At 39.2% G+C, this 72,089-nt stretch overlaps 1 protein-coding gene across 1 annotated transcript; it reads right to left on the reverse strand.

Annotated features, from left to right (window-relative positions):
• Window positions 1-33,395: 33,395 nt before the first annotated feature.
• Window positions 33,396-38,040, reverse strand: LOC136230159 (acetyl-CoA acetyltransferase 2). The gene is made up of 15 exons (XM_066019114.1): window positions 37,953-38,040; window positions 37,562-37,619; window positions 37,172-37,270; window positions 36,887-37,060; window positions 36,674-36,779; window positions 36,456-36,594; window positions 35,694-35,771; window positions 35,545-35,610; window positions 35,241-35,326; window positions 34,815-34,914; window positions 34,512-34,622; window positions 34,251-34,292; window positions 34,036-34,122; window positions 33,818-33,915; window positions 33,396-33,655 (listed from the first exon to the last, which is right to left on the reverse strand). The coding sequence occupies exons 2-14, from the start codon at window positions 37,596-37,598 to the stop codon at window positions 33,826-33,828; spliced, it is 1,215 nt and encodes a 404-aa protein (XP_065875186.1). The 5' UTR covers window positions 37,599-37,619; window positions 37,953-38,040; the 3' UTR covers window positions 33,396-33,655; window positions 33,818-33,825.
• Window positions 38,041-72,089: the final 34,049 nt, after the last annotated feature.

The raw sequence follows: 72,089 nt of genomic DNA on the forward strand, positions 1-72,089 counted from the left end.
TCACTGTCGTTTAGAATACAACTAAATCCTAAACCCTAAACCCTAAACCTTAAACTATGTGCTTCCTTGGTGATCAGTTTTTGGATCAGTAAGTAGACGATGCTCATTGAAGAAGTTTGAAGCTGATTAGTGAATGTACCAAATGTATGCCTTCCAACAATGGCATGAGCACTAGTGTACTACCCTAAACCTAAAAAGTCAACATTTGCTCTGTAGTTAATTTGGTCGTCACTTTCTTCATCACATCCTAATCACCCTTCACTGTGATTGATGCCTTTGTATTCAAGCTAAACAGATACTTGAATTTGATGACTTTGTATTCAACTTTCACAAAAATTTAGTCATTTTAGAGAAATAATGAAAGAAACGCTTCGCGCTAAGCAAAACTGCGAAGCCTGTGAAGGTAAATACAACCTGACTAATATGAGTTTGCTTTGCGGTTTGCGAAAACTACGAAGCAAACTCATTTTGCAAAGTCATTTTCTGAAGAAAATACCACTTTAGTACATGAGTTTGTTTCACAGTTTTCACAAACCGTGAAGCAACCTCATTTTGCAAAGTCATTTTCTGGAGAAAATACTACTTCAATACATAAGTTTGCTTCGCAGTTTTCACAAATTGTGAAGCAAACTCACTTTGCAAAGTCGTTTTCTAGAAGAAAAAAAATGGCATCCATAATATCATTTTGAACTATCTTTAAGTTCCATTTCGCAAAATATAGCAAAAAAATGAAAAACCGTAACTAAACTATAAAGCAAAATCGCACAAACAGAAACACAAAAATATAAAAACCCTAAAAACATTGAAATCACAGAAATACAATAGATATTTACCTTCTTTTCACCTTTTGACATTGAAATCGATAATAAACATATAATAAAAGAAGAAAAAATTGTTTCTGTAAAGAAAATGGTGCCTTCGAGTTCGCATATGAAGAAATTCCAAGAGAGGAAGAAGAAACGTGACACAAGAAGAAAGAAACTGATAACCAGCAGAGGAATTCTGATCAACTTCCGTCCCTGTGGGGGCGTCGTTGGGTTCGACGGGGGGAAGCTCCGATGCCAAAGTCAGTAAGGTGAATCAAGGGAACAAACTGAATTGACAAAGGATGTGAGAATGTGTACCTTGATAACCTAGGGATGTAGGCTATATATAGCTAGGAAGTCGTAACCTTCAGCAACTAGAAAGTCTCCATTAATGTTCCATTAATGGCAGTTACAGGTTATCTTTAACCTGGCGGTTAGCTAATTGATAGCTCATTAATGGTCTTTATGGCCGAGTCGGCGTCCAGCCGTTACAGTGACGAATCAGGTGAATGAGGAGATTCACCTCCTAGGTTCGCCAGCGGACCCCTTCAAACTGGATCAAGGAGATCCGCCCACCGGATCTTCTTTGGGGATCTGTACACGGCGTTTCTCCAGGTGAATATCCCTTTCGGTCCTTGGGATAATATCTCAATGTTATCAGAAGCCCCCCCAAAAGTCCCTTAAAGTCCTTTAGGGCTTTTGAGCTTCCGCGCGCCGTCATGAACACCTGTATTAATGCGCACTCTGTTCGATGCCAATCGAGGAGTGACACGTGTAACGGGCGCACTGTCCTAGGAAAGAGAAGACGTCCTTCTTTCTCCCTTGCTTTCTCTTTCTTCTTCATTTCGTCTTCACTTTCTTCTTTACTGCTCGAAGCTTTTCCTGGGAATTTCAGAGTTCAAAGCTTTTCGATTTCATGTAAGTTCATCTTTTCTTACTTGATTTGTTCTGAATGTTTAGGAGTTCTTCTTCATCTTCTAGATCAACTTCGGAGCTTTTTAATTCGACCCCTTGAAAAATTGGAGAAAGAGGTAGCAGATGCCAATGCGAACATTGCTTCTGCTAATGCGAACCTTACCTCTGCCACAGCCGCCTTAGTCCTTAGAGACGCGGAGATCGAGAAGCTAAAGGAAAAGATTGTGACAGACGCCAAGAACCATGAGGACGCCCTAGGAGAAGCTGAATATACGGCGGGTGAGCAAGCCTTCTATTATGGCGAACTGCTCATGGCGTACTTTTCCCTGGCGCATCCCGAGATTGATTTTATAGATCCGCAGTTCGCCGTCCCCGAACCAGAAGACATAGCCAAATATGACAAAATGTCAGACGCTAAGGAATACCTCCACGAATATGTTCGGAGATGGATGAAGGGACCCATGGAAGAAAGCAAACCTTCCACTAATGTCACTCTAGTGGAGCTTGAGGAAGTGCCCCCCAAGGCGGGTGAAGAACCGATCACTGATAACGTCCTTTCTCTTGGTCCCACATCTTCCGTGGAAAAGGAGGTACCTTTGGTTGGCGTATCTGAGGCTGTGGAGAAGGAGGCTTCCCAGGCAAGCACCGTAAGCAAGGATAGTGCAAATGAGGATGCTCCCATTATTACTTAGTTGTTTACTTGTGATTTGTAAAAAATCGTTAAGTACAATTTGTTTTAATCCTTTATGGCAGCTATTTATTTTACTATTACGTTTGCGTAAGTAAATATATAGGCATCTAGGATTTATTTTGGAGTAGGTGGCCAGCCATACTCCATTGCATGAACCTTTGTGAAGGTTAGAAGCTGTTTTATTCCATTGAAGGAAGTAAAGCTGCCTAGGGGATCAATTTGCTACCTGTCTTTGAGGTGAAGTGATCCGCCCGTAGGACTTGTGAATCCTTTTTTAGGAAGGATATGTAAGAGAGTGTAAAGACCTTGCATCCAAGGATCGTTTTAACTCTATCGGAGATTGGGATCCTCTCAGAGATGGATCCGCCCATAAGATAGATTTTCTTATGTCTAAGGAGAAAAAGTAGCTATGAGATAGCGATACTTTGTTAATGCGGAGAGCGTTGGATGCCCCCCTTCTTTTTAAGACTGGAATATTGATATTGCTGCAATAAACTTTAAAAAGAACACAGATAATAAAACAAATGATGTTTATTAATGGGAGAAATGCTTTATTACAGCAAGCAGGTCTTATAGGTGAGCCTCGTTAAAACCTTTAGTAAGAAAAACCACATGGGAAAAAGCTTACTAAAGGAAAAAGAGTACTCAAGACCGTGTGTACACCTCATTTTCTGACAAAATATTTGCGGAGATTTTGGAGGTTCCATGTGCGCGGCAATGTGTTGCCCTCCATGTCCTGAATTTTAAATGTGGCGGATCCAATCTTGTTCACTATCTGATACGGACCCGTCCAGTTGAGCCCTAACTTGCCCTTGCCTTCTCGAGACTGGATTTTATCGGCCTTTCGGAGCACAAGATCACCCACATTTAGATCCACAAGCTTGGCATTTTTATCATGGTAAGCGGCGATCCGTTGTTTATACACCGCCATGCGTACATAGGCTTGGTCTGTTCGATCTCCTACCTGATCCAGACTTTCTCTTAGCCTTTTGCCGTTGTCCTCCTCACAATAAAAGGCCACTCTATCGCTTGGGACCTGTATTTCGACTGGGATCACAGCCTCTACACCATGAGAGAGGGCGAATGGTGTTTCTCCTGTGGCCGTCCTAGGAGTGGTGCGATAAGCCCATAAAACGCTCGTCAGTTGATCCGCCCACTTCTTATCATGCTCTCCCAATCTCTTCTTTATCCCTTTTGAAGGAAATTAGGGCTAAGGTGTAGCAGCGGAAATATAAATTTTTTAGCCTATTTCCTTTTAACCATAGGATCCGTTAATCGTTATTTCATATAAAGAGGGATAAGAAGGAATACCTTTCGATGAACAATCTACCGTTGTTAAAGAAGCGCCCATAATTCTTCACCGAGATTCCAACCACAAAGTTTAACACGGAGAGGTTAAGATGAAATCAACCCTTATGAGATGCAACCAAAATAGATTGTCTCTAATTAACCAACACAAGATCAAAGAGAAAGATGGATGAATAAGATTAATCAATCGATGGAATGCCGTATGAATTCTTGTCCACGAACTAGGGGATGGGAATTCTTTTTCTCTCTCTAATTAGTAATTTCAAAAATCACTATAGGGGGAGGTTAGAGGCTTGGTCGAAATTCACATGGGAGGGGGTATATATAGTTTCTTGAATCTAAACCCTAGTTAGATAGGAATAGGTTACTTAATAGGAATCCAATTCGGAAAATGATTCCTAATTATTATCTCACTATATATCTAATATATTTAGGATAATAATAAATAACCTAATTGGATAATAATAGGAGTATATTAATCCAATTAAAACTCCTAATTTAATTATCTCTTAATTAATTTAATTCATAATCCGAATCAAATTAGGATTAATGGAATAAAATCAATTCCTTATCTCTATATACAAATTTCGCCCCCCTCCATATATTTGGGCCTTACTGGGCTCAATTGGGCTTCCATCTATTAATCATATCTATCTCTCTTTTGGTTCCAAGTCTTATGTGTGATCCATTAGGTTCTTACTACTTCTGGCCGTATGCAACTATTAAATTAATTTCTTCAAGAATTATATTTAATCCTTGCATAACGGAATGATGTACTGAGTATGTTATTGGCAAGTCTGTAATCATTCCCCCAGAGTCCGTTAAGAAGACAGGTTGATTCTGTCGTTAACCCTTCCGTATTAGTTACGGTATAATACGATCCTTTATCAACTACATCCTTGAACTGAATCTTATGACTATGGGTAATGTCAAGTCACATATAGTGAGACGTTCGTTTTACTTGTTCTTGGCCGAGTCAACTCAAAAAGATAGGTTAAGTGAAATCTGTATTTCTACTCTTAAGCTATCACCTTGCAAGGGTTTAGAGTCGAGTCTTCCACAAGCGATCCTTGGATGTATCTCCCATTAATCGGGAGTGATAAATGCTCAATCCAATGTATAACTACCCTGACATTACTTCCTGTGACACCTGATAGGGGTCAAAAACCCCTATCTTTGGGTACGGTTTTAGGACGGGTTTTAGAGTTATTTGGTTAATAAGCGAGCAATTCTCGCATTTAAATGCTTTTGTGTGAGTTAGTTAGGAATTGGAAACGTTCTATTTACTTTTCGTCGTTTAGGCTCGTTTTGTGATCAATTGAGGCAAATACGGCCGAAATAGCATGCATATTAGAATTCCGTTATCTTTTGAAGCTAATTTGTCCATCAAAAGTCGCACCAAACGAAGCGTTTGCTCAAAATAAGTGATTAACGGATCAATTTGGCTTTTGGACTAATGTTTTTCGGAGTTTTTATGCGTGTGTAGGTGTAAGTTCGGGCGAAAAAGGGCATAGAATTCATCAAGCTTGAATCGAGCACGCTTCGGGCGAAAACGATCGGCGAGCAGGGTCCCACGGGCCATTTCTGCTCGCCGAGCAGGCCCCTAGTGGCCTGCTCGGCGAGCAGGGGGCTGCTCGGCGCGAGCAGCCCTGCTCGCCGAGCAGCCTTCCCTGCTCGGCGAGCAGCCCTGCGGGAATTGGTCAAAAAGACCAATTCCGCCCCCACGAAGCCACGTTCGGCCCCACGTCTTCCTACACCAACTAGGACACGAAAATAGGTCAAAACGAGGCCCGAGACGCGTCTATAAATAGGATTTTTCCATTGTAATTAGACATCTTTCGTTTTTGTAAATTATTTTAGCTTTCCCCTTGTAATTCCTCTCCATCTTCTCCATATCTTCTTCAACCTCCATTGAAGCTCCTTCAAAGCTTTTCCTCGAGGAATCATCAAGGTCCGTCCTTAAGATTAAGTCGCCGGCTGCAGAGTAAACAGGTTCCCTGAAAGGGATTTTTGTATCTCCTTTTATCTTTCCTTGTTTGTACTCTTTGATACAGTTGCCGAACTTGACTTATTGTATCTTGTGACAATTATCTTCGCCTTTAATAATAATTTAGCTCTTGTTTTGTTCTATGATTAATTGTTTAATCTCTGTCTTACGCTTTAGTCAATTGGTTTAACTCATTCAAAAGCCCCAAAATCTAGTAGGCACATATTGCGAGCTGAATCTGACCTAGTCAGAGCCTAGGAGATTGACGACCTCTTAGTTGATTAAGCGCCAATTTACTGAGCCTTAGACCTAGTTTCGGCCTTAAGGAATCACGCGCTAGGAACCTCAGGAGGGTAAGTAGGGTTAATCGCCTTGAATACAAGTGACTCAGATTAGGTTTTTATTCAATAGACTTGATAATCTATCTTCATTATTATCGTTCATACCATGTTCCTTCGGATAATTTCATTAATGAAAGATCAATTAGGGGTAGAGTAACTTAGTTAGGCGTAGAACTTAGTTAGAATTAGATAACTTAGCTAGGATTAGTATAATTCAACCTAGGAGTAGATTAGTTTAAACAAACCAACTCAAAACCCCCTAAGCCTAGATAACATCCGAGATCGAGTAGCTCGGTACTTGCAGAAATAAATCCTGTGGACGATAACCTGGACTTAAACCAGAAATTTATTACTTGATAACGACGGGGTACACTTATCCCTTAGTGAGTTCTCATCTCGAGTTAGGTGAAACCGCATCAAGTTTTTGGCGCCGTTGCCGGGGATAGTAGATTAATTCTATAAATACCCGACAACCGCCAATCATCAAGTTTTTGGCGCCGTTGCCGGGGATTTATTTCTTCTGCAATATCGAACCAAAGGTCGATTTGTTAGTTTAGGCATTCCTTGTGAATATCCTTTGTTTATATCGTTTATACTTGTTTATATATAATTCTTTATAACTTCTATACTTGTTCATATCTTTTGTATTTGTTCTATATACTTTTACTTATCAACTTTTGTGCTAGAACTTCACTTTTTCTCAGCAGTCTCTGATCAATGAATTGGCAAGAAAGAGTCGAGTGGCAAGCTCAAAGTTTACTATCCCATCAAGACAATACATTCATGCCCTGGAGAATGAGGCTCCCAATCCCTCCATGGCCGACTTAAATGAGAAAATGGATATCTTGATGACGAAACTGAGCCTCAACACCAATGAAAGTATAAGTTTTGTGGGTAATCACCAAAGGTATAATTCTAACCCCAATTCTTACAGCTTTTATGGTAGTGATTGGAGGAGACCTCAACACTCAAATCTGTCCTACGGGAACCCTAACATGTTGAGGCCTCCAAATAGGTTTGTTAATGAGCACAGGGAAAACGAATTGGGAATGTTCCCTTACGAACAAGCAAGCCAAGTTCCTCCACAACCCTCTAGCTCACGAGATGAGGTGCTATCCCTTTTGAAAGGAATATCAGCCCGACTTACAATCAACGAGGAGGTTTGCAAGGACTTGAGCAACCAATTGGCTCAAATAAACCATGAGATGCAAGAGCAATCCCGAGATGCTCTCCCAGGCATAAAGGAAAACATAGAAATCCCACAAAGGGAATCAGCTCAAGCCATCTCCTTGAGGAATGACAAAAAGGTAGAACCAAGTCCACTATCACATGCATCACTCGAGGTAAGTGAGGAATCGGAAGCGGTAAGCAACCCCGGTTCAAAATCTGAAATTCTAAATCATGTGATAGAGATAAAAGATCAAATCAAAACTTGTGTATCTCAACTACCTTTTCCTCAAAAATTAGAAAAGTTTAGGTTTGCTTCATACTCAGAAGTTTTCATTCTCTTCGACCTACCAAGAGAATCCAAAAGGGAGCAAACCAAACTTTTTCATAATATGTTTAAATTCGACCTCCTGCTTTCATTAAACTTATTAGAGGCTCTTAATCCGTTTTGTAGGTACGGGTTATTTCTCAAGGAGTTCGAGTTCCTAACGCGAGTAGAAGCTTACACCTAGGAAGGAACTCCATGTCGAGCTAACCGACTATAAAGTAGCGCTTCTTGGGAGGCAACCCAAGTTTGGATTAAACTTTTTCTAGGTTTGTTTTTCTTTTTTTTCAATTATAGATTTCTGTTTTTAACTTTGGTTAGTAAGTTGTCTTCTCCACCCTAACTTTTTTTTGCACATGCGCTTGATGGTTTTAGATGCAATGTTGGAACTTATTGCATATTTTAAGTGTGAGGAGGAGGGGTAGACAAACTTACAAAAATTTGTATAATTTTTAAATTTTTGTTGCGTCGTGTCTAGTTTAGTTTTTCGTTTTTCGGGTTTTATTTATGTTTTACATGTTTAGGACCTAAAACCGTGAACCTCCTTCGAATCCAAACTTCGTTATTTGTACTTGAGGGCTGAGAACCGAATCTAATATTGCATGACAACTAGTTTAGGTGTAGGACACAATCCTTGTATCTGTAAGAGCATGAGCTAAAGTTTGCATTTAGACCCTACTTTTGAAGAAATGCTAAAATCATTACTTAGGTAGATAACTTAAGAATTGAAGGCATGTGATATTAAACTTGAGTTTGAGGAAAACTAGTAAACACAAAATTGAAACCCAAATAATTGTGAGCTGAATTTGAGCCTAAGAGCGAACATCAAAAAGCTCTTTTTCCTTGACATTTTTGTGTGAATGCTTTGACTTGTGGAAGATTACAGATTTTGCACCTAATACTGTGTTGAACCTACATGCAATGATTTGAGATGATAAACGATGAATCAGCCTAATTAGAATTAACCCTTTTTTTTACCTTATTTTCTCTTTTTCATCCACTCTAGGAAGCCCCTTTGAGCCTATATTTTTGTAGTTTGTAGATTTTTCTTTCGTTCTAACCTGTTTTTGCAAACCACAACTTGGTTCGCTACTTAACCCAATTTTTTTGCAAAGCTCGAATTGAGCCTTTGTTTTCTTCTAGCGCTTTATCTTTGTTTATGGCATTACAGTAGCAAGCCAAAAGGCTAAGAAGTGAATGAGCATCACTATCCAAAAAAGAAAAAAAAAAGAAGAAGAGAAAAACAGAAAAAAGAAAAGAAAAGAGACGAACAAGAGGGAAGAACTTCATTCCCCAGTTCCTAAAAAAAACGTCTCAAGAAAACATCCCAAAAGAAAAAAATAAGGGATGAATAAAAAGCTCAGTCACTTCGTATTTGCTAAAGTCATTTTAACTTTGTTTTTGTAGCGCTAGAACTTTGAACCATTGTTGTACCTTTAACCCTCTAACCACATTACAACCCCAATTAGAGGCTGTTTTTGATATCATCGGAGTCATATAACATAGTAGAGGAACTCGGATGAACGTGAAAAATCAACGTAATCCTAAGCAAGAACATAAGCCGAGAGTAAACACTTTAGCCACCAAAATTGTGTGAATGAGTGAACTACCTATGGTGAGGTGTTTTACTTAGCGATCCCCTTAAACTCGTTTAATTGAACATGTGTCCATTTGCTTAAAACTATGACCCATGATAATTGAAATGCGGCTTTTGGATATCGTGTCTCTACTTTGTATTTCCGAATGCATGTAATTACAGATGCTCGAAGTTGTGTCAAGCACCTAGTCAAACCGGGAGGTTTTCTAGCTTGCTTGTGATGGCGGGTTTAGTTTTTAGTTTACTTGGGGACAAGTAAAGTTTTAAGTGCGAGGAGGTTTGATAGGGGTCAAAAACCCCTATCTTTGGGTACGATTTTAGGACGGGTTTTAGAGTTATTTGGTTAATAAGCGAGCAATTCTCGCATTTAAATGCTTTTGTGTGAGTTAGTTAGGAATTGGAAACGTTCTATTTACTTTTCGTCGTTTAGGCTCGTTTTGTGATCAATTGAGGCAAATACGGCCGAAATAGCATGCATATTAGAATTTCGTTATCTTTTGAAGCTAATTGGTCCGTCAAAACTCGCACCAAACGAAGCGTTTGCTCAAAATAAGCGATTGACGGATCAATTTGGCTTTTGGACTAATGTTTTCCGGAGTTTTTATGCGTGTGCAGGTGTAAGTTCGGGCGAAAAAGGGCATAGAATTCATCAAGCTTGAATCGAGCACGCTTCGGGCAAAAACGCTCGGCGAGCAGGGTCCCACGGGCCATTTCTGCTCGCCGAGCAGGGCGCCAGGCGCCTGCTCGCCGAGCAGGCCACCAGGCGCCTGCTCGGCGAGCAGGGGGCTGCTCGGCGCGAGCAGCCCTGCTCGCCGAGCAGCCTTCCCTGCTCGGCGAGCAGCCCTGCGGGAATTGGTCAAAAAGACCAATTCCGCCCCAACGAAGCCACGTTCGGCCCCACGTCTTCCTACACCAACTAGGACACGAAAATAGGTCAAAACGAGGCCCGAGACGCGTCTATAAATAGGATTTTTCCATTGTAATTAGACATCTTTCGTTTTTGTAAATTATTTTAGCTTTCCCCTTGTAATTCCTCTCCATCTTCTCCATATCTTCTTCAACCTCCATTGAAGCTCCTTCAAAGCTTTTCCTCGAGGAATCATCAAGGTCCGTCCTTAAAATTAAGTCGCCGGCTGCAGAGTAAACAGGTTCCCTGAAAGGGATTTTTGTATCTCCTTTTATCTTTCCTTGTTTGTACTCTTTGATACAGTTGCCGAACTTGACTTATTGTATCTTGTGACAATTATCTTCGCCTTTAATAATAATTTAGCTCTTGTTTTGTTCTATGATTAATTGTTTAATCTCTGTCTTACGCTTTATTCAATTGGTTTAACTCATTCAAAAGCCCCAAAATCTAGTAGGCACATATTGCGAGCTGAATCTGACCTAGTCAGAGCCTAGGAGATTGACGACCTCTTAGTTGATTAAGCGCCAATTTACTGAGCCTTAGACCTAGTTTTGGCCTTAGGGAATCACGCGCTAGGAACCTCAAGAGGGTAAGTAGGGTTAATCGCCTTGAATACAAGTGACTCAGATTAGGTTTTTATTCAATAGACTTGATAATCTATCTTCATTATTATCGTTCATACCATGTTCCCTCGGATAATTTCATTAATGAAAGATCAATTAGGGGTAGAGTAACTTAGTTAGGCGTAGAATAACTTAGTTAGAATTAGATAACTTAGTTAGAATTAGATAACTTAGCTAGGATTAGTATAATTCAACCTAGGAGTAGATTAGTTTAAACAAACCAACTCAAAACCCCCTAAGCCTAGATAACATCCGAGATCGAGTAGCTCGGTACTTGCAGAAATAAATCCTGTGGACGATAACCTGGACTTAAACCAGAAATTTATTACTTGATAACGACGGGATACACTTATCCCTTAGTGAGTTCTCATCTCGAGTTAGGTGAAACCGCATCAACACCCAACCTTTGCAGTTCACACCCCAGAGTCATCTCTGTTAAGGATCGTGGGACCGCAGGATCAAAGTCTCACATTCAGTAATTCAGGATGACCAATTAACATTCTTTTGAGTCTGAGGATTAGTTATACCTAGTAATACCAATGAGATGAACAGTTGACAAGGATGAATCTACCCATCCTGTTATCTCAAATCGGATCCCCAATCCTAATGAACAACGTTTCACCAGATCTATGTAACTGTCCAGATATCTATATATATGAAGCTTGTGAGATCAGCTTTTTGTCGGACAGAAGACATTGTTACATACAAGTCTCAACCGTGATATATCAATCCTAAACATATCACTTGACTTGGGGTGGTTTTAAGTTTATTAGTTTATTATAAAGTTTTGTCTCACTTCATGATTGTATGAACACTTTATAATCACTTTAAACAAACTTACGGATTTCCTTTTATTAGACTTTATTCAGTGCTTAAAAGGGATTGCCTTTATATAGTTATAAAACATATATCTCATTAAAACAAATGATATAAAGAACAATTCATTTACAATAAGTTTGTATCCCGCAACAATTGACTATAGGACACTAAACCCCAATATACTCCCACTTGGACTAAAGCCAATTGTTTCTAAAACTTATCCCAGTAGAAGTTAAATGACGATCATGTACTTTCTGGGTTAAAGGCTTTGTCAACGGATCTGCAACGTTGTCCTCTGTAGGTACTCTTTCTATTCTCACATCTCCTCTAGCCACAATCTCTCTTATGATGTGGTATCACTTTAGGTAGTGCTTGGATGCATTATAAGACCGTGGTTCCTTTGCTTGCGCAATGGCTCCATTGTTATCACAGTACAGAGTAATGGGATTGACAATGTCAGGCACCACACCTAGTTCTGTAATGAACTTTCTAATCCAAACTACTTCCTTTGCCGCTTCCGCAGCAGCGATGTACTCTGACTCGGTCGTAGAGAAAGCTACGCTTCCCTGCTTGGAACTTTTCCAACTGACCGCGCCCCCATTTAGGATAAACAGGTATCCTGATTGGGATTTAAAATCATTCTCATCTGTGAGATGACTAGCGTCTGAAAATCCTTGTATTTTCAGACTCCTTCTCCGTATACTAGGAACATATCTTTAGTCCTTCTCAAGTACTTAAGAATGTTCTTGACGGTAATCCAATACTCGTCTCCCGGATTCCCTTGGTAATGACTCGTTACAGATAACGCGAACGCTACGTTAGGTCTAGTGCATAGCATAGCATACATAATCGAACCGATCGCGCTGGCGTACGGGACTACAGCCATGCGTCATTTGTCATCATCAGTTTTAGGACATTGATGATTGTTTAACTTTACTCCATGTACCATGGGTAAGTTACCTCGTTTCGATTCAAGCATGCTAAACCGATTTAGCACCTTTTCAATGTATGTAGCCTGTGAAAGACCAAGCAGTCTACGCGATCTATCTCTGTAGATCTTTATACCAAGTATATAGGCTGCTTCACCAAGGTCTTTCATTGAGAAGTTACCAGATAACCAAACTTTCACCGATTGTAATAGAGCAATGTCATTTCCCATTAACAGTATATCGTCCACATATAGTATGAGAAATGCTATAGAGCTCCCACTTGCTTTCTTGTAAATTCAAGCTTCTTCGCAATTTTGTTCGAAACCAAATTGTTTTATGGTTTCGTCAAAACGCTTATTCCAGCTTCTAGATGCTTGCTTGAGTCCATAAATGGATCTCTGAAGTTTGCAAACTTTATTTGCATCCTTTGATATGAAACCTTCAGGCTGCATCATGTATACATCCTCAAGCAGATTTCCATTTAGGAAAGCTGTTTTCACATCCATTTGCCAAATCTCATAATCAAAATGAGCGGCAATTGCAAGCATGATTCTGATTGATTTGGACATAGCAACAGGAGAGAAGGTTTCGTCATAATTAACACCTTGTTTCTGAAGATATCCCTTCGCTACCAACCTAGCCTTGTAGGTGCTAACCTTTCCATCCATGTCAGTCTTCCTTTTGAAGATCCACCTGCACCCAATGGGTTTTCTCCCTTCGGGTGGATCAACCAAAGTCCAAACTTGGTTAGTATACATGGAATCCATTTCAGAATCCATGGCCTCAAGCCATGCTTTAGAATCTGGACTAGTAAGAGCCTCTTCGTAGTTTTCGGGTTCGTCGTCTAACACGGGAACCACGTCATCATCTCCCACTAGAAAACCATATCTAACTGGGAGTTCACGAACTCTTCGTGATCTACGAATAGGTGCCACTAGAGTCTCATCTAATGGGACTTCTTCGGGTACCTCAACCGCTTCTGTTGTTTCAGTCGTTGTTTCTTCCTCTTGAACTTCGTCGAGTTCAATCACGCTTCCCTTTTGTGTTTCTTCGAGAAACTCTTTCTCTAAGAAGGTTGCATGTTTGGATACTATTACTTTCTGATCATCTGGATGATAGAAGTAATACCCTATGGTTTCCCTGGGATATCCAATGAAGAAACATTTATCAGATTTAGAATCTAATTTGTCGGACGCAACGCATTTGACATATGCTGAACAACCCCATACTCTCATGAACGAGAACACGGGTTTCTTACCAACGAACAATTCATATGGTGTGGAAACAGCGGATTTAGTTGGTACTCGGTTCAGGGTGAAGAGGGCAGTTTCTAAGGCATAGCCCCAGAACGTCTTTGGAAGTAAGGCCATGCTCATCATAGATCGTACCATATCTAATAGGGTACGGTTTCTCCTCTCGGATACACCATTGTGTTGTGGTGTATAGGGAGGTGTCCATTGTGAGCATATCCCACATTTAGTTAGATAATTCAGAAAATCATCAGAAAGATATTCGCCACCTCGATCAGATCGAAGTGTTTTTATTTTCTTTCCTAATTGATTTTCCACTTCATTCTTGAAGCATTTGAACTTTTCAAAGGCTTCTGATTTGTGCCTCATCAAGTAGATATAACCATAGCAAGTATGATCATCTATGAAGCTAATGAAGTATCTGAATCCTCCTCTTGCTTGGACTGACATAGGACCACATACATCTGAATGAATGAGTCCTAGAGTGTCTGATACATGCTCACCTTTATTGCTAAAGGGTGTCTTTGTCATTTTACCTTTTAAACATGATTCGCATGTTTCCAATGATTCAGAATCGATTGGATCTATAAGCCCATCTGAATGTAGCTTTAACATGCGTCTCTTGTTTATATGGCCTAAACGACAATGCCACAAGTAAGTTGAATTATCTAGCTTATGTCTTTTGGTATCAATTGCAAAAACAGGAGTTTTATCATCTAACACATAAATCCCATTTTGTGATATTCCTGAAAAATAAAAGATCGAATCTTTATAAAAATTGCAACTATTGTTCTTTATTGAAATATGAAAACTGTCGTCAACGAGCCGGCTAATAGAAATAATGTTACGAGACATCTCAGGAACGTATAAACAATTCCTTAATTCTATTACAAGCCCAGAGGGCAAAAGTAAAACATAATCTCCAATTGCGAGGGCGGCAACTCTTGCTCCATTTCCCACTCGCAAGTTTATGCTTCCTTTCTTTAGTTTCTTAGTCTGTTTTAGCTCCTGCATATTTGTACAAATATGAGATCCACATCCGGTATCAAGTACCCAAGATTCAGACAGTGAAACTGTATTTATTTCAATATAAAACATACCAGATGTAGAAGCACCGCCTTTTCCCTTCTTGAGGGTGGCTAGATACTCCTTGCAATTTCTCTTCCAATGCCCATCTTTACCACAGAAGTGGCATTCTCCTTTGGGCTTCTTCACTTCCTTTCCCTTGGACACAGCTTTTTTACCTTTCTTGGGATGTTTAGGATTGGGAAAATTCCCTTTCCTTTTCTTCGATCCCTCAATTACAAGAGTTGGTATGGTCTTGTCTTTCTTCATATTGGGCTCAACTGACTTGAGCATGTTTGCAAGCTCTTCAAGAGAGGTTTGCAAGTCATTCATCTGATAGTTCATGATGAACTATGAATAACTCTTTGGGAGGGATTGAAGAATTAAGTCTACACTTAGTTCGTTATCCATCGCGAATCCAATACTAGAAAGTTTGGTAATGTAGCCAATCATCTTGACACAATGTGTCATTATAGATGTGCCCTCTTGCATCTTGCAACGATATAGCAACTTGGATATCTCGTAGCGTTCGCACCTGGTCTGTTTCCCAAACAGTTCCTTTAGGTGCACGATGATGGAACAGGCATAGTTGCCTTTTTAATTCCGATGTCATCCATGCAAGTATGATGCATCCGACATGATCGTCATCGGCCTTGTGCTTCTGGTAAGCATCGATTTCCTCGATGGGAGCATCATTCTCAGGGATAGGGGGTATCGATGTATCAAATACATACCCTATTTTATCGAACTTTAAAACAATTTTGAGGTTGCGATACCAGTCAGTGAAGTTTGAACTATTCAACTTGTTATCGGTAAATGTATTTTGCAGATTGGTGTTAGTCATGATTTTAAGAGTGTTTTAATTTAAAACTTGAGATGTGAGAAAGAGTAAACGTATGTCATTCATTTGCTTTAAAGTATATCAATCTAAAATTATAGGCCTTTTAGTTTATTTCAGATTGCTCCCACTATTTTGCCAAATTAATAACCCTCCATATTAATTCGAAGAATTTCACAAATCCTTTAGTGAGCTAGGATCCTAACTCCTGAGATTTCGCATTGAGTTTGCTCAACAAGCTAGTCTCATTTGTTAGGTAGATTCATGTAATCAATCACATCTTGAATGTGACTCCTAGGTTATTGGGTTACTAACCACATTAGTAACTAATATGCTATTCACATTAATCCCAACCATATTGCCCATTAGTTTATGACAACATGAGTTTGCTCATCCAATTATCATAATCTAATTTAAGTATTACCCCATATTCATGAAAGAATAACTTTCGATAATTCAGGTGTTACCATAAGACCCCGAGCTTGAGTTTGCTCAACAACCCAAAGGCCCCCAGTACTGCCGGCTGAATTATAATATTAGGGAGGGGCAACCGATTTTAATAACTTGCTTATTTACTTAACTTTTTAACGAGGGATTTTATTTAAGTCTCATAATCTAACTTAGTCTTGATTTGCTTTAGCATACATCAGACATACATACATTCACATACATTGGCGTTATGGACATATTATCTAAATTATTCCGTCGAGCCAGAGACGGAATAAAAGGCCAAACCTAAGGAAATACTAACTATTACATATTTCTCTTTAGGTCCTCCGTCTTCTCCATGGCGCCTTGAAATTACATATTAATTTCTATACTACTATAAGAAAACTTCAATTGAATTGAAGGGAATCAGATGAAAGGAGAAATTACAATAGATAGTAGAAAGGCAGGACGCGCAAGCCCTATTTCAAAAATACCAAAAGACTAAAAGAGGGTCCAAATATGTCCATAACTCCAAACATGCATAGACTCAATTAAATAAATTTAATTGGTTGATTACATAACCGGCTTATGTAATATTTAGGTTAATCACATTAACTCGTCAAATTAACTTTCATCCAATTTTACTTCTAATCGTTTTGTATCTTTATATTAATCCTTAGATTAATATAACCATATAAAACGTTGATTATGCACATCCCAATTATTTTGATTTCAATTCATTTAACACTTTGATTTACATATTGGTAAAAATAAACATTTAAACGAATTTTTCATTCGATAATCAAAACAGAAAACTATTAATTTCTGAAACATATATATATATTTAATACAAAACGATTTTAAACCATTTAAAATCAAGTGGGTATCGGGCCGGGCCCGAGAGCGGGCTGCTGCCGATTGGCAGCAGCCCTTAGGGCACGCGGGACGCCGCTGCCTTGCGGCAGCGGCGCCCCTGCGCCGCACGCGACTGCTGCCGCGAGGCAGCAGCCGCGCGACAGCGGCCAGTCGCGCCGTGAGGCGCGACTCGGGCTGCTGTCGTTATATATATATATTTTTTATTAAATATATATATATATATATATGTATATATATCAGTTCTAAAACAATTTTAAAACGATTTTCAGAAATAGGAAAAACTACAATAGATTTCTGTTTTATCATTTAGAATTAATAAAACTAATTTTATCAACCTAACTATAAAACTAATAGATTTTGTTATAATGATTATCAACCGAAATAATTAGGAACATAAGCATAATCAGTTTTAATTAACAATTAATCAAAACTCTATTTATCTTTAGAATTAATTAATCAAAACTATTTGTCAATTAATCCTAACCATAAATATTTATTCAATCCTATTGAAAACTTCTATATTTTCATATATGAAATAACGGATTTAACGATGGCTCTGATACCACTGAAGGAAATTAGGGCTAAGGTATAGCAGCGGAAATATAAAATTTTTAGCCTATTTCCTTTTAACCATAGGATCCGTTAATCGTTATTTCATATAAAGAGGGATAAGAAGGAATACCTTTCGATGAACAATCTACCGTTGTTAAAGAAGCGCCCACAATTCTTCTCCGAGATTCCAACCACAAAGTTTAACACGGAGAGGTTAAGATGAAATCAACCCTTATGAGATGCAACCAAAATAGATTGCCTCTAATTAACCAACACAAGATCAAAGAGAAAGAGGGATGAATAAGATTAATCAATCGATGGAATGCCGTATGAATTCTTGTCCACGAACTAGGGGATGGGAATTCTTTTTCTCTCTCTAATTAGTAATTTCGAAAATCACTATAGGGGGAGGTTAGAGGCTTGGTCGAAATTCACATGGGAGGGGGTATATATAGTTGCTTGAATCTAAACCCTAGTTAGATAGGAATAGGTTACTTAATAGGAATCCAATTCGGAAAAGGATTCCTAATTATTATCTCACTATATATCTAATATATTTAGGATAATAATAAATAACCTAATTGGATAATAATAGGAGTATATTAATCTAATTAAAACTCCTAATTTAATTATCTCTTAATTAATTTAATTCATAATCCGAATCAAATTAGGATTAATGGAATAAAATCAATTCCTTATCTCTATATACAAATTTCGCCCCCCTCCATATATTTGGGCCTTACTGGGCTCAATTGGGCTTCCATCTATTAATCATATCCATCTCTCTTTTGGTTCCAAGTCTTATGTGTGATCCATTAGGTTCTTACTACTTCTGGCCGTATGCAACTATTAAATTAATTTCTTCAAGAATTATATTTAATCCTTGCATAACGGAATGATGTACTGAGTATGTTATTGGCAAGTCTGTAATCATTCCCCCAGAGTCCGTTAAGAAGACAGGTTGATTCTGTCGTTAACCCTTCCGTATTAGTTACGGTATAATACGATCCTTTATCAACTACATCCTTGAACTGAATCTTATGACTATGGGTAATGTCAAGTCACATATAGCGAGACGTTCGTTTTACTTGTTCTTGGCCGAGTCAACTCAAAAAGATAGGTTAAGTGAAATCTGTATTTCTACTCTTAAGCTATCACCTTGCAAGGGTTTAGAGTCGAGTCTTCCACAAGCGATCCTTGGATGTATCTCCCATTAATCGAGAGTGATAAATGCTCAATCCAATGTATAACTACCCTGACATTACTTCCTGTGACACCCAACCTTTGCAGTTCACACCCCAGAGTCATCTCTGTTAAGGATTGTGGGACCGCAGGATCAAAGTCTCACATTCAGTAATTCAGGATGACCAATTAACATTCTTTTGAGTCTGAGGATTAGTTATACCTAGTAATACCAATGAGATGAACAGTTGACAAGGATGAATCTACCCATCCTGTTATCTCAAATCGGATCCCCAATCCTAATGAACAACGTTTCACCGGATCTATGTAACTGTCCAGATATCTATATATATGAAGCTTGTGAGATCAGCTTTCTGTCGGATAGAAGACATTGTTACATACAAGTCTCAACCGTGATATATCAATCCTAAACATATCACTTGACTTGGGATGGTTTTAAGTTTATTAGTTTATTATAAAGTTTTTTCTCACTTCATGCTTGTATGAATACTTTATAATCACTTTAAACAAACTTACGGATTTCCTTTTATTAGACTTTATTCAATGCTTAAAAGGGATTGCCTTTATATAGTTATAAAACATATATATCATTAAAACAAATGATATAAAGAAAAATTCATTTACAATAAGTTTGTATCCCGCAACAATTGACTATAGGACACTAAACCCCAACACCTTTTACGATCGTCCGGTTCGTGACTTCTGTCATTCCGTTGGACTGGGGATAATAAACGGAGGCAAATCTGTTCAGAATGCCCAACTCTTCACAGAAAGTTTTGAACTCGCTACAGTTGAACTGTGTTCCATTATCGGTGATAATGGTATGCGGAACACCGTATCTTCCTACGATGTTGTCCTTGACGAATTCCACCATTCGTTCTGCAGTGACGGAGGAGACAGCTTCGGCTTCTACCCACTTGGTGAAATGATCCACTTCCACTACCATATACTTCCTCTGTCGGTGAGTTGGAGGGAATGGTCCGACGATGTCTATTCCCCAGAGGGCGAATGACCGTCCTTCTATGATGGGCCTCTAGAGATGTTTGGCAGTATGAATCTACCAATTTTTGTGCATCCAGTTCGGCTGTGGGCTAGTAGAAACCTGCTAACCTAGATTTCTTTAAGAGGGTGGCGGATGCTTCATGGGCCCCACATGATCCCTCATGTAGCTCCTTGAGGACTTGTTGTCCCTCTTCCGGCAGAATGCACTTTAACCAAGGGTGGCTAAAAGATTTTCTATAAAGGCCATCGTTGATTATGGAGAAATAAACCGCCCTTCTAACTATCCGCCGTGCCTCTTCCTTATCCTCAGGTAAAGTTCCACATAGCAGATATTGGCGAATGAACGATCTCCAATCATCTTCTACTGTTGTGAGTAGGGATACTTCCTCTGAAGCGAAGGCTGAAGCTATTTTAACTTCGAAGGGACAGTCTGGATCTGTCCAGTTCTCCTCACTAGAGGCCATTTTGGCCAAATGATCCGCCTCAGTGTTGGACTCCCTGGGTACATGAATCAGTTCCTATTTGGTTTCTTTAGCCTCAAGGTGATCTAGCAATTTTTTGACTTCTGCTACATATTTGGCCAAAACATCATCTTTTACCTCATAATTCTTGATTACTTGATTGACCATTAGTTTGGAGTCACTATAGATCACAATCCGCTCGGGAGTGATTTCTTTGAGTAGGCGCAATCCCAATACCAAAGCTTCATATTCAGCAGCATTATTAGTTGCATGAAAATTCAATTTTGCTGCGTACCGTAACTTTATGTATTGAGGACCCTTGATCACAACGCCTATGCCAGCTCCATCCGCCGAGGAGGCACCGTCGGTGTACATTGTCCACTCTTCCATTGGAGGCTTAGGATGATCAATCCCCTCTTCAGTGAATTTATTCACAAAGTCTGCCAAGACCTGACTCTTCAAAGCTGACCTGCTTTCATATCTCACATCGAACTCACCAAGGCGGATTTCCCATTCCATCAACCTTCCAGAAGTGTCCGGCTTCTACAACACCTTTCTCATCGGTATATTCGTTCGAACCACCACAGTATGAGCTTGAAATTATGGCCTAAGGTGGATTGTTGTGGTGACAACAGCCAACGCCATTTTATCAAGCTTAGAATATCTGGTTTCGGCATCTTTCAGAACCTTTCTCATATAGTAAATCGGAAACTGCTGGCCATCCTCCTCTCGTATCATGACCGTGCACACAGCTTTATCCGTAACCGATACATACATGTAAAGGTCCTCACCTTTCATTGGCCGACTCATCATGGGCGGCTCCGTGAGGAACCGCTTGATTCCTTCGAAGGCCTTTTCACAATCCTCATTCCACTCGAACATCTTTTGCTTCTTGATGACCTCGTAAAAGGGCTGACATCTGCGAGCTGAACAGGAGATAAACCTGCCCAAGGCTACGATCCGCCCATTAAGGCGTTGTACTTCTCTGATGTTCCGTGGTGCTTGCATTTCTAGGACAGCCTTAACCTTGTCAGGATTTGGGCTAACTCCTTTTTCGCTGATCATGAACCCTAAGAATTTTCCATACGTTGCACCAAAAGTACACTTCTCCGGGTTCAGCTTAATATTGTGGCGTCGGAGTACGTCCAGTACCTCCTTTACATCATCTGCATGCTTTTCCACGGTTGTGCTTTTAATGATCATGTCATCCACATAGACAGAATAGCTATCACCTTTACTATCTGCGAATATCTTGTTCATCATCCTCTGATAAGTGGCACCCGCGTTCTTAAGACCAAAGGGCATGACTTTGAAGCAATAAGTGGCCTGATGTGTTACGAACGAGGTCTTGATTCTATCTGAGGGCTCCATGGGGATCTGATGATAACTTGACTTCACATCCGTAAAGGAGTACATGGCGTGACCGGCGGTTCCGTCCACGAGCATGTCAATACATGGCAGAGGATAGTTGTCTTTGGGACAAGCTTTATTGAGATCCGTAAAGTCAATACACCTGCGGTAAGATCCGCCCGCCTTCTTTACCAGAATGACGTTCGCCAGCCATTGAGTATAAAGCACCTCCTCAATGGCGTCCGCCCGTTGGAGTTTGGTGATCTCTTCTTCTATCACCTTCTGCCTTTCGAGGCCATGGTTTCTCCGCTTCCGAGCTACAGGAACTGCATTTTTATCAATGTTGAGCTTGTGAGTGATCATGTCTGGACTAATTCCGGGGAGAATCTCATCCTTCCATGCGAAGACATCCTCCGCTTCACGGAGTACCTTGGTGATTGCGTCTTTAATTTCGCCCTTGAGCCATTCGCACCTGATTTTCATCCGCCATAAGGTACATTTTTGTCTCGCCCAAGGCCATTGTGACGAGCTCCTCTTCATCCTCCTCTTTAGATTGGGGGCGAATCATTAGTGATGCCGAATATGTCTCCTGGGCCACCTTTTGGCTACCTCTAATCATTACACATCCCTTGGCCGTGGGGATGTAAAGCGTTAAGTGGCGTATGGAGATAAGGGTTGCTACTTTAGAGATAAAGGGCCGTCCGAGGATGATATTGTAAGCTAACTGACCATCCAAGACAGAAAATTCCAGATCACCTTTCCAGACTTGATCATCATCTGTAAGCTCACAATCCAGGGTGACTTGGCCTTTTGTTTGGATAGTGTGTCCCGTCACTCCTAGGATATCAACCACAGTTGGCTCTACTTGGACTGGATCAATCATGAGTTTGGCGAAAGCTCCTCTGGTGATGACATTGCACGAACTTCCAGTATCAATCATCACTCTTTTCATCTCCCAGCCTTCTACCACCATAGTGACGACCAATGCATCCGCATGGGGAGAGATTTCAGGACCTACATCGGCAAAGGGGCGATTTAACGATGTTCTGTCAAGAGCGGTGGTCTTTGCCTTTTATAGCATTGGTTGGTATCCAGGTCCGCCTGCTATGACATTAATGGTACCCTTTCCCTTCTTCTTTGGGTCCTCTTTGGATCTATCGCCATCTCCTTTCTTGCCATCACTTTGGATGAACCGATCCAACTTGCCTCTCTCAATGAGATGCTCGATTTCCCGAGCTAACTCCCAACATGCATCGGTGTCATGGCCATTTTTCCTGTGATATTTACAATAATTTTTAGGATTTTTACCAGTATTGGTGTACTCCCCCCCTTTTGGTTCGGGGTATGAAATGCTCCGTTTGTGTTGACTGTTCTCGATCCACATAAGGACTTCACTTTTAGAAGCGTTGAGAGGTGTGAAAGAGGTGACAAACGTTGATTTGTTCTTAGAACCTCTTTGTCTGCTTCTAGAGGAAGAATCCTGATGCTTGTCTTTGTCTCTATCTCGATGGCGAGATTCGCCCTTGTCCCTTTTAGGCGATGACAGTGATCCTCGATGAATGTCATCCACCTCGATAAAGTCTTTACAACGCTCCATCAATTCTGCCATGCTGGTGGGTTTCTTTCGAATTAGATCTTCTTGTAAGCTCTTACAAGTGGTGTTTCTCACAAAACATTCCACCGCTACGGAGATATCCACATCAACGATTTGTATGCACAATTGGTTAAAAGTGTCCACGTACTCCCGAAGGGATTCGTTCGCCTTCTTCTTTAACTCAAAAAGCTTCCCTGATTTAACCACTGGAGGAATACAGCCGGCGAATTTAGCGCAAAATTCCCTGCTCAATTGATCAAAACTGTTTATCGAACTCGGAGGTAGAGACTGAAACCACCCATAGGCTGGACCCCCCAGCGTGGTGACAAACATTTTGCAGAGCACCGGCTCAGTGGCACGATTGAGTTTAAGCAGTATTCGGTATTTTCTGACGTGAGCTTCCGGATTGTCATCACCTGTGTATATAGCGAGATTAGGTATTTTAAAAGCTCTATCTGTTTCCTCCGCCTCAATCCAAGCTGCGAAAGGCGAATCTCTATTGGCGAACGGATTATGCCTGGCATTTTTCTCATTCATACGGAGTACTAGAGCTCTAACTCTATCATCAAAATTCTCCGGATCCGCCCTTGGGCAACCCCTTCGTGGAGATCTGCTTGGAGAGGAAGAAGAGCTTGACCCAGATGATGGATCTGATGGCGAACGCCCTCCTCCGCTTCCGTGTCCGCCTCCTCCTCTGCTACTACCTCCTCCGCCCCCCCCCCCACCTGGGGGAGCTTGCCCACTACCCCCTCCATGGCTTCCCGATGGGATGTGACCAACAGTTCCTGGGGGTGGCGGCGGTGGTGGTCCACTCAAATGGGGTGTCTCTTTTGGCCTTTTACTCCGTCTACGACCAGTAGATGGGGGCGATCGGCCACGACGGGAGGATTTCGGTCGTCGAGGCGATCGTGATTTAGACTGCCTACCTTTCTCCTTCCTATGTTTTTTATGTGTTCGCCCTTCGGATCCGCCAAGGGAGAGATTTGTCCATGGGCGCCTCGGGATTTTGGACCCACCTAGATTTAATCCAGGACCCGTAGATCCGCCCGGAAGGGTTGAATCATTCCTTTGACTTCCTTCTGCGCCATCAGGGAATAACTCCCGATTGATTTGTCGTTCTCCAACTGCCGCCGTAGTAGTTACCATGGAATCCGTGTTGTGAGCTTGGAGAAATGAAGAACTCTGGGCGTCCGGTCCAAAGTTTAACAAGGGCCAAGATGATACAGCCGATGTGGACGCCATGCTCCAATGCGGAGGGAGGGTCATAAACGACCGCAGGCGATTCCCTGTCTCGGGTCCAAACCGCTCTCCGATTGCTTGTGCACATATGTTGATGAAAGCATCAGGGTTCATACTACTTTCGACGTGCGTTGCAGGAGCAGTTGAATCTGTGCGGCCAGCACTAGACGGTGTAACTAATGGTGTTTCAATCCCTGAAGAGGGATTCTGATCTCCAGTTGTCATAGTTTCTTAATGTGAACGAAAAACCCTTTGTTTGATTAAGGATTCCACCTTCACCGCACCAATTGATAACCAGCAGAGAAATTCTGATCAACTTCCGTCCCTGTGGGGGCGTCGTTGGTTTCGACGGGGGGAAGCTCCGATGCCAAAGTCAGTAAGGTGAATCAAGGGAACAAACTGAATTGACAAAGGATGTGAGAATGTGTACCTTGATAACCTAGGGATGTAGGCTATATATAGCTAGGAAGTCGTAACCTTCAGCAACTAGAAAGTCTCCATTAATGTTCCATTAATGGCGGTTACATGTTATCTTTAACCTGGCGGTTAGCTAATTGATAGTTCATTAATGGTCTTTATGGCCGAGTCGGCGTCCAGCCGTTACAGTGACGAATCAGGTGAATGAGGAGATTCGCCTCCTAGGTTCGCCAGCGGACCCCTTCAAACTGGATCAAGGAGATCCGCCCGCCGGATCTTCTTTGGGGATCTGTACACGGCGTTTCTCCAGGTGAATATCCCTTTCGGTCCTTGGGATAATATCTCAAATGTTATCAGAAACCAAGACAGGAAGATGAAAGGATGTCTTCGATTCGTACAATAAGAAAGAAAGGAAGAGAGGAAGATGAAACGATTGGGGTATTTTGAGAAAGTCACAAATAAATAGTCTAGATATATAATATGTTGGTTAATGGGTCTAAATATATAAATGGACATCCAAATGGACCCGTTTTATAATTTTCCCCTTTAATACATTAACTTTAATTTTTCATTTAAAGTACTATTATTTAAATTATTCAAAATACACTTTTATATTTTTATTTTTTTTTCTATTATTTTCTTGATCATCTCCTCTATCATATTCAATCTTAATAAAAAAAATATATAATTTTAACAGTTTAAATGTATTTTTTGAATTTTAAAAACTATAATGTTTTATTTTAATAAAATATTTTTGTTAATAACTATAAATATTAATTCCAATCTTTTACACAACACCATTATAAATCTTCCCCCAAAAAAATCTATTAAGATTTCTTTTTATTTTTGGCTAAAGGAGAACTTTATAATAATAATCTAAATTTTAATTATTTTAACTAAAATATTAATATTATATATATATATATATATATATTTATTTTAATATTTTAAAATATTTATTTTTTCAAAAATAATAATATCTTAAATATATATTTTGAGCAGTCGTAGCATTGTTCTTATTTCGAAATGTGTTTTATTCACTTCTGATTCTGAGTCGAGGGATCATATTTTTGTTTCTTGTACTTTTTCTCAAGAAATTTGGAAGGCGGTCTACTTACTTTTTGTTATCAGATTGCAACAATTTGTGATTTTGGAACAGGTTGTGCATGACTTTTTAAAACATCAATTCAACCCTCTACTTTCGACTTATGGGCTCTGGCTTTGGTCCATGGGATTTGGCACATCTAGTGTGATAGAAATCAAGCAATCTTTGACTTTGCAGTGCCTAATGTTCAAAGAATGTTACGTGGAATTTGGAGTTCAACTTGCGAAATGAACTTGAGCAGCAAGGGTTATGTGCACAACTCCTGTACTGATTGGCATGTGCTTAATCAACTTTTGATTCTATCAGGACCCATCTATACTCATAGTCCAGATGTCGCTGGCGTGAGCTTTTGTTATCGTGGGGTTGGTGATAGACGATCCGGTGAATTCTACGATGAAATCGGACAGTACTTGAGCCTTGATCGTCGTGCGGGGCTCAAACCGTACGTCAAACTGGGATAGTCGAACGGACCAGTTGGTGATTCGACCGGAGACCTCTGGTTTCTGGACGGCCTTTTTCAGCGGGTAATTGGTCCTGACCATAACCGTATGTGCTTGGAAGTACGGTCTCAGACGCTCGGATGCTTGAGTTATGGCGAACAGAGCCTTCTCAACCTCGGAGTATCGGATTTCGGCTCCCTTCAGAACTTTGCTCAGAAAGTAGATTGGATAAAGCTCCGTCCTCTCTTCCTGAGTTAAAACGACTCCTACAGTTTCATCGGCGATGGTGAAGTACAAGTGAATGTCCCGCCCTGGCATTGGCACCGACAGCAGTGGGGGTGTGGCGAGGAAGATTTTGATGGCGTTGAACGCGGCCTGGCAGTCCGCAGACCACTTAAATGGATGCTCCTTCTTGATTGCTTTGTAAAAGGGCAAGCACCATTGTGCCGAGCAAGAGATGAAACGTCCCAGGGCGATGATCCTTCCGTTGAGTCTTTGAACCCCCTGCAAGTCACGCGGTGGCTCCATTGCCAAGATTGCCTCGATCTTCGCGGGGTTTGGTTCGATGCCTTTCTCTGACACCACGCAACCCGGGAATTTGCCGCTGCGAATTCCGAAGAAACATTTCTCCGGATTCAGCTTAAGGTTGTGGGCTCTGAAAATCGTAAACACCTCCGCCAAGTCTCGCGGGTGGTCGCCTTCTTCGGTGCTTAGGACCACCATATCATCGATGTACACCTGAACTGTCTTGCCGATGAGATGGGCGAACATCTTATCTACTAACCGCTGGTATGTGGCCCCCGTATTCTTTAACCCGAAAGGCATGACATTGTAATAATAAGTGCCTTCATGCGTAATGAAGGAGGTTTTCTCGGCATCGGCTGGATCCAGAGGGATTTGCTGGAATCCAGCGATGGCATCAAACTGAGACAGGATCTTGCGACCAGCAGTTTGGTCAAGGAGCTGATCTATATTAGGCAGCGGGTAAGAATCCTTGGGGCAAGCTTTATTAACATTTGTAAAATCTACCCACATGCGGTACTTTCCACTGGCTTTCTTTACAAGTACAATGTTAGAAAGCCAGTCCGGATAGTGAACCTCGCGAATAAATTTTACAGCTAGGAGCTTGTCAACCTTTGCCTTTACTGCGGCTTGCTTGTCCTTCGCCTGTACTCGCATCTTCTGCTTCAAGGGCTCGACGGAGGGGTCGATGCTCAGTTTGTGCACTGCTTGATCAGGTGAGACCCCCGTGATGTCTTCGGTGCACCAAGCGAACACATCCGAATGCTTTGATAGGACAGCCTTGATTTCGTAGGCCAAAGGGGACGCGAGCCTAGTCCCAATTTTCATTGTCTTGTTATCCCCGAGAACACAGTCGCCGACTGGCTCGATGGGTATGGGATTGTACCCCCTCATGTCCATCAGGCCATCCTCCAAGTAAAGCGCTGTCCGAGGCTGAGTCGCCTCGCACTGCAATCTTTTGGCCAGCATGCGATCTCCTTGGATGGTGATCCTTCCGTGCTGAAGCGGCAAGGTCAAGCATAACCCGGAGATATCAACCGTGGCCTTCAAGGTGGCCAGCAGAGGCCTTCCGATGATGGCATTGTAGGCCAGGGGGATATCGACCACTACCCATTCTGCGGTATCCTCGATCTCCTCGACACCTTCAGCGAAGATAGTCGACAGTGTGATAACTCCCTTAACTGGGACTTCAATTTCCGACAGGCCAACCAGGGGGAAAGTCCCAGCTCGGAGGGCAGTGTGAGTATTCCTCATTGCGCGGAGCGCCGTCTAAGTGAGCAAGTTCACCGAACTTCCTGTGTCTACTAGCACTCGGTGCGTTTTAAAGCCGGCGATGTTGATGGTGACAGCAAGAGCCTCCGAATGGCTGGTCCGGAGCGGTGGTTTCACCGTCAGGGTCTGTCCGATTGCTTTCCTTTTACGGGAGCTCTCCGGAGGCGCACAGAGTGCTGGTGCCCCCTCCCTTATGACGTGGATTTCCCCGTGGGACCTCGGACGTTTTGGGTCATTTGCTCGGCCTGCTTCCCGTTGCTTCGGGCTCTGCTCCCTCTGTCTGATCGCCTTTGGTGGCGCGCCCTGCTCCGTGATCCGCTCAATTTCCTTCTGCAGCTGATAGCATTTCTTTGTGGAGTGTCCGGAGGATTTGTGATATTTGCAGTACTCTTTCTCGGTACCGGTCTTGCTCTTGTCGGCAGATGGGATCTGCTGCGTGAATCGGCGGGGCTGGCTCTGAGCAGCGTAATGCACTTCCTTCCCGCGGGATCGATCTCCCCTACGCTCCAGGTTTGCTCGCTCGGTCCGAGCCGGAAAAGGCATTGGGGCCTCCTTGCGGGCTCGGCCCTCCTCATGTGCTTCTGCGATCGGTCTGCCTTTTTCCTTCTTGTGCGTGTCTCCTCTGGCTTTGTCCTTGTCTGACTCCTCATATCCTGCGGGCCGGTCACAGTCATCGTATCTGATGAAGGTTTGTGCCATGGTCATGAGCTCTTCGAAAGATCTTGGCATCTTTCGAAAACATTTCTGCTTTAGGGGCTCGCATGAGGTCCCTTTTGCTAGAGCGTCATGAGCCACCTCTAGGTTGAGGCCTTTAACCTGCGAGGCCATATGGTGAAACCTAGAGAGAAAGTTACGCAGCGGTTCAGTTGCTCGCTGCTTGAGCCCGTTGAGGTCCGAGCTAATCTTCCTTACTTTTGCTACTGCGGCAAACCGGGAGAGGAAAAGATCCTTTAGGAGATCAAATGAGTCGATTGACTCTGGGGCAAGTCCTCGATACCACTCTTGCGCACTAGACGAGAGTGTGGTTGGAAAGACCTTACACATGATATCCTCGTATTTCGAGTATAGGTTGATGGTGCTCATGAACGATGCCACATGGTCATTCGGGTCCTCGGTCCCTAAATACTGGGACAGTCGAGGAGCTTTCCAGTCTCGCGGGAACCTCGTTTCGATGATCCTTTGTACCAGTGGCATTTTGCTGGAGGTGATGCTTCCTCCCATGACGCCCCCGAGGGCCCTCTTGTCAAGAAAGCGCTGGATCTTCAGTTCCAACAAGTCTTCGCTATTTGCGGCTGATGCCTCCTCGCGCCGTGCACCGCCCTCACCGGCCGAGGCGGCCCCGGCCCCTCTTCTTGTGAGGACCCCGGGTCCTGCGGGCTCTCCTGACAATCCCCCTTCTCTTTGTATTTCTGCTGCTTCTTTAAGGTATTGCCAGATTTTGGCGTTCTCCTCCTGCAGGCTCCTTTGTTGATCTATGATCTTCATCTGAGCCGCCGTATGGATAGCCTGGGTTGTTTGAAAACCTTGGATTGCACTAAGGAGTTGTGTAGTATAGTAAGTTTCTTCTTCTTCTGGGCTCACCTCCTCCATCAGTGGCCCCAGGTTTCTGGGGGAAATTGGAATGTTTGGAGTGGAACGCTCAACGTTCGTCATGGAGCTAGTTGCTCCTATTTGCGGTATTACCGTCGGGACAGGGTCAATCGGGGTCTGCATTTCGCTTGAAGTTCTGAGGTCACTTGTATTCCACGATCACCGCACCAAATAATCTGGAAATGCGGAATAGTGATCTGGATCTCCGTCGGGCAGGTCTGGCTTCTTCGGGGGTCGGCTCTGCGTGGGGATCGGTCCCTGCGGACACTCCGAAGATCAAGACAGTTAGTGGTTCTAGAGAGCTTAGTAATCAAATGTAAATGAGGTAGGAAATTAGTTACCCGATCCTTTCTTCTTCCTTCATTGGCCTATTTATAGCGGATTGACTTGGGCCTGCGGGCCTCCTGCTGTCCTGGTCCATTCGCTGGTCGGGCATTGTTGGGCCTCTTGGGCCTAAGTGATATCCCGAATCAATTAATAATGGTAACATAGTTTTATAATTATTGAAAAATAAAATTTAAATAAATAAACACTTTCTAAAATAAATTGAGATTGGGGGGAATTCAACCTATGACCTTTTAAAAAGAAGCAAATTTTCTAACCATCTCATCTACCTCTAAACAATAAAATATTACTACATAAAGTATATATAAACTAATATTTGGGGAGGGGGGGCAAAACTACTCGTAACCATGGTGGTTCCGGCGGCCGGAGGGGCCCACCCCTGAGTGAATCTATATCCACATCTAATATTATCTATACTTATAAAATTGAATCATGTGAACAATATCAATTTTAATTTTTCTCTAATTTTTCTAATTTTATCCTTCAAAATTGTTCCTTTTCTACCCTTACTATCCGTTCTCCATTCCACCTATTTGCTACCTGTCTACTTAGACAGTAACGTTCACTTAGACCCTAAATGACCAAATGAATTTGATCATTTACCGTTAGATCTATGCTCATTAAATCTACACCTTAGGATGCTTTTGGATATCCACCATAGGATTATAATAAGTATAGATCCAACGGTGAATGATCAAATTCATTTGGTCATTCAGGGTCCAAGTGAACATTACTGCTACTTAGGAGCAAAACGGCGCCGTTTGAAACTTCTTTAACTGATTGCTTTCTTACTCTTCTCCCATTCCATGCGTCTTTCTCTCCTGCCGTTTTCAGAATTCAGCTTTTTCTTAATCTCTTATGTACGGTTTCTTATTAAGGATTTGCATTAGAGATTCCTCGAGGGTTTAAGTTTTTATGCATTCCTTCTCCTGATAATGTGTTATTAATTTAGTAGAGCTCAGTTCTGCTTGGACACGTCTGTTGACTTCATCATCCATGTATTCATTATTGAATCGCCGAGGTGAAATTGGTCTTTGATCTTGTTCACAGTACAGTTTTGGTCGGTGTTCTGGCGAAGGTCTCGAACGAGAGCGAGAATGCTCTCGATTTCGATATTGCCCTCGAGGTTCTGGTGACGGCCTTGGACGAGAGCGAGAATGCTCCCGATTTCGAAGGTATCCAATGTATGTCACATCATCATACACCCATTCGCGTCTACGAGAATTTTGTGGCGGGTCTTGGAACAATCGTCCCGACTGAAGGAGAGGTCTTGTGGTGGTGGTGGTTGTGGTATCCACACTTCTAGAGTGTTTCTTCTTGGTTCCAAGAAAGAAGAACGATGAGCATTCATCTCCAATACGAACCTTGGAGACAGTTAGGTCATCCCAATGCCTTTGGTTACTTCGTACCCTAAATAGCCTCCCATGACCATGGGCTAGAGGATGCCTTGTTGTTGCTCCTCTTACGGGCTGGTTTTCTAACATCAACCGTACACGATCGGCAGCATCTCGACCCAAATTGTGTGTTATTGTATCCAGGACTTATTCGCTGAAGGATTGAGGTGAAAATTCATGTGTGGGTTGGATTACCTCATCCATTGGGAGAGTGGTATTTCCAATAGAGAGTGGGACGAGTGGAATGGTGGTCCCACCAGAGGAACGGTTTGGTCCTTCCGATGTCATTATGCTCATGGTGTAAACTCTACTATTTCAGAGCTTCAGTTTACCACACCAATTGATAACTCGGAGAAAATCCTTGATCGAAACTCTTCCCTGTGAGGCGCTGTTGGGTTCAGCCGGGAGACACTCCGATGCTTAAGTCAGTAATGATTCTAAGAGAATAAACTATAAGCACAAAATTGGGACTCAAAAAGTGTACCTTGAATACCTCGGGGTTGGGGTATTTATACTAGATTCCGTAACCATCGAAGTGGTAAGTAGACAGTCCTTCATTTAATGCCTCTTTAATGTATTCAATATAACATTCTTTATGTTTGGCCGTTAATGCATCGAAGGAACCATTAATGTTATTGGTTATAGCGGTTTCCTAGGTAACAGATTGGTGACACTATGGGCGAATCTATCTTGAAAGGTTTGTCTGTTGCAGCGACGTGGATCCTTTATGGCGTATGACCTTTACGAGGCGTACCCACGTGGCAAGGTCTTTCATGGCGTATGGCTTCCGACGTACGCCACTTTCTTGACACAGCGGATCTTATCTTGTGGCAGGGCTTTGTTACAAATTGATCCTTTTACTTATAGATTTTCATGGATTTGCTCCAAAGATAATATCTGGATGTTATCAGAATGATATGTGACATTTATATATATATATATATATATATATATATATATATATATATATATAAAAGAGTTGGATTTTTTAATTAAATACAAAATCGATGAGTTAATGAACCACTCCGAATTGTAATTTGTTGGAAACAGAGAATTGAAATCATCTGTAGTATGAGTAGTTCCAATGACACGAGGATTGAAAACCATTCATGGTAAAGGTGGTTCCAGCGACCAGGGGAAGGGGATCTGGCCCCTCTAGGCCCTCCCTTGTTTCCACCCTTGAATGATGGATCTAAGATTGAATAACATGGGATGTTGGAGCTATTCTCTAAAGATTTATGAATGCTGAATTGATATTTGTGAGTGTTTTTGCATAAAAACATCAAGCTCTCTATACAGTTTCTACAAAGTTACGTTTTTCAGTAACAAATGGTCAGGTACTTAAGACTCTCTTGTTTCATCTCCCATTGGATTTGTTAGTCTACACTGTTTCTATTTCTTTCTGATTTTATTTTCGATTGTCTTATTTTTATTGTCTTTGAGTTTCCTTTTATAATTATGATTATGTAAAATTCAATTGGTTTTAGCCTGTCAACGAGAGTGCTATAGAGAGATAAGTTTCTGTAAATTATTTTAGAGTTGGTTTTTTAGCGGATGTAATCTTATGTCAATATACCATTTAATTGCAAATAAACATTACATGTAACAGTCACTTATGCTCGACGGGTATACAACTGAATAGGACTAAAAAAAAGTATTCTTTAAGCGTTTTTTCCATTGGCTTTATTTTCAATGGAATTTCCAAATTTTGAAGTTTATCTCATTGAATGCCCCTTATTTACATGTAACCAGAATCCCTTAGAAAGTGCTCAAGGTTTATCCTTTAATTGAGTATTTCATTTGTTCAAATAAAATAACACAAATCATTATTTTCTGTTTATTATCTTTCAAATTAATTAATTAGATATCTTCTAACTTCTCAAAATCATCATTACCTACTCCATACCATATCAACATGTATAAAGATATATTTGTCATAAACAATTGTGACAACTAATTCATGTATGGCTTATTTTTATTAGTACGTGCTTGCCTTGCCTCTCTTCCCAAACTAAATATCAATAAACAAATAGAAATTGGCTAACTAGTCACTGGCAAATTTTTTTTTTCTTTCTTTTGGTTGCCTTTTTTCATTCATTTATTACTTAAATTATAAATTCCTCTCAAACAACCCTACAGATCTCTGATATATTTCTTTCAAACTCCTAATTTATTAGAGATCCAAAGCCAACAAAAAAAAAAAAAACACTAGAAGAATTACACAACATTCAAATTTGACACGCGTTGAACATTCTGTTGTCTTTTGAAAAGAAAGCACATCATCATCAGTTTGTACCTGAACAACATTTTAACAGACAAATGCATAAGCTTAATATCTGCAGTTTATGTCTTAAAATGCAAATCTGCATTCTTTAATGAACTTCTGTATGTACCAATCAATGATTCCAATTCAAGAAATTTTTGAAGCAAAATTCCTTGCACAAGTTTTAAGTCTTACCGAAAATCCTACAGAAGCTCTAGGACAAGTGCAGATGCACCACCGCCACCATTGCACACACCAGCAACACCATGCTTCCCATTTTTGTGTCTCAGCACCTGCAAGTTCATCAAAGTTTTAGTGAAGGAATGGAAAGAGTTGGTGGTCAGGCAGGCATAAATACAGGAATAGATATCTTGGATTAAAATAGTGAATCGTGACAAATTAATGATATATACCCCCAAAAGTGTGACCAAGATTCGAGCTCCACTGCAACCTAGAGGGTGTCCTAACGAAACAGCTCCACCATGTACATTCACTTTTTCCTAATAAACAGTTAAAAAAAAAAAAAGTGTGTAAAACAGTTGACAAGTGCTTAAGAAACCAAATTGGAATAGACTACTACTTATTATGATGTAAGTGCAGTAATACATAGACTAGTTGATATACTCACTGGATTAAGTCCAAGCAGTTTCTGATTGGATAGAGCTACAACCTGCACACGTACCCATGTGATGAATTAAGACTTTTAACTCAAAGTTTATCAGCAAATTAAGCTCCATTTGTTTCACCATGAAAAAATATATATTTTCCAAGGAAAATGTGCTGCATTGTTTGGTCATAAGAATGGGAAATGAATATTTTCTGAAAGAATATATTGTGAAACAAATGGAGCCTTAGAAAAAATATAAATAAATAAAGCTTGATAGTTTACAGCAAATGCTTCATTTATCTCATAATAATCAACTTCAGAAGCATCCATGCAAGCTTTTGACAAAGCTTTAGGTATCGCCAGGGCAGGAGCTGTTGTAAACAGCTCTGGTGCCTGCAGAGCAAATTGAAAGTGATCAAGAAGAAGTCTGATGCATGAATCTCAAATGCAAGATAAAATCATTTCATCCAAACTGCAAACGCACTGATACTTTTAATATATGTATGGGATAATAGCAAAGTAAGTAAATCTGCAAGATATTTTGATTGGCATGAACTGTAAACATTTACGGGGTACAAAAATTACCTGAGCAGCGTCAGCATATCCAGTGATCTTTCCGATCACTTCCAATCCAAGCTTAAGAGCTGTCTCTCCGCTCACTAAAACCAAAGCAGCAGCACCATCACTGTTGATGAGAGCAATTTCAGTAAAAGCTTAGGTACATGTCGTTATAAGATCGGCACAAGCTATCAAACACCAAACAAGAGACTTGGATGAGGCTATAAACCAAACCAATAATAATGATAGTTACAACTCATTGGAGTATAAATACAGTAAACAAAAATCATGAAGTAGGAAAAACATTATTTCTCAGCATCTTTTGAGGAAGACCAGATGACGATGTTTAGAACTACTTCCAGGAGTAATAGCCATGTACAGCTAGATTTTATATATCATATTAGAATGAGTAAATGAATATTACAAATGGAAATTGAACTAAAAAGTAATAACCTTATGCTAGAGGCATTGCCAGCAGTAACTGTGCCTCCAGTTTCTTTGAAACTTGGCCGGAGCTTCCTCAATTTTGCAGGGTCAAACTGACATTGAAAAAGAATAAAATAAATAAAACAGAAACAGTGGCTGGCACTAATACATGTTGAATCTGAGAGGAGTTGTTAAAGAAAAAATTTCAATCTGTCAAGGTATTCATTCATATAATCTTTTGTCAAGAAGCAAGACATGGAGAAGTTTCAGATGAAAGTAAGTGCAAACAAATGCAAGTGCTGAATAGGTACCAGGTAGAATTAAACAGTACCTTTCCTAAACCTTCATCCTTATCAACAATTGTTGAGGGCTTTCCCCTTCCCCCAGATACTTCAACCTGCAAAGTACAGTACCACATTCAGATATACCATATCGATGATGAAATAGCTACAAAAGGTTAAATTAACAGCAAATGCTAACCGGTGTAATTTCCCATGCAAAGGCACCACTTTCCTGAGCAGCAATACCACGCTCAAAACTCTGGATAGCATAGTTATCCTGCCATAATCACCAATGCATTTGTTAAAGAAAAACTCAAATAAAATAAAATAAAATAAAAAGTTAAAATCATATATATAGAATTAAAGATGATATATCATATACTGATTTTTGTAGACAAAGAAAACTAATGAGCAAAACTACCCTAGTGCATTTGTTAATGCTTGCTCAAATGCAATATTTTGGATGATGATGAGTTATGACTCTCATGTGGGGTACTGTTTCTACGGTAGAGCACCATCAGAATATTGTTAGTCCTTCTAGGTTGTTGCCCCTGATTCCAGATGACAGGTGGGGTGGCCAACAATATGCGTTGGCAATGCTAGAATTTAATTCAAGTGAATCTCTATGTTAAACTAGCAGAAGTTTAGTTAAGTGAACCACCAAAGTCGCAGACGAAGACCCCCATCAAGTCATTGCTTGGTGCTCTATTTCTCCAGACAAAAATGTTAAGCTAAATTCAATCGGCATTGTTATAATTATAATTATGATACCTAAAAGAAAAATTTTCACATGCACTTTATAGTATAGCTCATTTGCATTTTACATCAAATTCATTACAATATAACAGAGTTTATGGCCAAAAACTGAATATATTTGCAAGCTAACTTGGGATTGTTACAATATATCAAAGAAAATGTCGCCTGTAACACTGAAATAGATGGAACAAATGAGATGCAATACCTGGTCCTCCCTACTAATTGAATGATTATCTGCACATATTTCGGCACAATTTCCCATGCCAACATCATTATAAACATCCCACAACCCATCTTTCAACATTCCATCTACCAGGGAATCATGTCCGAGCCGAGATCCCTTCCTGCTTGTAACAATTGAATCAGGAAACGTCCAATCAAGTTAAGAAAAACAACGAAACTGTCTATAAGAATGAGATAAACCTTGCTTCTGCCAAATATTTAGGAACATTAGACATGCTCTCCATGCCCCCGGAAACAACAACATCATTGATGCCTAGTTGGATACTCTGGGCTGCAAGCATAGTTGCTACAGTATTCCCACACAAAAACAACATCAATATCTTTCAATCATGTTTCAAGAATATAAAAGAATTTGAGAACCACCAGCAAAGAAACAATAATACTTGTTCACACCTTTCATCCCCGAAGCACAGACTTTGTTAACAGTGGTGCAGACTACTGAATTAGGAAGTCCTGCACCTAGTGCAGCCTGTCTAGCAGGAGCTTGTCCTAAATTTGCACTTAGAACATTGCCAAAGAAAACTTCTTGGACCAGTGATGGATCGATATTGGCCCTTCTAAGAGCAGCTACATATTTGCCAACAATAAAGCATTTAGGAAAAAAGAAACAGAAAACCTTATATAAACAGAGATTGTCCAAACACCAGAATATATATATAAAAAAAATTGTGTTCTAACCTCCAATGGCTATAGATCCGAGCTTGGTCGCAGATAAAGATGATAGTGAACCAAGAAATCCACCCATTGGTGTTCGGGCAGCACCAACTATGCAAACATCTGTATAAAAATATAAACCAAAGGAATTTAACAACCTATTTGGCATATTAAGTATGTAAATTAGATTGAAGCTGATAAACTGATCAGCTAACAGAGCTCACAGCTATCATATAAAACAAGCCAATCACCTGCACCACCCGTAGTACAACACACTCAAAGAGGGAGCAAAAACAGATAGATTCAGGGAGTGGTATCACCCCAAAAGTGACTCTATGTAGCAATTAAATTCATTAAATCCAAGATACTAGCCTAAAAGTTGGAAAATATATGAAAATATAGAAAAGATATCACCTTTAGGCTTTATTTGGGAGGCTGAAGCTGGGGCCATGGATCAATGAAAATAAAAAATCTGCAAAAATTACAAACCAATTAGCATTTGTTACAGAATCAATTGATCACGAGCTACTATGAATTCAAACAGTGTAGAGCAAACGCATTAGAGTTTATATAATATTGATTATCAATTAAGATCGTATTAAACCAGTTTCCCCCTTTGGCCCAAAAGAAGGGAAGTAGTAGCAAAATTACAAAACAAGGAAGGATAGAAATACCAAATTTGGTTAGTAAAAAAGAGTGGGGGAAGAAAACAGAAAAATGACAGAGTGATGTTGTAGAAGATGGGTTGAAGTCGTTGGACAGAAAAATCCAAGAAAATATCGATGAAAACGAGGGAGAGATGTACCTGTCCAATTGAAGAAAGAGCAACTAAGAAATGAAGAGAGAATGGGAGAGAGTAGGCCTCTATTTATAATTATAGTCGCAAAACCAGAATCATTTTTAAAGGGATATTTTATAGTTCAATAATCAATTAATACTTTTTCTTTTCTTTTTTAGATTAAACCCCTATTATTTGACAGATTGGCACCATTTGATAATATTTGTCATTAAAATATTTTCGGGCAGGTCACGATTTAACTCATTTTGAATAGATTTTTTTCTTTTTTCTTTTTTTTTATAGAAATTGGGACGAGACAGACCTTGAGCGGAGAGAGTACTCATGGCCCAAGAACTGTCAAACCCGCTATATATTAAAAAAGAAAATGTGAGTGTTTGAACAAGAGAAGAAGAAGGGGAACAAACAAGAAGAAGGGGGAAGGAGAAAAGTTCAAGAAAAACGCAAATGAAAAATATTACATATGTCATCATTGATAAACCTATGGCAAAAAGCAGGAGCTGAAGGCCACCAATTGATCACAGAAGAAGAGACTCCAAACTTTGCCAAAGCATCAGCAACGCGATTTCCTTCCCTAAAGATGTGAGTAAAAATAATGTTCATCCTAGAGCAAATGTTGAGACAGTGCAACCATTCTTGTCGAATACTCCAAGGAACATCCATGGAACGAAGTCGAAGCAAATTAACTGTTGAAACACTTTTCCACAAGATTTTGATTTGACAAAATCATTTAAGTTTAATCCATGATTAAGAGAAAATTAAATTTAAGTGATTTGATTTAATTGTACTAATCTGTTTGTTCAATATTGAGTATAAATATAAATGCAAAAGGAAATAAAGATTAAGACAGGTCAAAGTCAGCATGAGAACACAATACAAGCTGAGTGAAGAGCAACTCAGCACAAGAGAAGATAAGTCATCTTCAAAACAACAGCTTAAGAATGGAGCTGATCAAAGAAGCTGAGTGGAACGGAACTCAGCATAAAAGAAGTCTGCTTCAAAACTAGATTTTGCGGAAGGAAGCTGACCACGGAAGCTGAGTGAAAAAGAACTCAGTATGAGATTTGGTGACAATCAAAGACAATGACTGTCGAAGTGAAGCTGAGTGATCTTCAGGACAGCATGAATGATCTGTTAGCTAAAGGACAAATCCGACAACTGTCTGTACCAATAATTGAAGCCTTGGAATTACGCAAAAGCCAAATTCCGAGATGCATGGGTTAACTGTTCATTGCTATAAGACAAACTGCCGCAAGAAGACAAAGCCTGTAGGAAGAAGACAAGCCTGACATCTGAAGAAATCAAAAAACAAGATTGGCATGCACATCTGAAGCTGACCAGAAGCTTGTCCCCCAAAAGAGCCGTTTTGGATTCAACGGACAAATCAAATTCAAATCAATGGATCCTCAAAGTTCAACTATAAAAGGACAAGCAATCCTCTTGGATCATTGCCGAATCATAGAATCTACAAGAGAGAAAAATACAAGTTCAAAGCACTCAAAAACAAGAAAGAAATCTTACACCAACTTTCTATCCCTGTGTAAATGCTAGATTGATTGTTTTGTAATCATCTAAAGTGTTCTTTATCTGAAAAAGAGCAAATTGTATCAATCGTAAATTGAGAGTGTTGTGCTGAGTGTTTGGTTGTAAATACTCAGTGGTAGAGAAATCTAGGTGCTGGGTTGTAGCACTTAGTAGGAGTTGAGTAGACGAATAGAGGAAGGTACTCTTGCATATTCAACTTCCTTGTAACCGGTTTGTGCTCTACCTTTAAAGAGCTCAGTATTGAATTCTAAAAGTCCGGAGAAGTCTGGGGACTGGACGTAGGCGAAGAGGCCGAACCAGGATAAGTGATACTAAGTAATTTCTAACTCTCTTAAAATATATATATATATATATATATATATATATATATATATATATATATATATATATATATATGTGCATGTGTTGATTGTTATATTTACTCAGCAGATAAACTGTTTAAAGCTGACACTGAGTAAATTAGAGTGCTGAGTTGGAAGCTGACCACTAACGTGTCAATTCCCAACTCACGAGTGAAACAGTCTTAGTCAACATCTGACTAAAGCTGTCTTACACTAAGATCGGCCAAGCTGACCAAAGCTGAGTTAATAAACTCACCAAATTATCAAGTCAGCAAGATTAATTAACGAAAAAGTTACATTAGTTCCTAACCCCCCCCTTGGAACTAATCACACGGGACCAACATTAACTACGTACATGGAGTCTGACTCGACCCAAAGTTGATGCTAATTTTTCTCCCAAGCAAGTTCAATTGCGAAAATAGCGGCTCTCAATTCAGCCATATAAGGAAAAGAAGGAGGGGCAGAAAAAGCAAAACAACCTTTGGAAAAACCGCGATAGTTACGAAAGATACCGCCCGCTCCCGCCTCACCAGGAGTACCAAAAGTAGAGTCGTCCACATTGACTTTAACCCACCCCGGAGGAGGTTTAAACCAAAGGACCGGAATAATATTGGGAGCCGGAGGCGGCTTTGAAGAAGCCAGAAGATGGGATAAGATATCAACATCTCTCCTCGAAGAGCAAAAACCTTTAGAATAGGCAAATGACTCTCGAATCATTCAAAAAAGGGTGATCTTCGAGTGTTGAATAGAAGGAGAAACCTCCTTAAAGGTTGCTTCATTCCTACAATGTCAGATTAATCAGATACAAGAGACAGTGGCAACACGCCAGATCATCGACACCTGTGAGCCAAAATGAATGCTACGAAGAGTGCTGAAGAAGTAGATGAATTGGGAATGACGAGGTAAAGCATAGTCAAAATGAATCTCAAGTGCCTTCCACAGAGAATCGGTAAAAGAACAGCTAATGAATAAGTGGTTAATGGATTCAGCATCCCTACCACAAAGAACGCAACGAAAGGCAAAAGATAAGCCTAGACGATGCAGGAGGTCATGAGTCGGAACACTTCCATGCAAAACTCTCCAGGATGTGAAGGAGCGGGAAGGGGGAGTGTAAGCATTCCAAACAAATTTATACCAGTCCACCGAGTAGGAACGAGGACTGATAATTGAATAGTACTCTTTGGCAGAGAAAATACCCTTCGTAGAAGGCTGCCAATCGTATAAATCTAAATCATCTCTGCCCCTGTGAATAGATCGAATACTGTCTTGAACAACCGAAGGCAGAGTGTCTAAGCCAAGCCATTCCGAATTGACCAAAAAATCATCAACAGAATTAAAGCGTGAATGCTTATCATGATGATCAAGACCCAATTTGTCCGCCACCGATGCAATGATCCACCTATCGGTCCAAAAATTGAGCGTTGAAGATTGACCAATCCACCAAAAGGTCTAGTCCCAAATGGATGAATAAACAAACTTACAGGAAGACCAAATCGAGAAAGGAGTAATGGTAGCTTTAGGCAACCCAGAGACAGCCATAAATCTAGACTTCATCAGAGAAATAGCAAGAGTATTGTCTTGAATTAAATCCCAACACATCTTACCCAAGAGAGCCTGGTTAAAGATCCTAAAATCCTTAATACCCAATCCACCACCCTCCAAACTTTTGTAACAAGTTTGCCAGGGAACCGTGATTAACTTCCTCTGATCAATACAACTCGTCCAAAGGAAATTCCTAACACTTCTATTGAGCTTTTTCAACAAACTCACTGGCCACTTGTAGATCACAAATGAATGAACCAGAGAGCCAGTAATAGCAGACTTAATTAGAGTTAAACGTCCTGCAAAGGAGAGAGAGCTACCTTTCCATTTGCTAAATTGAGATAGAAAATTGTCTGCAAGGCAGCTGAGGTGACGGGCCCTAGGAGCACCTTTAAATAGAGGGACTCCTAAGTAACTAAAGGGGAGAGAACCCAAATGGATGCCAAGATAGTTAGCAAGCCGAACCTTCCTCGGAGGACTCACCTGAGAACTAAAAAAGATAGCAGATTTATCCCAACTAAGCTACTGACCGGATATATGTCCATAGAGCAGGAAAAAATCCTTAAGAGCATGCACATTGCTCAAAGATGTCACTCCAAAAATGAGCATGTCATCAACAAAAAGAAGATGAGAGGGAAAGGAATTTCCACCAGAATAATACATAGGAGAATAAGTATCCTCCCCTACCATTTTAGTAAGCCAATGAGAGAGAAAATCCTCAGCAATGTCAAACAGCAGAGGAGAAAGGGGGTCCCCTTGTCTAACCCCTCTAGAACAAGAAAAGTAACCATTTGGAGAACCATTAATCATCACAGAAATATGAGCAGATGCCAGAATATTTAGGATCCAATCCCTGAAAGTGAGAGAAAAACCAAAGGAATCCAACACAGCCAAGAGGAAGTTCCAATCTAAAGTATCAAAAGCCTTACGAATATCAATTTTTAAGGCCATGTGACCACCCAAACGTTTTCTATCAAGCATATTAACTCCCTCAAAAGCTAAGACAAAGCACTGATGAATGCTTCTACCTTTAAGGAAACCATACTAGTTGGGAGAGACAATCCTTGCAGCAATAACTGCAAGGCGATCCGCAAGAATTTAATTAACAATGATATAATTACATTAAACAAAAAAATAGTAATATTTCAAATTAATTAATTGTTATTTTATTTATTTAAAGTGGATAATAATAGTGAATTACTATACCTAGCCACAAATTCCTACCTCTAGCCTCGGGAATTAACCGAACTACCCTTTGCACAAAAATTGAAAAAAGACAAAACCTCTCAAGAAGCCTATATACTCTTCGATCAAAGCCGGACTAATTTTTGAACGAAATCATGGATGGTGATAGAGACCGTAAAGGGAAAGTGAAAATGGTAAGATTTACGGTTTTATTTTGTCGATTTACGCTTCGATTTGAGATCTGTGGGATATTTTTGAAAATCGCCGGAATCGCAGTCGGACGTATGAACATCAAGCCCGACCTGTGGTTTCGGCGTAAGAACATCACGCCCGACCAGTGGTGCGAGCGTGATAGCCACATGCCCACACCATAGGTCGGGCGTGATGTTCAAACGCCCGAATCATAGGTCAGACGTGATGTTCATATGCCTGACCAGTGGTTCGGGCATGATGTTCATACGTCCGAGGGTGTTATTTTTTTAAATTATATTTACATTTAAATTAATTTAGTTTAATTTATAATTTATATGTTACGATTTTAGGTTAATTTAGTGTAATTTTTTATAGACGGAGCGACCTACTAGGGTGGAATCCATCCCGTCATCTGCTCGTCGTCTAGATATGGACGATGAGGATGATACACCACGGCATACGAGATTGTGTGGTATTGATATATCTGGTCGTAGGCGGAGAGGGGTTGTGACGGAGCAGGTGCGGAGGGGTCCGATTGTGGATCAGCCCGATATTCATGGATCAGAGGGGGCGACTGATTTTGATGACAGAGAGCCTGATAGCGATTCTGTGGAGTGTTGAAACACCTTTCCACAAGATTTTGATTTGACAAAATCATCCATGATTAAGAGACAATTAAATTTAAGTGCTTTATTTTAATTGTACTAATCCATTTGTTCAATGTTGAGTATAAATATAAATAAAGATAAATATAAAAAGTAAGACAGGAAGAAGTCAGCATGAGATGATCAAAACAAGCTAAGTGGAATAAAGCTCAACATAAGAAACCGCAACAACAACTGTCTTACGAAGATGAGCTGACTAAAAATATACTCAGCTTAGAAATTGCCAAAAACAATGATTTACGCAGTAGAAGCTGAGTGATTCTTCAGGACAGCATGAAAAAGTCGTTTGCTAAAAGACAATGATTACCGCCCCTTTGTACCAATAATTGAATCCTTGGAAATACGCAGAAGACACATTCCGAGATGTATGGGTCAATGGATTATTGGTAAAAGACAACTGGCACAAAAAGACAAGCCTGACGCAATAAGACAAGCCTGGCGTCTGAAGGAAAACAGAGGAATGGAATGGCCGGAACAGTCTGAAGCTGACCAGAATCTGTCCCCTAAAAGAGCCATTTTAACATCAACGGCTAAATCATTTCAAAATGATCCAACACAGATTTTCCCTATATAAGGACAATCAAACTTCTTGGATCATTGCCGATTTACAAAAAGAAAAGTACAAGAGAGAAAAGATACAAAAGCACTTAGATACAAAAAAAGATCTTACACCCATCTTCTATTCTTTGTGTAAATGCTAGAGTGATTATTTGTAATCTTCTAAAGTGTTCTTTATTTGAGTAATCTCTAAACTCTTGAGTAATCTTCTAAAGTAATCTTTATTTGTGTAGGCGGAGAGGCCGAACCAGGATAAGTGACACTGAGTAATCTCTAAACTCTCTCTCAATATATATATTTGCATGTGTTGTGTGTAAAGTTTACTCAGCATATAAAATTGTTTAAAGTTGACTCTGAGTAATTTCAAGTGCTGAGTTAGAAGCTGGCCTCCAAGAGTGTCAATATCTAACTTACAAATAAAACAGCCTTAGTCAATATCCGGCCAAAGCTGTCTTGTAACATATCTGGCCAAGCTGACCAAAAGCTGAGTTGACAAACTCACCAAATAACTAAGTCAGCATATTAATTAAACGAAAAAAATTATATTAGTTCCTAACCCCCCCTCTTGGAACTAATCACACGGGACCAACAAGTGGTATCAGAGCCTAAGCTCACTACTCAAAGATATAACTATCTTGAGTGGATCCCCATAAATGGCTGAGAACAGCACTCGTTTCTTTCCAGGGAACCAAACAACACAGATACTCCCTGAGGGATTATCAATCACTAGACCTCCCCTATTCTTTGGATCTAATTATACATTCTGGAAGAATAGGATGAAAAACTTTATTCAAGCCACAAACATGAGTGCATGGCTTGCAATTGTTCAAGGTCCACATGTGCCATATAAAACTGTTAACAATGAGAAAATTGTTAAAAGCGAAGCTGAGTGGACAGAGGATGACCTCATAAAATTACAAAATAATGCTTCGGCTATAAATATGCTTCACTGTGCTTTAGATGCTGCAGAATACAATAAGATTTCAGGATGTGAGTCAGCACAAGAGATTTGGAAAAAGTTGGAAGTGACTTATAAAGGCACAAGTAAGGTTAAGGAGTCCAAAGTCAATCAACATATGAGACTCTATGAGCTGTTCGAGATGAATGAGAACGAAGACATCTCAGAAATGAACTCAAGATTCACCAACATCATAAATGAGCTCAAAAGACTTGGAAAGAACTTCACTGAAGAGGAACAGGTGAAGAAAATCCTGAGAAGTCTACCTAAGAGTTGGCAAGCAAAGAAAACAGATGTAGAAGAAGCTCAGGACTTGACTACTTACAAATATGATGAGCTGATCGGATCCTTGCTGACCCATGAAATCTCTATGAAAAACTTTGAAGCCAAAGAAAAGTCTGAAGATAAGAAACAGAAATCACTAGTGATGGAAGCTGACTCCACAGAAGCTGAGTCTACTGATGATGAGGAAATGGCTATGTTTACTAGAAAAATGAAGAAACTGTTCAGAAGAAATGACAGAAACAGCAAACGGCCATACAAGAAAGGTGATAGGTACAAAGCTGAGTCTAGTGACAAATATAAGAAGGACAGCTCCAAGTCCGTCACATGTTTTGAGTGCCACCAAACTGGGCACATCAAGTCAAGCTGCCCAAACCTAAAAAGAGATAAGAAGGGAAACAAAAAGGCAATGGTAGCAACATGGAGTGACAGTGACGAGTCAACATCATCCGAAGCTGATGCAGATGAAACGACAAACATATGCTTCATGGCCGATGATGCTGATCACTCTCAATCTGAGCAAGCTGACCTCTCTGATGAAACTGACCAGGAGGAACACAACAATGAGGTAACATCCCTACTTTTGCTTAGAAACGAGATGGTAAATGCCTTGAGTGATTTATACACACTTACTAAAAAGTGTAACAAGAAAATCAAATCACTCAGCAGGCGGTGTGACGAGATTGAAGAGGTCAAGCTGAGTGACCTCAGATATCTCCTCCAAGACAATGCAGATTTACATAACAACATCCAAATAATGCATAAGTTTGTCACGGAGGTTCAATCTGAGTCAAAGAAACTTAGAAAGGACGTTACAACCCTATAGAGTCAAGTAAAAGGCTCAAATAAACATAAATCCCATGCTGAGTACTCAAGTACTAGTCAGCATAAACAGTTCACCCAGTGTGAATGTTGCAGGAAAAGGGGACACACAAAAGATGTGTGTTGGTTCAACAAGCGGATTGTCCAATGTGACTTCTGCGGAAGCAAAGGACATACCACTAAGGTATGTTGGCATACTCAACATAACAATGTTGACCACACTCAGCATCACCCTCAAAGGGTAGTTTATTGTGACTTCTGTAGTAAAAATGGCCACACTATAAAAGTATGTCGTCACAAACTAAAATATGATTTTGCACCTGTTTATACTAACAAGAAAGGACCCAAAAAGAATTGGGTACCTAAAGATGAATAGTTTAAAATGCAGGTCAGCTTGACATGCGTGGAGAAGTCAAAACTTTGGTACATAGACAGCGCATGCTCAAGAAACATGACAAGTGATGAAACACAATTCATCACACTAGAGCTTAAACGAGGTGGAAGTGTAAGCTTCGGAGACAATAAGAAGGGTAAGATAGTCGGCTCAGGTACTATCGGAGGTAACCCAACTATTGAGTCTGTCTCCTTAGTCAAAGGTCTCAAATACAATCTACTGAGTGTAGCTCAGCTTTGCAAAAGTGGTAGAAAGGTTGTATTTGATAATACCAAGTGTCAAATACTCGAGGGAAATACAAATGAATTAATTTTAACTGCCCCTCGGGTAGAAAATGTGTACATGCTAAATTTAGAAAAACAATTTTCCAAAAACATATGCTTGGTGTCTAAAGAGGATAACTCCTGGCTATGGCATAGAAGACTTGGCCATGTCAGCATGGACCTTCTTGCCAAATTAGCTAGAAAGCAATTAGTTGAGGGATTACCCAAATTAAAATTTGAAAAAGATCAACTGTGTAAAGCTTGTCAGCAAGGCAAACAAACTAAAAAGTCATTTCATAGTAAAAAATATTGTCTCAACCAAGAGACCATTGTAATTACTACACTTGGATCTTTTCGGACCTATCTAGCCACTCAGCTTGGGAGGTAAGAAATTTTCCTTAGTCATTGTAGACGATTTCTCTCGGTACACTTGGATCATCTTGCTGAGTAGCAAGGATGAAACATTTGAGATGTTCACCACATTGATTAAAAAGCTTGAAATTGACAAAGACCTAAAAGTAGCTCATATTAAAAGTGACAATGGTGGAGAATTCAAAAACCAACAGTTTGATGAATTCTGTGAAACCAGTGGTATTGACCACAATTTCTCTGCTCCTAGAACGCCTCAATAGAATGGGGTTGTTGAAAGGAAGAACAGAACAATTGTCGAAATCGCTAGAACCATGCTGAGTGAAAATATGCTTCCAAAGTACTTCTGGGGTGAAGCTGTCCACACATCATGCTATATACTGAATAGGGCTCTAGTAAGACCTATACTTAAGAAAACCCCATATGAACTTTGGAAAGGATGAAAGCCCAACATTGGGTACTTTCGTGCTTTTGGGTGTAAATTCTTTATACTCAATACAAAGGACAATCTTGCAAAATTTGATGCTAAAGCTGATGAAGCGATCTTCTTAGGGTACTCAACTAACAGCAAAGCATATAGAGTCTATAATAAACGAACTCAGGTTGTAGAAGAGTCTGTCCATGTTGAGTTCGATGAAGCTGACCCTGCAGGAAAGTCAACTCAGCTCACTGAAGATGAACCAAGCTCAGCTTCCGCTGATCAAAATGGAGCCTCTGAATCATCAATACAAGGGCTGACCAAAGGTAAGCAAGAAGTTGAAATTACATTTGCTGACCAGTCTATTCCTGTAGAGATTGTAGAAACACCTCTTCCAAACGACACAACATTGCCCAAGGAAATAAAAATTCCAAGAGGACACTCAGAAAAATCAATTCTTGATGTTGCTGATAACAAACTAATGACAAGAGATCAGCTTAGGAAGTTCCTCGGCAACGTTGCTTTTGTGTCAATACATGAACCAAAGAACTTTACCGATGCTGAGCACGATGAATACTGGATAAATGCCATGCTAGAAGAACTTGACCAATTCACCAGAAATGAGGTATGGGATTTAGTACCTAGACCTAGAAATCAAAAGCCCATAGGAACTAAGTGGGTCTTTAGAAACAAACTAGATGAGCATGGAAATGTAATAAGAAACAAAGCTCGACTTGTAGCCCAAGGCTATAGTCGGCAAGAGGGTATTGACTATGGGGAAACATTTGCACCTGTTGCTAGGTTAGAAGCAATACGTATATTGTGTGCTTATGCCAGTTTCATGAACTTTAAGTTATACCAAATGGATGTTAAAAGTGCATTTCTTAATGGTTTCATAAACGAAGAGGTATATGTTAATCAACCTCCTAGGTTTGAAGATCCAAAATTTCCAAACCACATTTATAAACTCAAAAAGGCCCTATACGGCCTAAAACAAGCTCCAAGAGCTTGGTATGATAGGTTGACCAACTTCCTGCTAACCAGGAACTATGTTAGGGGAAAAGCTGACACAACCTTGTTCATTAAGAAAAAGGGGAAACATACCCTACTTGCACAAATATATGTAGATGATATAATATTTGGTGCTACTGACGAATCTTTGTGCGAAGAATTTAGCAAACAGATGCAAACTGAGTTTGAGATGTCCATGATGGGGGAACTCAACTTCTTCCTTGGACTCCAAATCAAGCAAGGTAAGAATGACATCTTCATAAGTCAGTCCAAGTACACCAAAGAAATGTTAAAGAAATTCGATATGATGGACTGCAAACCCATATCAACCCCTATGAGTACTGATACTGTCCTATGCAAGGATGAGAAAAGTAAGTCAATAGACACTAAACTCTATCGAGGTATGATAGGTTCGTTACTTTATCTCACAGCTAGTCGACCTGATATACAGTACTCAGTATGTTATTGTGCGAGATATCAAGCTGACCCCAGAGAATCTCATCTAACGGCTGTAAAAAGAATTTTTAGATATTTGCAGAGCTCAATTGATGCAGGTCTATGGTATCCAACTTCAAATGACTTCACACTCATTGGATATACTGATGCTGACTATAGACGAGATAAGCTAGAACGTAAGAGCACTTCGGGAGGATGTCATTTACTTGGAAGCTGTCTAGTATCTTGGTTCAGGAAGAAGCAATCATCTGTAGCCCTGTCTACAACTGAAGCTGAGTACGTGGCTGCTGGAAGCTATGTTGCTCAAGTTCTATGGATAAAGCAACAGCTTGAGGATTATGGAGTGAAGACTGAAACAATAGAGATCAAATGTGATAACAAGAGTGCCATTGATCTGTCCAAAAATCCAATCCAACATAGCAGGATGAAACATGTCAGCATAAGGCATCACTTCATCAGAGATCACGTACTAAAAGATGAGATCAAGCTGACCTATGTGCCAACAAATGAACAGCTTGCAGATATCTTCACCAAGCCCTTGGCACGTGAACAATTCAACATACTAAGGGAAGCTATTGGTATGTCTAATCCCCTTCAATAATTCTCTAGTGAATGTAGAGTGATTGCCATGTTGAGTGAAAATTTGAACGTTGTGCAAATGCCATGCTGAGTAAATTAAGTAACTACTACTTACTGAGCTTGAAATATAGAAAAATCACCCCATACCGAGTTGACATACATACTGTGTGATTATCCTGAGTAGGTACATATACTAAGCAATTATCATATACTAAGTTGCTTAGAGATAGGAAATTCACCTTGATAGAACTAGGTTCTCAGTATCACAAACGGTTCACTTTCTAGGAAAACTGTGCTAAAACCCACTTGCACCATTAAATGCCAACACATGTAATAAATAGCACCTGGAAAAGGCAAACAATTATGAGACAACCCATGCGCCGAAAATGTCATAAATGACAGAATCTCTATCGGTTGAACGCCCCAAGGAAAAACGGATAGTCCAATAAATAGAGCCGTTTTAAGATCTATATAAATAATGGAAGAATTACTCCTCAAATCTCCTCACGTGTAAATCCTTTGGTATTCAGAATCTCTCTCTCTCTCAAAACTTCCACAAAAATCTCTGAAAATGTCCAACACTCAAAACATCTCCGGTGAAAATTCCGGCAAATTGATCACCGATGAAAGCCCCAGATCTATTCCTCAATCTAACCTAACTCCGAGCAAACGCCGTCAAGCTGACCCAGCAAGCTCCTCAAAATAAAAGAAACCCAAGGCTAGAACCATGGTAAAGGTTCACACGAAAGTCAACAACCTGGAAGTCCTAAAATGCCGATGGTTCTCTCCCAGCTTCATTACCGCCGAAAAGCCATTCTGTGAATGGATTGAGAAGAACGAGTGGACAGGCCTCTTCTCTCTCCCCGGAACCACCTACCCTCGGATGGTTAGGGAATTCTACTCCGATCTCCATGTTGATAAGGACGATGCTGACTATCTGGAGACGCACGTTAAGGGTCACAAGATTGTAATCACTCCGTCCTACTTGGCCACCTTACTCAACTTGCCTAACAAAGGAACCGAGTTTAGAACAACAAAGGAAAAGGTATCAACGGAAAAGCTTGACCAGATGAAGGGATTTTGCAAACCCAAAAATCACAAAGGAGAAATACCCAGCACTAGTATGGGGCAAAACCAGAAGATGGCGCACTACATATTGACCAACTTCATCTTCCCTAAGCTCAACTCAGCCTCGTCTGCCTCCAACTTCGAGCAGTGCTTTATATGGCACATGCTAACCTATAGCCCACTCAATATGCCTGTGTTTCTGGTTGGTGCACTTCAACGTGGAGGTAAGAAACTTCGACTAGGTTCTCTAATCACCAAAATCCTTGAAGATCACAAGATCGAGACAATCACTGAGACTAAGAGTTTGGGAACAGAAATAACCGCAGCTCTGCTATTTGGGTTGTTATTCAACCAACCTTTAAAGGGAGTTGAAGATGCTGAGGAAGATGAGGAAGAAAATGATGTTGTTCAAGAAGTAGAAGCTGTGCAAGAAGCAGGTGATGCTGAGCCAGAAGATGAGGCTGAGCAAGGGAAGGAGGTTCCTACTGAGTCCCCTAAGGCAAAGAAGAAGAGAAAAGCACTTGCAACATGTGCAAAGGATATTGAAGCTATGCCCAGGAAGAAGCGAGCTATGACCAGAGGAAAGAACGTTGATACTGACCAACCTCAGGTTGCACCTAAGTCAGCAGAGAAAAGGAAAGGGCAAGCTGAGCCTGAAGAAGAAAGTGAAGAATCCCCAGAACAACCTCTGAGGAAGAAAAGTCGATGTTCTGGATTGAAAATTGTTGAAGCTGATCCCATTGATTGGGTTGTGACACCCAAATCTCACTGCACTCAGAACATTGGGATTGATCTTGAGAAAACTCCAGTTGATCAAGCTGATGAAGGGGAATAACAAAGACAGGATGATACTCAGCCTAATGCTGAAGAAAAAGATCATGCTGAGCCGGATAATGTTGAGCAACATCAGGAGGTACATGAAGAAGAAGATAAGCTAAGTGAGGATCTGGATGTTGAAGGCGAGGTTGAGGATATAAATGTTCAAACTGACCCTTCACCTCCAAAAACTAAGTCCCTCAAAAGACTGAAAAAGAAAGCTGTTAAAACTCCTCTTATTGATCTCTTGACAGATTCTCCATCTTTGGAGCAAATTACGGATCCATCCAATATCCAGTTCGAGTATTTTTCCCACCATGTTGAGTCTCCTCCTAAGGAACCGGAGCAAAATCAAGCCTCTGTTACTCGCACTGAGGAACATGCTAAGACTCCACAGAATCCAAATCCTGCCGAGCAAGAGCTCGAAGATCCAGCTACTCAACACGGGGAGAAAACTATGGATCCACCTATTCAACTTCAACCTCATGAAGAACACTCAGCTCCTGGTACTGCACCTCATCAAGAACCAATTACTCAAGCAAATAAGAAGCCAACTCCACCACCATCCAGCTCCACCTCCATTCCTGCGTTTGAGCCAAATTCCACTGATCAATTTGCATATCTAAGTGCAACTCAGTCTGGTCGTCGAATCATAGAAATGGCTCAATCTCTTCTCCAGGAGTTCACCACTTCTGATGCTGCTGGGTCTGCTCATCCTGAGTCACCAAATGTCTCTGACATCACTCAACTTCTTACTGAAATTAAAGGACTCAAGGATCTTATCAGTGTTATGACCTCCGTCCAAACACAGCAACCTAAGCAAGATCACATTGCCAAACTGACTGAGCTGTTACTTCTAATGGTAAACCACATAAACTCCCTTGAAGGTAAAATCAACAATCTCTCTGCACCAAATCCAGGATATGCAACTTCGGCCGAGTTAGATCAACACTTTGCCAAACTGAGAACAGAATTGCCCAACCTTGGGACAACGATTACTCCTGAGTATGCCACATCTGCCGAGTTGCACGAATGCTTTGCCAAGTTGACTGCCGACTTGTACACGTGAGTTAGTTTCCTCCACTTCTCAATGTACAATTGATCAACTGAGTGAGGCCGTGAGTCTTCTCAATGTCAACAAAGCTCAGATGGATGTTGACCTCATCACCAATGATAATCTGTCAAAACTTTCACAAGGTATTATGCAGACAATGCGCATCAACAATGCTCAACGCATCTTCTATGACTCTGCCCTACTAAAGATGTATCATCAATCCTTCGCTCAGATTACCAGCTCTCTTACTTGGCTTAGTAAGTCCCATGAGTGCATTATCAACCTGATCACTGGGTCCATCCCAGTTCCTCGAAACGTTCGAGATGATTGTGTTCCTGTGATTGATGGCTTGAGTGAAAGCACAAAGAGATTACAGCGCTATTCAAATGTTCTATCATCTGCTGCGAGAAATGACACCTTTGTCTATACCCCCGATGCTGAGTGATTCTTCAGGACAGCATGAAAAAGTCGTTTGCTAAAAGACAATGATTACCGCCCCTCTGTACCAATAATTGAATCCTTGGAAATATGCAGAAGACACATTCCGAGATGTATGGGTCAATGGATTATTGGTAAAAGACAACTGGCACAAAAAGACAATCCTGACGCAAGAAGACAAGCCTGACGTCTGAAGGAAAACAGAGGAAGGGAATGGCCGGAACAGTCTGAAGTTGACCAGGATCTGTCCCCTAAAAGAGCCGTTTTAACATCAACGGCTAAATCATTTCAAAATGATCCAACCAGTGTTCTAAAAGTCGGCGAAGTCGCCGACTAGTCGGGGAAATTCAGAACACTGACCGATTTTTTATAACTGGGCGGGTTAAGTCGGGGGTCCGATATATTTCCGCCTAGGCGGTTCAAGTCGGGATAAATCGGGGCAAGTCGGGCTAGTCGGGTTAGGCGGGCAAGTCGGGTTAGGCGGCTAAAAATCGGGCCAGGCGGCTAAAAATCGGGTTAGGCGGCTAAAAATAGGGTCAAATCATAAAATTATAAAAATTTTGCTACAAAATAAATAATACAAATAATTAATGATCACAACAACAACTAAAAATAATAAAACTAATTTACATAGCACTAAATAAAATTAATTTCAATATATTAAATTACGAATTAAATATTTTGAGGAAGAAAATAAAGAATTATTTGATGAATATGGAGAAGGTAGTAGATATATTTTTTTTTATGATTATTTAATATATTATTTATGGATATTTTATTATTTATTTAAAGTAAATATTTATAATATTTAGATAATATTTATTAATATTATTTTTAGATGTGATAATTTATATTTTAAATGTGTTTATATAATATTTATTTAATTATAAATATAAAAAATAGAAAAATACATATCCGATTAATCCCCGATTAATCTTTTGAGGTCTTGTCCGCCCGACTAGCGCTTTACGACTTTTAGAACACTGGATCCAACACAGATTTTCCCTATATAAGGACAATCAAACTTCTTGGATCATTGCCGATTTACAAAAAGAAAAGTACAAGAGAGAAAAGATACAAAAGCACTTAGATACAAAAAGAGATCTTACACCCATCTTCTATTCTTTATGTAAATGCTAGAGTGATTACTTGTAATCTTCTAAAGTGTTCTTTATTTGAAAAGGAACAAGTGTTTATCAATTGTAACATTGAGAGTGTTTGTGCTGAGTGTTTGGTTGTAAACATTCAGTGGTAGAGAAATCTAGGTGCTGGGTTGTAGCACTTAGTAGGAGTTGAGTAGACGAATAGAGGAAGGTACTCTTGCATATTCAACTGCCTTGTAATCGGTTTGTGCTCTACCGTTAAAGAGCTCAGTATTGGATTCTAAAAGCCCGGAGGACTCTGGGGATTGGACATAGGCGGAGAGGCCGAACCAGGATAAGTGATACTGAGTAATCTCTAAACTCTCTCTCAATATATATATTTGCATGTGTTGTGTGTAAAGTTTACTCAGCATATAAAATTGTTTAAAGTTAACTCTGAGTAATTTCAAGTGCTGGGTTAGAAGCTGACCTCCAAGAGTGTCAATATCTAACTTACAAATAAAACAGCCTTAGTCAATATCCGACCAAAGCTGTCTTGTAACATATCTGGCCAAGTTGACCAAAAGCTGAGTTGACAAACTCACCAAATAACTAAGTCAGCATATTAATTAAACGAAAAAAATTATATTAGTTCCTAACCCCCCCTCTTGGAACTAATCACACGGGACCAACATGGAGGACTACTTAGATGTGGTAGCCCAAGTACTGCGACAGTTTGCAACTGCACGTGATCGCGAGGGTGAGGATGTCGATAAGCAGCCGACCCCGGTTAGACAGTCGACCCAGCGCATAGGAGGTCGCTTTGCGAGTACAAGTATTTTTTAGTATAATTTTATAACTTTAGTATAATTTTATAAATTTAGTATAATTTAATAGTTTTAGTATAATTTTAGTATAATTTAATAACTTTAGTATAATTTTATAAATTTAGTATAATTTTTTTTTAATTTCAGAAGCGGTGAAGTGTATAATTTTAGTATAATTTAATAGTTTTAGTATAATTTTATAAATTTAGTATAGTTTAGTATAATTTTATAAATTTAGTATAATTTAATAGTTTTAGTATAATTTTAGTATAACTTTAGTATAATTTTATAACTTTAGTATAGTTTAGTATAATTTTTTAAATTTAGTATAGTTTAGTATAATTTTATAGATTTAGTATAAATTTAGTATAATTTAATAGTTTTAGTATAATTTTAGTATAATTTTATAACTTTCAGGGACCAGCAAACGTCCCAAAGTTAGTGAGGACGAGAGCTGGATTATTAGTAGACCGGTGGATGGTGGCCCCTTGATGGTTCCGTGATTTCTAGTTTTCTAGGACATGTTGCCTCACGGATGCTGGGAGGAGAGTTTCGATCGTTTCTGACATGCTACAACAGATCAACAGCATGCCAGGATTTGTGGGTGTGGTTTTCTAGTGCGTCACCCGAGGTAAGAATAATTTAGTTTGTCAACATTTATTGTAATTTGTATTTTTAACTATAAATCTGAAAAACATTCAGTAATTGTATATGTGTCATTTTATAGCTGAAGAATATGATCGAGAAGACTGTGTTGTCTCACCTTCCACATATCATGTTTAGGAACCTCGACACTCCGCTGTTGACTGCGTTCGTGGAGCGGTGGTAGCCCGATACGAACTCCTTCCACATGTCGTTCGGGGAGATGACTATCCAGTTGCATGATGTATGACAGATTCTTCTGATCCCGATCGACGGTGCGATGGTGTCCGAGTCTCCCACTACTGATCGGCTGTATGCCATGTGCATGATGATGTTCGGGGTAGATCGGGAGCAGCTTCTATCACCGACCTGACATCTATGGAGTGGTGGAGGTGTATTTGTTGATGCTGTACACAAGCTTGTCATCGAGGGTAGGGATGACGCTACTCGGGCCACAGCGTGGATGTGGCTTATGCTCGAATCCACTTTGTTTATTGACAAGAGTGGAGATAAGATTAGGCCGGCCATCTTCCTGAGGTTTACGGCGGTGTCAGAGGGGCAGCTGGACTTTCATGGGGGTCTGCTACACTTGCCACGTTGTACCAGCAGTTGGGGATAGCGAGCAGAGGAGACTGTTCTGGTATATACGGATGTTTGACCCTACTACAGGTATGGATATACGAGTATTTTCCGGTGTTCCGGTTGCATAGACTAGCTCACGTGATCCCCAGCTGACCATGCCTGTGCACTAAGATGGGAGGTCGGGGTACCAGGCAAGACGACCACCCGACTAGATACCATACGTGTTGGTCCCGTGTAATTAGTTCCAAGGGGGGGGGGGGGTTAGGAACTAATGTAACTTTTTCGCTTAATTATGCTGACTAAATCAATTCTTTGAATTACTTAACTCAGTTTTGGTCAGCATGGCTGTTAAGCCCAAAATATACCTAAAATATCATATATAAATACGTTAAATTTACATTGAAATCGTGCTAATTATATTCATTTGGAATACTTTTACGTCTTTATTTACTTCTTTGATGCAAGGTACTTAATTATTTGGTTAAATCCAAATAGGAGCGAAAACGGAGCGAAAACGGAGCTAAAATGGAGGAAAAACCTTAAAAACGTACCAAGAATGCATATCTGTCAGAAGAACGCTCAAGGAGGACGAAAAGCAGTCGAAGAGACAGGGAGACATCTATCTGTCGCGGCTGAGATTTTGAGAATCTCAGTCGCGACTTACGGAGGTCAGCTCGGGAGAAAAACGAAGTCTTCAAACTCGTCCCTATACCCCCTGTCGCGACTGAGATTTTCAGAATCTCAGTCGCGACAGCGAACCCTTCTGCACACAAAACACATGTTTAAATCGGAAAAACGCGTCTGTTCGTTCGGATAAAAGCAACCCTTCACCAGCAGACACGACCCGTCATTTACAACCCTTCACCAACTATAAATAAGTGATCCATTTCAGAAATCAAGGTTGGAAAAAAGTTAGAGAAATTAGAGAAGAAAGTTGTTATGTCAAGTTTCTGATTCAGAAAAGAATCAGAAAGTTTAGATTTCATTTCTGTGTAAACAATCGTGCTGTACACAAATTGTTATTAGATTAGTTATAAATAGTATTAGTTTAATTTTTATTCTGGTAGTGGACGAGATCAGTCTCTATTCCGAAGATCCAGTGAGAAGAATTGACGGCTGAAGCGCATGAGGTTTGACGAACCTACGGAGTTTGAGAGAAAGATTGACGACCCGGATCTCAAAGTTTTCGTTACAATGCTATCCAAGTTTCTACTTCTCTGTTAACTTGTGAAAATTCACATTTCATTAATGATATACTTATTTATTCAATACATTCTTACTGTTGTTATTTTGATATTGTTCTGACAAAATGATTTTCAAAATGATAAATTGGTGTTTTTATTAAAACGTTCTATTCCATCTTATTCATATAAGAACTTTGTTGAACACTTGACAGATTTAGTTTTTATGGATGACATGATCGTTGATCGCGGCTTATCAGACATAAAATACTAGTTTGATTAAGGTAGGAATCACCTCAACACCAGGGGGATTTCTATGGTTCGAAGCCATTTAATTGAATAAATCGCTATATTGTTACATGTCCATAATCTTACAAAGTTAAAGTTGTTTTCTTTGCTTTATGAAAATAAGTTCTATTTTATTCCAATTGCGGAAATATATGTCTTGTAATCAAAACCACAAAGACAGAACTGTTCTCTAAACTCGATATAATCCTCCTATCTAATCCTAATTTACCCAAACCAATACAATTAATTAAACGATTTTCTTTTGTTAAACCTAAACACGTGACTAAACCGAATAAAATAAAGTTTTAGTTAAAAAGCGTTCCCTGTGGGTTCGATATCTTTTATTACTACAAGCGTATACCGTGCACTTGCGGAAATCGCTCAACTATGGCCGAGAGAGATATAAGACAGCTTTAGTCAGAGGCTGACTAGAACCGTTTTACTTGTGAGTTGGGAATTAACACTTAAGGTCAGCTTCCAACTCAGCACTCAGATTACTCAGTGTCAGCTTATACAATTTATATCCTGAGTAATTTAAGCAAGCAACACATACATATATATTGAGAAAGAGTTAGAAATTACTCAGCAGACTTATCTTGGTTCGGCCTCACCGCCTACGTCCAGTCCCCAGAATCCTTCCGGGCTTTTTCAATCCAATACTGAGCTCTTTAAAGGTAGAGCACAAACCGTTTATAAATAGTTGAGTATGCAAGAGTACATTCCTCTATTCGTCTACTCAACCCCTACTAAGCGCTATAACCAAACACTTAGATTTTCTCTACCGCTGAGTACTAAAATCGAGTACTCAGCACCACTCTCTCAACTTTTACAAATGATACAAATTTGTTCTTTTCTAGATGAAGAACACTTTGGATGAATACAAATTCAATCTAGACTTTTACACATAAATAGGATTTGGATGTAAGTATTTGCTTTTCTTGTTTATATGTGCTTGTATGTATGCTTTTCTCTTTTGTATTTCGGCAAAGGATCCAAGTGAAGAACTTGTCCTTTTATAGTGAATTCTGAGGCTGCAATCTTTTGAATTCGGATGTATCCGTTGAATTCAAACGGTCTTCTTGTGTCATTCATTGGTCAGCATACAGTTTTGCAGGCCAATCCTGTCGTCTGAATTTAGCAGGTGTCAGGCTTGTCTTCTTCCGCCAGGTTCGTCTTCTAGCGCCAGTTTCGTCTTTTAGCCAAGGGCCAGTTGACCCATGCATCTCGAAACTGTCTCCTTGCGTAATTCCAAAGCGTCTGAATTGGCGCAGATCTATGTCGGATCTTGTCATTTAGTAAACGGATCATTGGCGCTGTCCTGATGAACACTCAGCTTGACTTTAATAGACGTTGCCTTCGATCTTCGTCTCTAGCAAGGCTGAGTCACTTTCTACTCAGCTTCTTCGGTCAGCTTCGTCTTCAAGCATTTGTTCTGAAGAAGACTTTTCTTCTATGATGCTGAGTTGTGTTCTGCTCAGCTTTTGTGGCTCATGTTGACTTCATTCTGTCGTACTTTTTATTTTTGTTCACTTATAATTATACTCAACATTGAACAAACACATTAGTACAATTAAGTCAAAGCACTTAAATTTAATTGTCTTAATCATGGATTAACTTAAATAATTTTGTCAAGTTAAAATCATGTGGAAAGGTGTTTCAATAATATGCGGGCAGCTGGACCGTATGACGGCAGCAGAGGTATTTTATAAAATTTTAGAATTAATTTAAGTATTATTTATAGTATATTATTATTTATTATTGAGTATTATTTTTGTTCAGGTGACGTGGTTGCCTTATGGTCCTGTCCCCGATGATGATCGGCTTCGAGTGTCCTACGCCGGTTGGATACGGTGTAGAGACATCATCGAGCCGTATATGCCGGATCGAGCGTTGCGACAGGTCGGATATACTCAGCCTATCCCAGCTGAGCGTATTAAACCTGATAAAGAAGTACGACCATGGAGGTCTTTATCGTACAGGCTCACGCATTCCTCTGTCACAGTTGAGGATACCTGGCGGAGATTTCCATCGGCTCGGGGCATGATCGGAGGAGATGTCGGCCAGTTGGATACGATCCCACTGCTTGTGATCCTGCTTACATGGACTGGTATATGCGATATTCGCATCCTCATCTCCTTCATGCACCACAGGATGGACCGGTCCAGTATACTCGCGCCAACAGCGAATTTGTAAGTTTATTATTATTTAATATTATTATTTAGTATTAGTTTATATGTGTTTATTTTTTAATATTTTTTTTTTTGCAGTGGGTTAGCTGGTTGTGGCGTGTCACCCAACTAGCGGCTACCCACCGATCTGACGAGGATGCTCCACGCATTAAGAGGGAGATGGATGAGTTTATGGACATGTGGCGTCGGGCGAACTAAATTATTTTAGTAGAACTTGATACATTTTAACACTTTTGATATTATATGTACTCTTTTATGTTTATTAATTTTTATTTTAATGTTTATGTTGTTAAATTTTATTTGTTAAAGGGTGATCCGAGTTAAAATGCCGTAATTTTTATTTCTAAACGGATAATTCGAGTTAACCACAATCATCAACAATTATTTATTTATTTATTCATGCGGGTGTGAGGTAATCACGCCTCACCACATGGTGAGGCGTGAGGCTATCACGCCTCACCGTAGGGTCGGACGTGATAGCCTCATGCCTCACCATGTGGTGAGGCGTGATTACCTCACGTCCGCGTGCCGGGATAGGTATTTTCTCCCATTTCCCACCTTAAATCCTCAAAGGGTATTTTCGTCCTTCCACGGGGCTAGAGGTGGGAAATTGGGACTGGGTTTAACAACACCCTAATAATATTACTTATAAGCATGACTTCGTTGAGAAGGTGTTGATTACTGAAAATCTTTATTCCATTTGTGTATTAGCGAATCCTAAATTTGTCACACTTATAACTTAAAACCTCACCGAATAAAATTGACAATATCAATTTTTAACAATTTAATAATTGACATAGTAAACTAATTAAAATTAATATTACTTATACAACAATAACTAAAATTTAATATGGCGGGTTTGCAAGTGTCTCACCAGCTCTCTAAATTTGCTTATTTCGTATAATCAGCTTCCTAAACTTGTCCATAAAAATTGATTAGCTTTCTGAATTTTGCAAGTATCTCACCACCAGCTCCCTAAACTTGCTTATTTCGTAACAACTAAATACAAAAATCATAATACTGACTCAGATTAAGGTGTAAAAATACCCTTAACGTTTTGGGCCAAGAGTATTTTTACTCCTAACATCTAAAATGGTGCAATTTTACCCCTAACATTAGTAGCCAAGAGCAAATTTATAAATTTGGTGAATTTTTTGATTTTTTTTTGTCCAATTCGTACAAAAGTCAATATATTTTTTTTTTATTTTTTTCACATCCCAACATATGTTTGTGATTTGTTACTAATAAAATGATGCACGTGTGAAGTGTAGATGACAAGATTCATGACCGAGAAGACAGATTGATGAATTATTTCTCAAATTAACCCAATTTATCAATGTTATCGGTAAAATTGCTCTTAGCTTCTAACGTTAGGGGTAAAATTACTCCTGACCCAAAACATTAGGGGTATTTTTGCACCTTAATCCGAGTTAGTATTATTGTTTTTGTATTTAGTTGTTACAGAATAAGCAAGTTTAGAGAGTTGGTGAGACACTTGCAAAGTTTAGGGAGCTAATCAATTTTTATGGACAAGTTTAGGGAGCTGATGATACGAAATAAGCAAGTTTAGAGAGCTGGTGAAACACTTGCAAAGTTCAGGAAGCCAATCTACTATTGTGGATAAGTTCAGGAAGCTGATGATGTATTAAGCCATTTAATATATTGAAATATACTTGAAAAATAAATCTTGGATCATGGAATTGCTTAATTAACTTCACAGAATATAGAGACATGGAGGAGTGCAAGTAGTAGGTGGGAGATGAGAGGTGAGTTGAGTAATTTGATGAAGTCTACTAAAAGATAGAAAGTTTTCAAATGAAACTAAAGTGTTTTTTTTATAGAACTAAAAATTAAGTGCCAAACAATTAAGTATTGAATTTTAAGTATTGAATATTATAAGTGCTGAAACTATTAAATAATGTAACTGTTTGATAAATACTAAAAATAAGTACTGAATATAAAAATAGTAGTCGATAATGTTTAGCTTAAAATCTTAAGTTAAATATTTTGACTTATCAAAATAAGTGATTTTTAACTTAATTGAATAATTTAAGTGACAGGGGAATAACAGTTATCAAACGTAATTAAATAAAATAAGTAAATTTTTTAATTTAAGTTATTAAATAGGTTATTAAATATGGCTAAGAGTGATTTAATATAAAGAGCATACAAGAATCTACCATAGTCGTCCATAAAACACACACTTCAAAAAATGAAAGAATTGATGTAATATGGAACATCAAATTAATATTTTAGTAAAAAGATTAGGTGGAAGTGATAAATGGTCGATACAACCGAATTCGGACAATTTGAGACCATATACAAATTGTAGGCCTCTTATAAGCACAATTATAAAAACTCCAAGTAATACCTCGCCAATAATGCTTTATAGTTTAAGTTTTTATACGTAGTTGTTTGTGTTTTGGTGCTTAATAACAGTTAGGGAGTAACCCAAGCCTAGTTTGGAAGAGCATATTGGAATCAAGACCTACTCTGGTTGAGGGGTGTAGATGGCGTGTTAGGAATGACAAAAGTATTAATATATGGATTGATCTATGGATCCCAAATAGGTCTTATTTTAAGACTAAATCAGACACTCTCTTTGGGTTCGAGGATTATACGGTGGCCGGTCTTTTTGAAGAAGACCAGGGTGGATAGGATTTAAATCTACTATCGAGAATATTTACGCAGGAGGATGTTGATGATATTTTATCCCTGTCAGTTGGGTATGGAACATCAATGGATCGCCTAATCTGGAATTATGAGAATAACGGCCAGTATTCAATTCGATTAGGGTACCGTTTGGCTTTTTTGCAATGGTTGGAGTGACATCAAGAGTACCCGAGGTGGGGGGGGTGGACTATTGTCTAGCATTTTAATATACCTCCGAAAGTGAATCATGTGGAAACTATGTGCAGATTATTGATACGAGCAATATGGAAAATATTACGAGGCTGAACATTCATGAAAAAGAACCTTAAAGTCCAAGTTTTCAACCATTCAAGGGTGAAACGGCCAGAAATTACAGTTTATTAAGGATTCCTCCTGAACATCTATGAAGAAGGGCAAAACAGCATAGATTCCAGTAGAAACGGGTCTAAGAGATGGGTTTTCGGACTTATGCACGGGTCAAGCAAGTAGAGAGAGAGAGAGGGAGAGAGAGAGAAGAAGAATGTGGATGCTAGCTAGTATTCACTTTGCACAAAATGGAGGGACAGTATTTAAAGTTCTTTTGATGTAATGACCAATAATTACCTTTTTACCCTTTTTGTTTTGATCAGATTTCTATTTATATAAATACTTAGTTTTGTTGGTTGGTGGAAGGCATCTTTTTCAGCCACCAAAGTTATTACAGACACTTTAAAACTCTCACCTTTAGGGGAGCATTTTGTCTGAACATCGTGTTCACTCATGGCAATGAGTGAATAGTCAACTTAGCAGGTCTAGCTAGCCATAAATGGTGATTGTAAGTGCATGTGTTTTGTTAATGAAGCATATTCCATGAATGGTTATGAATGAGTTACTTAAATGCTTAGATTAAGATCACGTCTATGTGATAGCAATAATGATGGTACGATAGTGCTCCAGCGTTGTGGAAACACTCATTTGTATATGTTGTTAGGGACAGACACGCAAATAACCACATATCGGGGTTTCATTTATGAATGCTTTCTATTGCTTAATGTTGGAATACTCTTAACTCAAGGACACTTGGTTAGGCTCTGTTATTAGTATCTTTGGAAATGGGACACCATACCTTATTGATAAAATAGAAAGATACTCGAACCATGAACTTTATGTATGCTTATGTTAATAGAACAATCGTGCGAGCAATTTCCTGTTTGGACTTGTGCTAGGCATGTGCTTATCTAAATCTATTTACATATCTTATTAGCATTTATGCTATTTGCTAGTTTATGTTATTTCTTAATTAACAACCTTCAAATATTGAATACTAGTTGTTAAGGTAACTTTTCACTAAACTTAAACCTCAATCCCTATGGAAATCGACACTTGGTTTTATCCAACTACACATGACCTAATATACTTGCTAGAGTCCATAAATACCACACCAATTATCTCTCAACCTGCGAGAAACTCATGTTACATGGTGTCCCGGTCCCTATTGAATGTGTGACGTGCAACTTGATAGGTGAACACTACTTGCACCTGTTTATCGACTACAAGTATGCGACAAACTATTGGTGAGAGGAGGGATCTAAGCCTGGTTCATACCGATTTCGACAACTTTGAAGACTGGATTAATGCCCAACTGAACGTGATGCAGACAACACAGGAAAAGAAGAAGTTCTGTCTAATTCTCTAGGAAATCGAGGCCCAATAGAATAATTGCCTCTAGAATTCCCGCCTCAAACTAGCAAGGTGTGTTGTACAGTACGCGCTCAATTATGGTGCAAAGTTCCAGCAGTTTTCGATTATGGCATCGAAGGAGGCTTCTCACCTGAGTAGCGAAAATGCTGAAGTGTGGAAATTTCCCCCGGTTGGTTGTGTGAAACACTAGTACAGAAATGCTTACTTGTGTCGCACTTTTTCATGTTGTTGTGTCGCACTTTTGTGCGACACAACAGGGGTGCGACACAAGAACTTAGTTGTGTCGCGTTTAAAGAACGCGCGACACTAGTTGCTCTGTTGTGTCGCATTCTCTTCAGGCGCGACACAAGAGGTGCGACACAAGTGAGCATTTCTGTACTAGTGAAAGTTAAATTGGATGCTGCATTTGACGTACAAGAAGGCCGAGTGAGTTTTGGGATTGTCTGTATGGACGAGCTGGGAAGGATTAGGGGATGCTGGATGAAAATTCACCATGGAACGATGGTCGACGATGGTAGAAGAGACTGCTTGTCTTCATGAAGCCCTCACCTGGATAAAGGAGGAGAATATGCATAATGTATGTGTTGAGCTAGATGCTAAAAGTGTTGTTGATAAATTCTATAGCTACTCATACGATGACTCTGAGGTTGGGGAACTTATCCGGAGTTATCATGTTATTGCTTCCTCATGTCTTAACCTCACCATCTCCCATGTAAAACGTTAAGCTAACCCGGTTGCAGATAGTTTAGCTAAAGCTTCCTTTTCTTGGCCTAGTCTATGTTTTTGGGATTCAGCCCCACCTTTTATGAGACTAGTGGCTGCTTCTGATGTATCACATCTCTAAATTAATACAAGTGATATTTGTTTAAAAAAACACTTGTTATTTTTATAGATAAAAAGAATTGAAAAAACATAAATGAAAAAAAGATAAAATAAAAATATTAATTTTTTTCTAGCTTTTGAGGTGCAAAAATTACTAATTAAATTTTTCTATTCAATGTCTTTTAATATCTCATTTTCAATAAATAATACTAACCTATTTGAACTTTCTTGAGACATGGCAGAACATATATCATTTTTCTTCAATTTTAATTTTGAAAAACTTCTCTGTGTTGATGTAATAGTTATATTTATTATTTAATGATGTGGACAATTTTAGAAAGACTTTTTGAAATCCTTCTAGTGCTTGAGATAAGACGGAAATTTTTTGAAGGAGGTGTCAAGGATCGGTGACCCACTCTGATGCTTAAAAGTTAGTAAAATGAAAGGAAGATGATACTCAAGAGTACGAAAATAGGGTATGAAAAAAGAATGCACATTGATTTGCACAATGTACTTTTTTATTTATAGAGTGGCAGGTTATGTGTCTAGATGAGCTCGATAGCACGTGTTAGATTTTGAATGAGAAGACTTCCTAACAATATGGGGCGGTCTGTACTAGCTCTAACTGCATCCCATAAATCTAGGTGTAGAAATAGGGATTTGGTCCACGCATCTCTAATAGTTACTTCCTTGGAATTGGATACTTTTATTAGCTCACGCGTATTTGCTTATTTACGATGATAAGAAAATACGTGTATTTGCTTATAAAGCTGGTCATCTTCAGCAACCTAGCTTCCGCTCGGCTTATGGGATTATTGTTGATGAGTAGAGTGCTCTTCGTGATTCTTTTAATGATGTGACTATCAGCTTTATAAGTCGTTCTACGGATGGTGTGGCTCGAGCATTAGCTCGAGCAAGCGTTCTTTGTCAGAATTTTTGGAGTGGATTACTATTCCTCTGAATTTTATTGTTTAATTTTTGTATTCGGATTTCCATTAATGAATTTGTTCGTTTGTTAAAAAAATATTATAATTTTCTGAATTTATAAAAAAAATGATTGGTGCCTTAAATTTTATAAATATATCATTAGCTACTTGAACTTATTCAAAATGACATGATTAACTCTCTATCATTACACGATTAAATAAGAAATGATGTGGGCCTTATTTTAAGCAAATTTAAAAATTCAATAAGTTACTTTAAATAAGTTTTAAAAATTAATATATCACCTTAAATAAGTTTAAAGAGCTGACGGGATATCCTTAAAAATTTCATGGAACAATAGTTTTATTTAAGCAAATTCAGGTTACAAGTCAAAACCATTCTTTAAAATTCAATACTACAATGGCGATAAAGAGAAAACCTTGTAATTGTTCAAACAAATGTAGGCATAATGAAATCTTGTGCATCATGCTTTTACAAAAATGGGGATCACGACTCTTTTTTTTTTTTTTATAATTTTCTTTAATAATAATAATTATTATTAATTAATACTATTACCGTTTTTATCTTATAAACATCTAATGGGTTTTGAAAAAGATTTCAAGGCAAGTTATAAAATCTTCTTCCAACTTTTTTATTCATAAAAACATGAAATCTTTTGAAAATGAACTTTTTTTTAAATGGAATTTAGTGGTATTAATTTCCATAAAATATAAAAGGTAATGATTTTAATGATTTACCTCTTTTTCCAACTTTGTAAAAGCGTGACCTAACTTTTTATATTCTTTCATATTTTAAATTATATAATTATTATAATAATAATAATTATTGTTATTATTAATATTATTGAGTAATGCATAGAGCAAATAAAATTGAATTGAAATACACATGTCTTGTATGTAAAAGTAAATTGAAGAAACATGAATAGGCCACCTTACTAGATACACTTATTGTACTTAAAGTAACCAATTACAAAAATGGGGTATTTTGGATAGTTTTTCTATTTTCAGAGTATTTCTATAGGATTTTCAGGAGTTTAACTCTTGGAAAGTTTTGTCTACAACTTAAAATTTCAAACACTTTTAAATTTTTTTTGTAAAGTATATGAATTAAGTATCTGAAACTCTATAGACTCTAGACGTGTTTTTCCGCAAAAGTTTTCTATGAAAAATCTTCGGCCGAGACTCTAAATTCCAAACAAAGAGAGCAATATCTCTAGAAATGTGAACCAACCAAAATTATCACATTTGAAAACAACAAAAATAAACCACAAACTATATACTCCTTCCAGTAGTGCTCACATGGATCCTGAATGAGCAAAATTCACTGTTAGATCTAGAATCATTATAATCGTGCGGTGGATATCCAAAACATCCTAAGGTGTAGATTTAGTGATCTTAGATCTAACGGTAAATGTTCAAATTCATTTGGTCATTGAGGGTACAGGTGAGCACTACTAATATTTCTTCTGTTTCATAATATTTGTCTTTTTAAAGGATTTGTTGTGTTCCATAACACATGACGTTTTGATTCAATCCATGTACATTAATTAATTTTTACCAAATATATCTTTATTGCCTTTTTATTTTAGAAATAGATAAAAAATTAATTAATGGATACAATCAATATAAGGATTATAAAATCTTTTTAAATAAAATTAATTATATTTTTTAATTTTTGTATCTTAATCTTAAATAACAAATATTATAGAACAGTATATAATTTTTATACTTATACTTTGATGATATTTTATCCTTCACATTAACTGCAAAATGTTTTAATTATCATTAAGGTTACCTACTATGCATTGTTGGTCACTCTCTTTGATTTCTGGAAGGATAGACTAGCCAAAGACTCTTCGATTGAAAGCATAAATATTTGCACCATATTTTAATTATTATTATTTATTTGAATTGAGTTATTTGGATCAACTTCGAATTATATGACTAATTTATGGAACACTAATTTAGTTTTTGTAATTTTGATTTTTAATAATTTTCACGCTGATGATTATTTTCTTTTATTTTATGTAAAATGAAAGAAGTGAAAAATCTAAAATGATCTACTCATAAAAAAAAAAAAAAAAAAAAAAAGTGGTGGAGAAGTTACAAAGAAATGGCAGAGTTAAAAAAAAAAATTGCACGTTCATTTTTCTTCCAATTTCTAGAAGCAATTATGGATTTATAGTTATAAATAAAGTACATACAAACCTCAACTGATCAATCAAACACTCAAATACATACTCAAAAGTCGAAATTAATTACAAATTCAAGCAATCTTCAACTTTCAAATACTCAATTTAATTACTTTTTAGCTCTTTTTCATCAACCTGACATCGGGTTAAGCTCACTTTATAAGCTTTGTTCGTAACTACCTTCAATTTTAAGTTCAATTGAAGTATCTAGTATTTTCCAATTCTAATTCTAATTATGGTTACAGTTATAATTATAATTTACAGAAATTAAAGTTAGATTAAAGTTTATTCCAAGGTTAATTTATACTAAGCAAAAAGACAATTTATAATTTTGATTTGTTTAGAAAAGATATAATAATTACCAATTTATTTAATTTAAAGGAATTGAACTGTTATCAATCTTTCCTCTCGGTCTAAGATTGAAAATCTTAACCAGATTCGGACTCTAAATCCGATTATTTGACCTATCGCAATGACCAAATATAAATTCGAATTTGCTTAAGTGTTCAACAAAGTTTGCATGAAAAAATACAAAAATCTCTTTCTAAATACTTTTGAATGAAAACACCCGTTAGAATTACTTAAAGAATATCGCTAGATCAAACTTTAAATAAAACAATAGTGAAAAATGGAATTGAATTAAAAGATATTTATTAGTTTGAGTTATAAACATCTCAAGTTAACAGAGAAGAATAAGTTGAAAAGCATTGAACGAAGCATGAATTCCGGGTTGTCAATCCTTTACTCAACTTCGTAGGTTCGTCACACCGTGGGTCGCCCTCAATCTAGGATCTTCTCGCCGAGTCTTCGAAATAGCAACATCTCGATTGTCTACGAAGCATAAACTTGACTTGAGTAAACCTTAATATAAATAATAAAATCTATATCTTGTATCTCTAACTATTTGTACAACTTGTGTAACAATTTTGTAACCTTTTGTAACTTTGTGTAACAATTGAATTCTGAATTTTTCCTCTATTTATAATCTTCCAAGAGGTACGCTGAAGAGACGTGTCCGTTGCTGAAGAGTTGTCTCTATCCGGATGAAAGGATGCGTCGTTTGGAGAAATAAATGTGGAAAATGTGCTTAACAGCTTCACTGTCCCATTAGAGATTCAAGAATCTCGGTAGTGACAAGGGGAGAAGGAAGGAAGAGGCGTGCTACAGGGTTGTCCAGCTCGTCCCTGTCGAGATTTTTGAATCTCGGTAGTGACAGCGACTATTCTTTTTTCTCCTTTGGTGACTTGTTTCAATTCTCAGACGTGACTTCCGATTCTCGTACGTGATTTTCACTGAAAGCTTGATTTCTCACTCATTTCTAATCCATTTTTGCTCTTATTTAGCTTTTTCCAAATAATTAACACCTTGCACACAAACAACAAATACCAACGTGAAATCTTTCCAAAATAAAGTAATTAATATATATTTTACATGAAATTTAACATATTTATGTATGCTAATTTAGGTATATTTTGGGCTTACCAAAGCCCCCATCACCGAACATGTTAAAGTTCAACATCGATGCAACAAGTTCAATGAATTGGATTGTTCTAGTTTCAGAATGGTGATTAGGAACTTGCCTTGTGAGTTTGTATCTGCTGCAAACAGCTTGATCCCCTCTATCATAGATCCCCTCATGGTAGAAGCACTTAGCTGCTGAGAAGCATTGAGCTGGCTGAAAACATCTGATCTCACTAATATTCAACTAGAATCAGATTCACAACTCCTAATTTTGACACTTAATAGTATTGGTGTGTTGGTTTCTCCTTTTGGCATTCTTGTGGATAATTGTAAAGCTCTTCTAAAAGAGCTCAGTATTTCTTCGGTTCTATTCTATAAACGATATGTGAATCGGGTTTCCCACTTGTTAGCTAAGATGTATGATTCTGAGTCTAACTGCGGGGTTTGGGTCTCAACGCCCCCCACTTTTATTTGTATGGCTTTAAATTATGATTCTTAATGAAATATTCATTTTCTTCTCAATATATATATATATATATATATATATATATATATATATATATTGATTTAGTTCATTCAATAAATAAATCTCTGATTATAATACCATTTTTCTTGCTTAGGTTTCGAGTCTAATGTAATCCAATTAAATTAATTCGAATTCTATAACTCATTGCACATAACTTATTTAAGTTATTCCCAAATTGACTTATGTTGAATCTCCTAAGTGTGCGATCCCATTGGTCCATCCTAATCTGGTGGTGGGCCCGAGTCCATCATTCGACCCACAGTTCATACACTAACTCAAGCATCCAGATCGAATGGTTATCTCGTGTATAACTTACAAAAAACCTAATAGTAATCTCAAAAGTAATCCACTGCTATGAAATATCAAGTCCAATATGAGGCACATTTAAGTCACGCTTATCTATTGCCCGGATATTTCTTGATCTCCTAGTGAACTAATATGTTCAAATAAGAAATATCCCATTACTGCATTCGGGTTTGGCCACACACTTCTCAGTTCCACTAATCAAGTGGTTGGTGATATCTGATCTCGATATGAGATTTATTATTCCCTTACTTCACTCATGGCTTCTAAGCATGACACACAACACACCTGACCAAACCCATACTTGGCACCTTGTTACATGCCCGTTAGACGATTAATCAAAGTGAACTACAAGCCATCTAGGCCCCACAATGAACATCAGACTAAGGACTCAACTCTGAGTGTTACATGAGAACCACCTATAAATCTTTGAACCATGTGATGCAACCTTCTGGGTGCTCTTTTATGGTGCCATTACAAATAGGTCCAGTAGAGTGTGCCAAATTGTTAGCGGTGAATTTTTTTGAAAAATGGCCGGCTAAATTCAACCTGAATTTGCAAGCGTGCCATGGAAGCAGGTTCCCAAAATTGAAAATGATTAATTAAAATTGACTTTAGAGGAAGCAAGTGATTTGAGATAAGGATTTTTAGATAAAACCCTAGCGGACGGACGGCGACTGGTTTCTCCTCGGGCCGACATGGCTGCGCCGGCCGCCTCACCTTCGGACCCCCTTGATAGCTACTGTGACATCAGAACTCTCTTCAATCCAAAGTTCCACTTTAACTCTCACACACCACCGCTGCCTCAACGTCCTCTTTCATATGCTGGGGCGCTGAAGGATCGCCTCGCAGACGCTCCGCCATCTGCGGCCATGGTCTCCGATATTGGAGGGATTAAATCGGTGAAGATCTCCCAATCGGCCTATGAAAATCGCGTTGCTATGAAGCGATCGTCTTCTCTCATCGGACGACTTGTTCTCAGCAAAGGCGATGCTCCTTGGAAACTTGCTGAGCTTAAACAGACTTTAGCTAAGGCTTGGGGTTTGCAGGAACAATGGAGGCTAATTTCAATAGGGCGCGGTTTTTATCAGATTGTGCTGAAGTCCCCAGCTACGAAGAATGCTATTCTGGCTAAGGGTATTGTGAATGCCAAGCCCGGTACTTTCCGGTTACAACCTTGGGTGCCTGACTTCGATCCATTTGCTGAGAAATCAACCAACGCCCAGGTATGGATTCGTTTACTGTCTTTGCCATGGGAATATTGGGATATCCAAATCTTGTCGGATATTTCTAAATGTATTGGAGGCCTGATTAGAATTGACAGATCCACTTTAGAAGGGGATTATGGGCATTATGCTCGAATGCTGATTGATGTTGATTTAAACTCTGAATTACCTACTAAAATTGGAATTGAAATGGAGGGGAAGCAACTCTGGATTGAAGTTGTGTATGAAAAGCTTCCTAGCTTTTGCCGGGTTTGCTCCAGCATAGGGCACATGGCTTATGATTGCAGAAGGAACATGAAACCTGCACCGGAAGTGAAACGTAATGCTGATCATGATCGGAAGGGGGTTAACGCAGGGGAAAAGAAGAAATCTGACCCGAGTCTGGAGGTTGCTGTCAAACAAATTACAACACGAATTGTTGAGGATCTGCAGCCTAAAGAGCAGCTCCTACTTGAGAATGAAGTTGAGCAGACGGGGTAGCATCTCAATGAGCTTATTTTACAGGGGAGCCCGCAGATTCGACAGCCAACTGATGAACCTGAATCCTTTGACCGGCCGATATCGCCTAGAAATGGGAATCTGGAGGATCTAGA

This window comes from Euphorbia lathyris, chromosome 5, assembly GCF_963576675.1.
Source record: "Euphorbia lathyris chromosome 5, ddEupLath1.1, whole genome shotgun sequence".
In the NCBI taxonomy this organism is placed as follows: domain Eukaryota; kingdom Viridiplantae; phylum Streptophyta; class Magnoliopsida; order Malpighiales; family Euphorbiaceae; genus Euphorbia; species Euphorbia lathyris.

Coding starts and splice junctions, on each gene's coding strand:
- LOC136230159 (XM_066019114.1), bottom strand. CDS start 37,598: ATGGCCCCAGCTTCAGCCTCCCAAATAAAGCCTAAAG. Junction 35,772..36,455: donor CAATTAGTAGGGAGGACCAG/GTATTGCATCTC, acceptor TGATTATGGCAG/GATAACTATGCTATCCAGAG. Junction 35,327..35,544: donor AGGATGAAGGTTTAGGAAAG/GTACTGTTTAAT, acceptor TTTCAATGTCAG/TTTGACCCTGCAAAATTGAG.